Source organism: Benincasa hispida, chromosome 4 (assembly GCF_009727055.1).
Source record: "Benincasa hispida cultivar B227 chromosome 4, ASM972705v1, whole genome shotgun sequence".
Taxonomy (NCBI): domain Eukaryota; kingdom Viridiplantae; phylum Streptophyta; class Magnoliopsida; order Cucurbitales; family Cucurbitaceae; genus Benincasa; species Benincasa hispida.
The window spans coordinates 4,070,109-4,142,197 of NC_052352.1; the positions used below are offsets into that span (position 1 = coordinate 4,070,109).

The 72,089-nt window shown below is 32.8% G+C and overlaps 3 protein-coding genes across 10 annotated transcripts; 2 read left to right on the top strand and 1 right to left on the bottom strand.

Annotated features, from left to right (window-relative positions):
* The first annotated feature begins 40,295 nt into the window (after positions 1-40,295).
* Positions 40,296-45,411, top strand: LOC120075490. Of its 7 annotated transcripts, none has more exons than XR_005481342.1 (8): positions 40,296-40,619; positions 40,720-40,827; positions 40,902-41,029; positions 41,274-41,374; positions 41,665-41,724; positions 42,296-42,354; positions 43,666-44,241; positions 44,342-45,411. XR_005481342.1 is itself a non-coding variant. In XM_039028928.1 (7 exons), the coding sequence occupies exons 1-7, from the start codon at positions 40,397-40,399 to the stop codon at positions 43,677-43,679; spliced, it is 693 nt and encodes a 230-aa protein (XP_038884856.1). In that variant the 5' UTR covers positions 40,296-40,396; the 3' UTR covers positions 43,680-45,347. The 7 variants fall into 7 exon arrangements, 3 of the variants coding, with proteins under 3 accessions (XP_038884856.1, XP_038884858.1, XP_038884855.1); XR_005481343.1 differs by having other exon boundaries at positions 43,666-43,813; positions 43,965-45,347; XR_005481344.1 differs by having other exon boundaries at positions 43,666-43,813; positions 44,037-45,347.
* A 992-nt stretch (positions 45,412-46,403) lies between these two features.
* On the bottom strand, positions 46,404-53,011 carry LOC120075489 (sugar transporter ERD6-like 6). 2 transcript variants are annotated; one of them, XM_039028925.1, is made up of 19 exons: positions 52,823-53,011; positions 52,330-52,614; positions 51,951-52,013; positions 51,778-51,867; positions 51,622-51,681; positions 51,461-51,526; positions 51,322-51,387; positions 51,143-51,218; positions 50,409-50,473; positions 50,227-50,319; positions 49,999-50,079; positions 49,824-49,908; positions 48,786-48,832; positions 48,639-48,701; positions 48,503-48,562; positions 48,347-48,412; positions 48,207-48,266; positions 47,521-47,635; positions 46,404-46,747 (listed from the first exon to the last, which is right to left on the bottom strand). In XM_039028925.1, exons 2-19 carry the CDS (start codon positions 52,519-52,521, stop codon positions 46,635-46,637), a joined length of 1,461 nt encoding a protein of 486 aa, XP_038884853.1. In that variant the 5' UTR covers positions 52,522-52,614; positions 52,823-53,011; the 3' UTR covers positions 46,404-46,634. The 2 variants fall into 2 exon arrangements, with proteins under 2 accessions (XP_038884853.1, XP_038884854.1); XM_039028926.1 differs by having other exon boundaries at positions 52,719-52,875.
* A 10,128-nt stretch (positions 53,012-63,139) lies between these two features.
* Positions 63,140-68,036, top strand: LOC120075500 (long-chain-fatty-acid--AMP ligase FadD26-like). Its single transcript, XM_039028950.1, has 3 exons — positions 63,140-63,570; positions 64,584-65,458; positions 67,283-68,036. Exons 1-3 carry the CDS (start codon positions 63,140-63,142, stop codon positions 67,855-67,857), a joined length of 1,881 nt encoding a protein of 626 aa, XP_038884878.1. The 3' UTR covers positions 67,858-68,036.
* Positions 68,037-72,089: the final 4,053 nt, after the last annotated feature.

Here is a 72,089-nt window from a genome sequence, read left to right on the forward strand (position 1 = left end):
ACAACGAGTCTGAAAACCAACCGTCTACCTCGAACAATCACCACTCGGACAGAAGGAAACGAAGAAGACAACACCACTCAGAGCCCTCAGTATTCTTGGAGTGAGAATCCAAAGTGTGGCCTTTGTTCAGATTTGGTAGAGGGAAGGAGGAAGATCGACTGTACACAACGATCAAGCAAGTGAAAGATATGGTCGTCTATAGCATAGACAGGATGCTTGATTGTTTAGGTGAAGTATACGATCGTGTAGGAAAAGTAAGCGATCGTCTAAACGATCGTGTACGAAAAGGTGAGCGATCGACCAAACGATCGCGTAGGAAAAACTAAGCAATTGTCTATACGATCGTTTTGTAAATAACAAGAGCTCAACGATCGTTTAGGAAAAAGGTAAACGATTTTTTAGATAATAGTGTGCGACAGTGTAATCAGTATGCGATCGCTTAGTAATATCGTATATGTAAAAGATCATGCAGTCATTATCGTATAGGCACTGGTTTTCTAAACGATGACATTATCTTTTCACAATGTCAGCGCACTCCGAGATCAACACACCGTCTGCTATTTATAATGCACTCATCCGTTATTTAGAACGAAGAAGCGCCTTCCCATTTCCTTTATAACCATTCAATGAATGTAATTTTATTATATTCATAACATATAATTAATATCATATATTAATTATAATATTTTTTTTCTACTTGATATAAATCATATTTATATCCAATTTCCTCCAAATTAATGTATCTGATACATAAAATTAATTATATCATATTTAATTAACTCGTTCAATTATATCATATATAATCGAACTCCCTCTTGTCAATTTGAACATTTCAAACTTACCCAAAAACTGATTCTCAACTTGTATCCAAGCTACCAAGGGGACCTTATGAACCTATGGCTCGAAGCTCCAACGGTACGTGAATAGATAACTACACTCTTTAATCACGATATCCACCATCCGTTAACTGCCAGACATTCCACTAAAGACCGACAGTTGAACTCTTCTTAGCATAGATATATTCTCTATGTCCATTGGATATAACCAATCATTAGTACGATGACCCTTCACAAATGTTCGTAATTACAGCAGGCCAATTTACCGTTTTACCCCTGTAATTACATTTTCCTTCTTAAGTACCACTGATCCCTCTAATGAACAATACAACATAGTCCTACTATGTGTGAACACCTCTCGAGCCATGAGAAGGTGTGTGGCACCACATCGTTCAAGCCTTGGAATCAACCCTTAAGGGAGTTATCTATCTACTTGCCCCTGCCTCGGGGAAGAAGTGAATTCCATCTTGTGAAGCTGAGTTCCCAGCTCCCAAATCAGACGAATCCCCAAAATGGTAGGTTTGAGTCGGTGTTCTGCCCACTCGCACCCATGCAAATCAAATGACCGCCCTCAATGGCAGGAGTTCCCAACTCACTCAGTATTGAGGTCATACTACCTATGGTCATCGTAGTGAAGTGAAGTCTCAGTTATGAACGGTGTTATATAACAAGATATTAACACTTCATGGTCAGGTCTTATACAAACTCTTTGTATAGGACGTCTCTGCTCGTATGTCCCTTACACGAATGATCAGGATCAAACCATCTGTGACAAATCATAACTTATAACCATTTCACAAAGCGGGTCGCATCTGTAGAATTACCAGGATAAGGTTTCCCTCCTATATTCATATACAACAGACCATTTTGGTTATCACTCAAGACATGATCCACTTGTATGTCACCACATACATGCTTAAGTTACATAAAGATAACTAGAGATATTAAGTTTATTGGTTTGTGGTAAATTGAAAAATGTCAAAGTCAAGTAGTGAAGTAAATATCATTTATATTATACATCACAAGTGTTCGTACAAAGTTGTTTACAAACGACTGGACATGAGACTTTAGGCCACAAACCCCAATAGATCTATTACCCTCCCAACTAAGATTTTTGAGGGTCACCTAAAGAGTTTAAGGCTACGAGTAGAATAAATAGGACAAGTAGGATGTGGGTATGGGATGCCCTAGTTTATTGTATTTAGTTTTCTCTCACAGTACTCAACTTTGTTGTAACCCACTAGGAGTCTTAGTCCAAGTGGGAGTTTGTTGGTTTGTATGTCCTAAAACTCGTAGTTTGTAAATAGTAAACATATATGAAGTTTATTCAGACAAATGTTGTTGATTTTTTAGTAACTCTAAATCCAATAAAATCGAACCCTTGGCTATTGTAATGAATACTTTGACTTTATATGGAGAAATAAACTAGATCAAGTTCGAGTAAAATAGCCTAAACCGTCAATAGTACTTGGATTAGGTTGGGCACCTATTTCTAGAGATATTTCTTTCTTCATAAATTCTATTGCCTTTGAAATCCCTTCAAAAGTTTTTGCTCAAACCATCAACATATAATAAATCTCAGGTTGTGATTTCTGTGTAAAAACATATAGATATTTTGGATTGTCTTGATATCCTTCTTTTAATAAATATCCACTCAAGTGATTGTGCCACATTCGTCCTGATGGTTTCAATCCATATAGCGGTCTCTGTAACTTTTTTTAATACAATTTCGGGGAATTTGATTTATATGTTTCAGGTACTTTAAATCCTTATCGAATTCTCATATAAATATCATTATCAAGAGATTCATATAAGTGTGTTGTGACTATATTCATAAGATGCATATCTAAATTTGTATACACAGTCAGACTAATTAAATATCTTAGTGTAATTGCATCCACCACCGGGTAATACGTTTCCTCATAATCAATACCATGTCTTTATGAAAAACCTTGTGCAACTAGTCTTGCTTTATATCTTGTGATCGCATTATTTTCATTTATTTTCCTCACAAATACCTATTTGTATCCCATAGGTTTGGTTCCTTTTGGTATTCGGACTATTGGTCCAAAAACCTGAAGTTTTGAAAGTGAGTTTAATTGCATCGATTACTTCTTTCCACTAAAGTCAATTTTTTCTCTGACAATATTCTTCAACAGATTTTGATTCAGAATCCTCATTTTCAGATATAATGTCTGAAGGAAATCAGACATGAGGATTTCCATGAGCAACAGAATGATCGTTCCAAATTCCATTCGATATTGAACATACACAATTACAGTCAAGAAATGGAAACTAACAGGTCATGCACAATACGAAATTACAGCATACTTACAGATGAGATCAAGGGATAAAGTATACATACCTTTGAAGACTCATTCTTCAAACTCCTTCAATCACGAATGCTCGTTCAGTCTCCAAGACAGCAGTACACAAACACTCGAACACAATGACCATAACACAACACAATCAATAGCAACCACCACACGAACAACGCGAACACACAACGAACGACCTCCAAAACCTCGAACTCAATCGAGTTGTGTGAGGGGACACCACCACAATGGTTACCTTGGTATTCTCGATGTGAGAATCCAGAAGTGTGGGCTCTGTATGAACTTGTTAGAGGAAGAGACTAGAGGAACAAAAATCGTGTAGACGATTGAGCAAGTGGGAGATGAGAAGCGTCTATCGTATAGACGAAATGCTCAATCGTGTAGAAGAAGGCAGCCTATCGTATAGACAATGCCCTACAATCGTTTAGCTATGACCAGCTGAGTGAACTATCATATAGTGACATCCCACGATCGTTTGGTCGCTCTACTAGCTATCATTTAGTGAAAACACTTTCACTTGATAACATTCAATGAGTTTCTTTCCGAAAGAGGCAACCCTTCTAAATTTAGAAAAACATTTTTCATTTTATCTCAAGTTACCATAAAACCACCAATAACCTCCCACTCAATTGATTATTAGAGAAAAAGAGATAATTATCAAATAATTAAAATTATTATAAATAAATATGATAACCAACTTACCATATTATATTTATAACCTACAGTTTTAATATTTCATCTCATAAAACATATAAACCATAGTTCTTTTTCTATTTTATGATCCACTCGATGTATCTCATACATCACACCGATTATATCATATATAATCGAATTTCATCTTGTCAATTTAAACATTTCAAATCAACACCAAGAACTGATTCTCAACTTGAATCCATTGAGTTGCCAAGGGGACCTTATGGACCTATAGCTTGAAGCTCCAACGGTATGTGAATAACTAACCAAACTCTTTAGTCACGGGATCCACTATTCAGTAACTGCCAGGCACTCCACTAAAGACCGACAGCTGCACTCTTCTCACTACAAATATATTTTATGTCCATATCAACCAATTAATAATGTGATAACTCTTTACAGATCGTTCATAAGTACAACTGAGCCAATTTACCGTTATGCCCCTATAATTACATCTAACTCATTAAGAACCATTGATCCCTCTAATGAATATAAGTCATAGTCCTACTAAGACGGAGTTCTCTCTTCCAAAGAGAAGCTGTAGCCACATGTTCAAGACCCCAAATCAGCCCTTAAAGGAGTAATCTATCTACTTACCCCTGCTTCGAGGAATGAGTGAACACTATCTTGTGTAACTGAGTTCTCAGCTCCCAAATCAGACAAATTCCTAAAAACGTAGGCTTGAGTTGGCAATCTGGCCACTCTAACCCATACTAATCAAAGGACCGCCCTCAAAGGCAGGAGTTTCCAAAACACTCAAGATTAAGGTCATGTCACCTATGGTCATTTAGGTAAGATGTAAATCTCAAATATCAACAGTGTTATATAAAGAGACGAATCATCTCGTGGTCTGATCTTATACAAACTCTTTGTATAGGACACTCCCTCTCGCATGTCTCCACATGAATGGTCAAAATCAACCATCTGTAGTAGTTCATAACACTTATAAACCTCTATAAAACGGGTCATATCCGTAGTGTCACCAGGATTAGGTATCCCTCTTTAATTCTTATACTACAAACCTTTTTAGGTTATCACTTAAGGCATGATCCACTTGTATATCTCATATACATGCTTAAGTTTACATACAATAACCATGGAGCTTTATTTATTGGATTGAGTAAATGCAAAATAAAATAACTCTTATTTTATTCATAACAATGTGTATACTTTACAAACTACAAGACTCCAGGAGAATAATGACACCAATCCCAACAATATCAAGAGTAACATTATACGCAAAAATGTTGTCAAGAACTACATGAGTTCGGTTCCATCTTTTTCCTCTCATGACATAGTTTATTAAAATCTCATTCTTATCTTTAGGTATTTCACCTTCCTCACTAGCGATGTCAAGAATTTATTCATGGGTATTTATATCCTTAACCAAGTCTTCTTGAGTATTTATTATTTTTATTTTTTGAGGATTTTTATCTTTGGAATTCACTGGTCTGCCACGCTTCTGAAGTGTTCCAGAATCATTAGTGACAACTTCTAGTGTCGGGATATCAATTTTTTATGGAACATTTGCAGCTGGTATATGTGACTTAGTTACTTTCTTTGAATCTATAAATGCATCTGGTACTTGATTTGCTATATTTTGTAAATAAATTGTTTTTTGAACTTCAAGTTCACATTCATTTGTACGGGGATATAAATGAGACAATAACAATGCATTCCATATAATTTTCCAACTTCTTAATTCCTCCCCCTTAATTTTGGAAAATTTTTCTCATTAAAATGACAATCAACAAATCATGCAATAAATACATCACCCATCAGAGGTTCAAGATATTTGATCATTTATGGAGAATCATATCCAATATATATTCCTAACCTCCTTTGAGGACCCATTTTAGTGCATTGTGGTGGAGTAATTGAAATTTATACTACACATCTAAAAATTCTCAGATGGAAAATATTTGGCTCATGACCATAAGCTAATTGTAATGGCAAGTACCTATGATAAGTTACTGGCTTAATGTGTACAAATGTTGTTGCATGCAAAATAACATGTCCCCATACAAATGTAGGAAGCTTAGCTCGTATAAACAACAGCTGAACTCTGCTTGCCACAAATATATTATGTGTCCATATCAACCAACCAACATTGCAATAACCCTTCATAGATCGCTCATAAGTACAGCTGGGCCAATAACCGTTATGCCCCTATAGTTACATCTAACTCCTTAAGTACCACTGATCCCTCTAATGAACATAAGTCATAGTTCTATTGTGACTGAGTCCTCTCTTCCAAAAAGAAGTTGTGGCCACTATGTTCAAGACCCGGAATCAGCCCTTAAGGGAGCAATCTATCTACTTACCCCTGCTTCGAGGAAAGAGTGAATTCCATCTTGTATAATTGAGTTCCCAGCTCCCAAATCAGACAAATCCCCAAAAAGATAGGCATGTTGAGTTGACAATCTGGCCACTCTCACCCATAAAAATCAAAGGACTGCCCTCAAAGACAGGAGTTCCCAAAATACTCAGGATTGAGGTCCTGTCATCTATGGTCATTTAGATGAGATTTAAGTCTCAAGTATCAACGGCGTTATATACAGAGACATATCAACTCGTGGTTCATTCTTATACAAATTCTTTGTATAGGACATCCATGCTTGCATGTCTCCATGTGAATGGTTAGGATGTACCATCTGTAGTAGTTCACAACACTTGCAAACCTCTACAAAGCGGATCGTATTCGTAGTGTCATCAGGATCAGGTATCCCTCATTAATCCTTATACTATGGACCCATTTATGTTATCACTTAAGGCATGACCCACTTGTATATCTCATATACATGCTTAAGTTTACATACAATGATCATGGAGCTTTGTTTATTGGATATGAGTAGATGCCAAATAAAATAACTCTTATTTTGTTCATAACAATGCGTATAAATTACAAACTATGAGACTCCGGGAGAATTAGGACACCAATCCCAATAGTTCTATCCCTTTATCTTATTGTAAAGCATGCTGTAATTTCGTATTACGCATGACCAGTTAGTTTCCATTTCTTGACTGTAATTCTGTATGTTCAAATATGAATGGAATTTGGAATGATCATTCCGCTGCTCATGAAAATCCTCATGTTTGATTTTCTTCAATTAGAATCAGAGCCAGGTTGTTCTGATATCCCAATTTTCACTTCTGTTTTGAACTTCTTTTACAGTCATGGTGGGTTTTCTACATTTATATTTAAATATTAAATTCATTTGTGGATGGCATTGATGAATGTTTACAGGTTAATTGCCTCTGTTTAAAGCCTTCTTTAAATTACAAAGTGTTAATTTGTAAGGACCCCTGTGTTTTTGGGCATAATTAACAAGCAATCGAGTCTTTAATTCAAAGTGTTTGAGTTTTTCGAGTTGTTCGTTACGAAGATGGAGATGCGGTTCTCAGCGAAGAAGAAGACCAAGAGTTGGTCGTATCGTTTAGCCTCAGGTAGACGATTGTAAGGATCAGGCTAAACGATCGTGTAGATTTTTCTATGCGATCGCGTAGTATTTACTAAACGGTCGTTTAGCTGTGTTTACTCTATCGCGTAACATTGGTTGCCCAATCGCGTGGATGCTCGAGATAAACGATTGAGTGGGAGCATTTGATTCTCATCGTTTAATAAAAGACGTGCACTAAACAATCGTGTAGTTAGTATGATCATAACATCATTGACTAAACGATCATGCGGTATACGATACTTAGGCGCTCGCTCAGCGATGGTTTAGACGATTGTGCTTCACCGCATCGTCGTTGTTTAGACGATCATTTAATGTTTGTTTTATGCGTTGCACGTTGCATAATTGCATACCTCATGCTTTATCACATAGTAAAAGGTACACGATCATTTAGCTCTGGAAGCGTTAGTAAACGATTGAGTAAAGTGTTTACTCTTTCATGTAGACAATCGCTTGGGTTTTGGTACACGATCAGTGGAGACGCAGACTTCGACCGAACGGTTCAAGACCTGGTTCGCCTGTTTAAACTAGTGACTCTTTGCTTTTGTAATAGTTAGCTTTAGTTTTGAGGATTTTGAGGCAAATTTTCCCCGTTCATCAATTTTTACTTAATATACGAGATCTATGTGGTTTATATGGCATAGTGTATGACATATAGATTTAAAACCCACCTTAGGTTGTGCAATTATTCATGCATCATGTATTATAAGTGTTATAATATGGCATGATGAAATTACAAGAGAGCATGTGCATGCATCATGAAATATAAGAGTTATATTTATGCATGCAGTAAGCATATTCATGCATCATCTTTATATTATAAGCGTTATAGTATAATGGCTTTGGATCTATCTCTACATCTGGAATATCTGTAAGAGGATTTATTTTCTTTTTTCAAATGATTGTTATAGTATGTGTCAAGTTGTTTCTTGAAAACTTGCTTCAGATATGCAAAAATGAGTATTTAGAGATGCTTTCGTTATTCCCAATAATATGGCACTCTGGTGAATGGAAGCATGTTTGCTTGGTTCATTGTTGTTTTGTAAAAGTGTTATATAAACGTAGCAAAGAATGAACAATGCATGGAGCATGGCACTTAGGCTGTTTGTAAACGTTATGAATGTCTTGTATGTGTTTGCCTTGCGTTGTGCATGGTTTTGGTTGTTTTTTATATAAGAGTTATAATAGAAATTAGAACTAAAATCGATAAGAAAGAGTTGCATGCGGACTTAGGTGAACTCATGTTTTAAAAGGGTTTTAAAATTAGATTGAGATAGACCTAAGTTCAAGGTTCTAATGGAATTAGCAACCTAGTTTAATCTTTTTAAATTAGTTTAATAGGATTAAATTGATTGGCATAAAAGATTAAAATTGTATTAAATCTATCTATAAGGGACCTTTTGTCTAAGGCAGGTGTTGTCTAGGCTGGGGTACTTAAGCTGACGGAAACGAAACAGATGGAAGATGAAAGGGGAAGTGGTGTCTTTCAGTGCAAAGGACACCACTACCAGACTTGATCACAAGTGTCCATCCATCGTCATCCCAACGGTAGTACGAGACTTCTATAATGGACGGCTCCATGGCACCAAAGATGCAGTGACCATGAAAGGGGAAGTGGTGTCTTTCAGCGCAAAGGACATCAATGAAATTTCAACCGCATGCGGCAATCGATCGAAGATGTAAAGAACAACGCATTTGCGGAGGATTCTGACAAGTGTACAGCTTTCAGTTGTGAATTTCTGATGGATTGATTACGTAACAGAAGGAATATTCACTCCACCATTTCAGGAACTACCATAACCATACAGTGGGGACCACAAAGTCAAAGAGCCAAGCTTCGCCTATAAATAGCTTCTGCAAATTCACTGAAAGATATACATGAATACATAGAGACGTGCATATATTGATTTTGAGAGAGAGACTGGTCTAAACCGACTTCACGAGTAGATCCGGGAAGGACCACGAGACANACGAGACTTCTATAATGGACGGCTCCATGGCACCAAAGATGCAGTGACCATGAAAAGGGAAGTGGTGTCTTTCGGTACAAAGGACATCAATGAATTATATCTGATGAAGAACATCCCGAATGCGTCGGGTAATAAAATCATTGATGATCCCACAGAAGAACAGATGGAAGATGCACTAAAGGTATTAACGCAATCAGGCACTCAGTGGTCGGTCTCCTTAAAAGGCATCAGAACCCTTGCGTCCAAGAAACTGCTTCCAAAAGTGCGGCTTTGGGTTTATTTGGTGAAACGGCGACTCATCCCGACTTCACATGACAAAACAATTTCGAGGGATAGAATCATGGTCGCATACTGCATCGCACGGCATTCCAATAGACGTGGGCCAGTTGATCACAAGACAGATTCGAGGTTTTGTGGGGCATATAAGAGGCCAATATTTCTTTCCTTGGACAATCTCAATCTTATGCCTCTCACTAGGTGTGGGTATTGAAGAGGAACCAATGCCGGAAGTACATGGCCTCATCAAAGTCAATATTTTGAGAATGCTTCTCAAAGATTCCCCACATTGTCCCGAACTCCCATCTAAAAGGCCCATGGGCGATTTAAATACGCCGCAGTAGCCGAAACCCAGAAACAGCACAAGGTTGACAAATGAAAGGAAAAAGTCCAAGAGCCATCACCGCAAGATCAAGAACCCTTGGACCCTTTGCCTTTGATCATTCACTCTCCAAGCCCTACCACAGAACCCCTCTCCCCACTCCCCGAACATTTCACCAACCTTCTCCTCGCTCCTGCTTCACCCAACGTATATCCAGTAGCTCCATCCTCCCCTTCATCTTCACCGCAATTTTCCCCTCCACCGCCGCATGTTGATGAACCACGTGATTTGGGTGAAGGCACTTTTGCCCAACCCCGAAACATTGATGGTGAAACATCGCAGGCACAACCCACCATTGCCACCTTAGCTGCTGAACTTGCTGATATGCTTTCTCTTCTTTCTCATCAACATGAATTTTTCTGCCAGTGAATAAATGAGGTAAACGAGCGACATGAAGAGTTGCAATGCAGTGTTGCGATGACAAGGCAGGTGCTAATCAATATTCAACGTAATATTTACACGATCCACCTGAACCAAAGACAAGTAGCAGAGTGCAACCATGCGTACTTCAACTTCTTGACAGCTTATCTCCATGGTCCCATGGTGCCTCCGCACTTACAACAACATTTGCACTTTGAAGAAGCTCTTCGTTTTCCTTGACAAAACCCTCCTCCTCAATATTCTACAAAATTCTTTTGCGGTCATTCTTTGATTTTCAATTCATTCATTCTTTTTCTATGTATAGAAACTAATTCTTGATTCTTTGTACATTCTTAAAATTATGTATTGCGTTATTTGTAATTCTTTGTATACTTGGTTAATCTTTAATACAACTGAGTAACAATTCCGTCTGTATGCGTTAGTCTCTTATTTATTATCCTTTGTCAATTATTACGATATTCTTTATCTTTTCTTTTGCGTTATTCATTGTGATGCCATGATGAATTATATGCATTACCTTAAAAACATTTCCTACACTTTGTATTTTCTGACTAACATTTAGATAATTCGTAGCAATAGCACTGCTTTACCTTTTATCCTTCAAAATTCTGCTCAAACCTTCTTTTCAAAATTTTGACTAAGTGTTTGTCTATTCTATCCAAAACAACGCAATGAGGACCTTGTGTATCTCTAAATTTGGGGGTGGGGAAGGTCTGAGCAGATGCGATCAATGTGGATGTGGTCATTAGAAAAATGCGTTCATTATAATATATATATATATATATATATATATATATATTTATATATATATTATTAATATATCATAAAACTCCAATGTCAGCACACGGGAAATTCCAAAAAAATCCCAACCTGATAAGAGTTAAGTTGTGAAAGGAACCTATTCGTAATTGGATGTTCGCATGACACCGTGGAGGCAAGCCAAAACGAAGATGGGTTTCCAAGAACGACGCAATATGAAAAGAGAAAAAAAAAGAGAAAAATAAAAGAATATAACAGACAATTCCTCTGACAGCAAAAGTTAAACTTTAGCTGAAAATCAAGAGATAAAGTTGAGATTGGCACACAACCGTAGTTGGATGTTCGCATGACACCCGTGGGAACAAGCCAAAACGAAGGGTGTAACCATGATCAACAGTCTCTAATAAAATAATGCAACCCGACCACCGCATTCAAGTTGTACCAAGTTGTTTTTGCATGAAGAGGTAAACATTCTTTTTAAAACTAGAAGAAAATTTTTTAGTAGAGATTTGTTGTATAGAAAAATAAAGTAGGGCTTGTTTATGAATTATCAAGGATAGAAAGAAATTGTGTTGTTAAGTAATGTTGCTTATGTGGAGCATTCGGAGCAAACAATCGACGTAAAATTTAGGATAAGATCTGAACAATATTGCTTTAGTGAAGATATGCTTGAGGACAAGCATATATCTAAATTTGGGGGTGTGATAACTTGTAGAAATACAAGTTATTTATACTGTTTTATTTAGATATTGCGGCAAAAAGAAAGAAAAATTGCGTCGATAGTATAGAAATTGGCTAAGAAATGCGAGAATTATAAAATGTCGTCAATACACCCACTAACACCATTGCGATGGTAGAATAGAGTGTTTCAATTTCTGTTTTGCAGGAAATCAGTCACTGCATGCGTTAATGGCTCAAGGATAAAAGAAACAACGCATCTACGTCGCATTATACCCATCATTCAGGAATGAAGAGATGATCAACACAATTATGGCGCATGTGACAATCGATCAAGAGCTTAGCGATCAATGCAAATTCAACCACATGCGGTAATAAAAAACAATACCGCATGCGGCGATCAATCGAAGATGTAAAGAGCAACACATTTGCGGAGGATTCTGACAAATATACAGCTTTCAGTTGTGCATTTCTGATGGGTTGATTGCATAACAGAAGGAATATTCACTCCACCATTTCAGGAACTACCATAACCATAAAGTGGAAACCACGAAGTCAAAGAGCCAAGCTTCACCTATAAATAGCTTATGCAAAATCACTGAGGGATATACTTGAATACATAGAGACATGTATATACTGATCTGAGAGAGAGACTGGTCTGAACTGATTTCCAGAGTAGATCCAGGATAATTACGAGATAAGGCCGAGAGGTGAGTCTCCGGGCAATGAATCCTTCCAATCCTCGTCTTGAAGCCCTATACGGAGGTCATTTCTACCAGAAGAGCAAGCCTGAAAGGGAAGCTCTCCTCTCCATTTCTACCACACACCGGCAAGCAAAACCTCCATTCGGAATCTGTGTCAAGACGTTGACACTCCTTCTGTATTTGTTTCTAATCTCTATTTCATCACTTGTATTAATCTTCTTAATCTTTCATTCACACCATATATCGAACACTTAATCTTAGTATTAAATGATATGATCATTACCATTATCATCTCTCTGTCTATTTCTGTTCATCCATAATCCATTTTCTTCATGATGGTTTCCTAATTCCCTGGGTAATTAATAAGAATTAAGCAAGTAAATTAATTTGTGTTAAGGAAATAACTAAGTTTAGCTAAAGCATGCTCAATGGCATCTTCACCTGTGAGAGTAGAAGTGAAGATGTTATTCCAACTATCGAAAGAAGGTTGGAAGAATGCGTTAACTAAAGCGAGTAGTACTTCCAGAGATGGAAGCAACCTTGCGTTCATCACGTTCATCCCTGTTTCACCATAGAGATATGGGAACATGGCCGATTACCGAAAGGTGTACACCAAGGGAAAGTGGAACCTTAGTTACATCTTTAACGCGATTGACAAATTTGTGTTGTTTTTACTAATTACTCTTTCAATATCATGTGTCATGTATCTTGTATCTTGTATCATATTAGTTTAGGATTTTATTTTATCAACGCAACTTTATTTTATTAACGTAATTTTATTTTCATCGCACTTTAGATTCCTGTATAAACCCAATTCTTTATTAATTGTAAAAACCGGATGCATATACCACATGAGTAACACATTAACGAAAAAAATCCCTGTGTTCGACCTCGGATTATTCTGAGAAACTTGCGTTGGAATTATACTTGGTTTCAGCACAAGGAAACTTGTGACATGCATTACTCCATCGCATACTACAAGCATATCATTAACAACGCATATATTTAGACGTAGTATGCATAAACGATAACACAGCATAACATTCCATCTTTATGTCATCAAGTTTATGGCAACATGAGCTTGCATGATTCATTCATTCACATTCATATTTGTTCACATGCTGTAAGTTAAGACAATAAGATTCATCTGTCAAGTTTATGGCGCAGTGCACGCATAATAAGGAAATCAGACACACTTACGGGAAATTGTGAAGTAAGTTAGTGATTTCTTGACCAAATCAATGATGGCTAGTCGTTATAGGAGCAAGAGTTGTTCTGGTATTAATGGCTAGTTGAGAATGTCTCAATTCAGAAGAGGGATGAATTGACCACACTTGGACGGCTTTTGTCCTAAACCTTTGAAGCGTCATTGTGAAACTATATGTCACATCGGGTTCATGTTAGTTTTGTTAAACTGTATTGGATGTTGTATTTTTTTTTTTCAATGAGTATTTGCTTAAAACCTAAAGTAGGTCAATGTGTTTTTTATTTTAGCAACATGTTTGATTTTCCATTTAATGCCTCTAGATTGACCGATTACATATAGTGGAAAGAGTCTTGTAAAACATAGTTCGTGGTAAACGACCTCGAGTTTGTCATGATTGAGGAGTGTCCTCAAGTCCCGACCCTTGATGCACTGCGTAGTGTTCGTAATGCATATAAGATGTGGATGAAGGCTAATTCATTGGCCCGACTTCACATTTTGGCTAGCATACCTAATGCTTTGGCCAAAAGGGTTGAGAACATGGCCATTGCACGTGAGATCATGGACTCGTTGCAAGATTTATTTGAACATTAGTCCTTACTTTTCGAGCACANTTCACATTTTGGCTAGCATACCTAATGCTTTGGCCAAAAGGGTTGAGAACATGGCCATTGCACGTAAGATCATGGACTCGTTGCAAAATTTGTTTGAACGTAACTTCTTACTTTTTTAGTACAAAGGGATGGATGACAAAACTAGTAGTGTCAGCTCCTAAGTTAAACTTCAGGAAGAGAAAGCAAGTGTTGTTGACTCTTGAAGTTCATAGAAGAGAAATGTTCTCTAAAATTGAACTTGGAGCTTATTTAGGTTCTGATACTGATCCCATTACTCTCCAAAAGAGGAGGATGTCTAAAGATAGTAAATATGATTTATTGGTCTTGGAGACGTATTTGGTAGAGAATGATGATTCTACCTGGATCCTTGATTCGGGTGTTACTAATCACGTCAGTTTCTCTTACCAAGGATTTAATTCCTGGCAAACGTTGGCATAGAGAGAGTTGACTCTTTGAGTCGGTATTGGTGAGGTTGTTTCAGTTGTTGCTGTAGGTAGGCTGGAATTATTTTTGGACAAGAAACGTTATTTGTTACCGGATAATGTTTTCGTAGTTCCTCATATCAAGAAGAACTAAATCTCGGTTTCTTGTCTCATTGAACAAGGTTATACCGTCTCCTTTTCTGAGAGTAAAGTGTTTATTTTCAAGAATGAAATGGAGATTGGTTTTGGTTCAATGAAAAGCAATGTGTATGTACTAAGGTCATTAGTCATAAAAGCCTTGTTTAACACTGCAATGTTCAGTACGGCAACAACAGCTAAAAGACCAAAGGTTTCTCCTAAGGAAAATGCCCATCTTTGGCATCTATCAACCTTAATAGGATTGAGCAATTGATGAAATGTGGACTTCTAAAGAGTTTAGAAGAAAACTCCTTGTCGGTGTATGACTCGTGCCTTGAAGGCAATATGATCAAACGACCTTTTACTGGAAAAGATTATAGAGCCAAGGAAGCTTTGGAGCTTGTAAATTCAGACCTCTGTGGTCCGATGAGTGTTGGGGATCGAGGTTGGCATGAATATTTCATCTCTTTCATAGATGATTATTCAAGGTACGGGTATCTCTACCTAATACAACGTAAGTCTGAAGCCCTTGATAAGTTCAAGGAGTATAAGACTGAAGTTGAAAACTTGTTAGGTAAGAAGATAAAAACACTGCGATCTGATCATGGTGGAGAGTATATAGACCTCCAATTCCAAAACTATCTGATAGAACATGGGATTGCATCCCAACTCTCGGCCCCAGGTACACCTCAGCAAAATGGTGTATCATAAAGGAGAAACAAAACCTTGTTGGACATGGTTCGGTCTATGATGAGTTATACTCATCTTCCAGACTCGTTTTGGGGTTTTGCAGTGGAGACTACATGCTACATTTTGAACGACGTTCCCTCGAAAAGTATTTCTGAAACACCTTTTGAGTTGTGGAGAAGTCGTAAAGGTAGTGTACATCACTTCAGGATTTGGGGGGTGTCCGGCCCATATGCTTGTGACTAACCCAAAAAAGTTTGAACCACGTTCAAAAGTTTGCCTCTTTGTAGGCTACCCCAAGGAAACGAGTGGTAGATACTTCTATGATCCGAGTGAGAACAAAGTGTTTGTTTCAACAAATGTTATCTTCTTGGAAGAAGACCACATCTGGGATCATAAACCACGAAGTAAGCTTGTTTTACGTGAGATTTTTAATGAGACTGAGACTACTGAGGGTTCAACAAGAGTTGTTGAACAGACTGACAGATCAACAAGCATTATTGAGGTCGGTGCATCTAGTCAACCAGCTCAAGAGTTGAGACTGCCTTGACGTTATGGGAGGGTTATAAACCCACCGGATCGCTACATGGGTTTGATTGAAGCCCAGAACGTCATTTTTAATGATGGAGTCGAGGATCCATTGTCTTTTAAGCAAGCAATGGAGGATGTTGACAAGGATGAGTAGATTAAGGCCATGAACCAGGAGATGGAGTCTATGTACTTTAATCAAGTCTGGGAGCTTGTGAATCAGCCTGATGGGATAAAACCTATTGGGTATAAATGGATCTACAAGTGAAAACGAGGTGTAGATGAAAAAGTGCAAATCTTTAAGGCTAGACTCGTGGCAAAAGGTTATACCCAAGTCGAGGGAGTGAACTATGAGGAAACTTTCTCGCTTGTTGTCATGCTCAAGTCTATCAGGATACTCCTGTCCATAGCCACATTTTATGATTATGAGATATGGCAAATGGACGTCAAGTCTGCCTTTTTTAATGGCTCAACCAAAAGGGTTCGTAGTTCCAGATCAAGAGCAAAAAATTTGCAAGCTTAATAGGTCCTTTTATGGGCTGAAACAAGCATCTAGATCGTGGAACATTAGATTTGACAGTGCAGTCAAATCGTTTGGATTTGATCAGAATGTTGATAAGCCTTGTGTTTACAAGAAGATCATCAACAACTCAGTAGCTTTCTTGGTATTGTATGTGGATGATATCTTACTCATTGAGAATGATGTAGGGTTTCTGATTGACATCAAGAAATGGCTAGTTTCACAGTTCCAAATGAAATATTTAGGTGAGGAACAGTATAGTCTAAGGATCTATATCATTCGGGATCGTAAGAACAAGAGATTAGCCTTGTCTTAGGCATCGTACATTGATCAAATGTTGATCAGGTACAGGATGCAGGATTCCAAGAAGGGTTTGTTACCCTTCAGGCATGGAATCGTTTTGTCTAAGGATCAATATCCTAAGACACCTCAAGAGGTTGTGGAGATGAGACGGATTCCTTATGCTTCAGTTGTTGGAAGTTTAATGTATGCAATGTTGTGTACCAAAACTGACATTTGCTACGCAGTAGAGATTGTCAATCGTTATCAGTCCAATCTAGGATTTGATCACTGGATAGCAGTCAAGACGATCCTCACGTATCTTCAGAGAACGAAGGACTACATGCTCATGTATGGAGATAGAGATCTGATCCTTACAGGATATACGAACTCTGACTTTCAGACTGATAAAGATTCTCGTAAATCGACATCAGGGTCAGTGTTCACTCTGAATGGAAGGGTTGTAGTGTGGCAAAACATCAAGTAAGGATGCATTGCAGACTCCAATATGGGAGCCGAATACGTCGCCGCTTGTGAATCAGCTAAGGATGCTGTTTGGCTGAGGAAATCCCTTACAGATTTGGAAGTTGTTCCAAATATGGATTTGTCGATCACTCTTTATTGTGATAACAGCAGGGCTGTGGAAAATTTGAAAGAACCTCGGAGTCATCGTCGAGGCAAGCATACCGAATGGAAATACCATCACGGTGATGCGATAGTCACGAAGATCGCGACGGAGCATAATGTTGTTGATCCGTTTACAAAGGCTCTCGCGGCTAAAGTGTTCGAGGGTCATCTGGAATCTTTAGGTCTACGGACATGCGGCATCTTGTCTAGGGCAAGTGGGAGATGATACTGGGGTATAGAGTATGCCCTAGTTTATTGTATATTATACTTGTATTTTTTCATGTATTGTACATTAGTCTTCCAAGGCATTAGAACAAGTGGAAGATTGTTGGGATTGGTGTGCTAATTCTCCCGAAGTCTTGCAGTTTGTAAACTGTACACATTGTTATGAATAAAATAAGAGTTATTTTATTTGGCATTTACTCATATCCAATAAACAAAGCTCAATGGTTATTGTATGTAAACTTAAGCATTATATGAGATATACAAGTGGATCATGCCTTAAGTGATAACCTAAATAGGTATGTAGTATAAGGATTATGTAAGGATACCTAATCCTGGTGGCACTACGGATACGACCTGCTTTGTAGAGGTTTACAAGTATTGTGAACCACTACAGATAGATTCTGACCATTCATGTGGAAACATGCGAGCGGAGGTGTCCTATACAAAGAGTTTGTATAAGACCGGACCACGAGATGACTAGTCTCTTTATATAACGTCGTTGATACTTAAGACTTACATCTCATCTAAACGACCATAGGTGACATGACCTCAATCTTGAGTGTTTTGGGAACTCTTGCATTTGAGGGTGGTTCTTTGATTAGTATGGGTGAGAGAGTGGCTAGATTGTCAACTCAACATTATCTACCTTTTTGGGGATTTGTCTGATTTGGGAGCTAGGAACTCAGTCACACAAGATGGATTCACTCCTTCCCCGAAGCAGGGGCATAACGGTTATTGGCCTAGTTGTACTTACGAGCGATCTATGAAGGGTTGTCGCACTGCTAATTGGTTAAGATGGACACATATAATATATCTGTGGCAAGGAAAGTTCAGCTTTCGGTCTTTAGTGGAGTGCCTGGCAGCTAACGGATGGTGGATCCCGTGACTAAAGAGTTTAGTCAGTTATTCACGTACCGTTGGAGCTTCGAGCTACAGGTTCATAAGGTCCCCTTGGTAGCTCAATGGATTCAGTTGAGGATCAGTTCTTGGTGTTTGAAATGTTCAAATTGACAAGAGGTATATTAATTATATATATGATATAATCGGTATGATGTATGAGATATATCTAGTGGAGAATTTATGTAAATGAGATTTACATTAAGAACCATGGAATAGAAAAAGAACATGGTTTATATGTTTCATGAGATGAAATATTAAAACTATAGGTTATAAATATAGTATGATAAGTTGGTTATCATTTATATTTATAATAATATTAATTATTGGATAATTAATTATTTTTCTTTAATAACCAATTGAGTGGGTGGTTATTGAATTTTCATGGTAACCGTGAGTTAAAAGGAAAATGGTTTTCATAATTTTAGAAAAGTTTTACAAAATGTTGGAAAAGTTTGTTTTGAGATTTTCTCTCGCAAAAGAAAACTCACGTAGTTGTCAAGTAAATACTGATTTACTAAACGACAGCTTGGGCGAGCTAAGCGATCGTGCAGTATTTACTAAGCGACAACTTGCCAAAAGTAAATGATCGTGTAGTGTCTATAGGCGACAGACACTGAGCTAAATGATCGCTTAGCTTTTGCTAGACGATCACTTAGCTTTAGCTAAACGATTAGGCATCAACTTATATGATAGATCTCTGTCTTCTCCCACTTGCTCGATCGTGTACATGATTGTTCTTTCCTCCTTGGTCTGCCTCATACCAAGTCCGAACAGAGCCCACTCTCTGGATTCTCACACCGAGAATACTAAGGTAACCTTTTTGGTGGTGTCATGCTCAACTCGACACCGTCGAGATTTTGTGGAGGCCATTCGTGTTGTTGAGAAGTTCGTGATCGAGGTGATCGTTGAGGATGAGCGCGAAGTGTTCGTGTAGAGTTGCAGTCGTGTTGTTCGAGCATTCGAGGTTGCTGTATTCGAACGTTCGTGAGCAAGGAGCATGGAGACGAGTCTACAAATGTTTGTAGAGTTTTCTCATTGTTCATTTGTAGTTATTCATGCTGTAATTTCTGTATTAATTGCATAACCGCATGTTTCTATACGACTGTAATTTGTAATGTTCATTCATGATTATAATTTGAAATGATCTTTATTTCGCTACTCATGGAAATCTTGGATTTGATTTCCTTTAGTTCGTTGGGTTTGTGATCTTGGAGATCATTGAGTTCGAGTTTGTTGTTTGATCGTGCTGTGTTGCGTTCACTGTGTTCGAGCGTTCGTGTGTTGCAGTCTTGGAGATTGTATGAGCGTTCGTGATCGAGTGATTTTGAAGATGAGTTTTCAAAGGTATGATGTTCTATCCCTTAAACTTATTGTAAAGCATGATGTAATTTCGTATTATGCATGACTGGTTAGTTTTCGTTTCTAATTGTGTGTGTTCAAATACGAATGAAATTTGGAATGATCAATTCTTGCTCATGGAAATCCTCATGTCTGATTTCCTTCAAATAGGTTCACATATATCACCATGAATTCGTTCTAAAAATGTAGGTGAGTCAGACCCCACTTTAGCTATTGATGATTTAATTATCAATTTTCCTTGAAAGCAAGCATCACATTATAATTCATTAGATTGAATAATCTTCTGGCTCTTCAATTGATGTTCGTTTGAATTCTCAATAATTCTTTTCATCATTATAGATCCTAGATGACTTAATCTGTTATGCCAAATTATAAATATGTATGGATTCATGAACTTCAAGTTCATTATTGCATATGTTTCAATTACTCATATTTGAGTATAATATAATCCAGAAGATAAAATAGGCAACTCTTCCAATATATATTTTACATATTAGATGGTAGATATGATACAAAGATACTCCATATTATTCTTTCTATCAGTCTCAATATGATAACCATTACAACGTATATCTTTAAAACTAAGTAGATTTCTCTTTGATTGACTAGCAAACAATGCATTGTCAATTGCAAATTTTATTCCTCTAGGCAAAATAATAATTTCTTTTCCAAAGCCTTCCATCAGGTTTGCAGAACCTGGTATCGTATTAACTTTTGCATTGTCAGTTTGGAAAAATATTTTCTACTTGTAAGTATTGTATGTATAGTTGCACTATCTGCTAGATATAAATCTTCTTTGCTCATTTTTAGTCACCAAACATATGAAAATGATCCGTTTCTTCATTAAAAGAAAATAATTACAAGAAGAAAAACAACATTCGGAATATATAAAGGTTAACATTTACGAAGAGGAAATAAAAACATAGAGGTGAAAAAAAACAACATTAAATCTAGATATTTTCAAAGTCAAATGAAACATTTGATGTTCCATCAATTCTGCCAATTTTCTCTTCAAGAGATTCAAAAAAGTCCGCCACGTCCAAATTTGTCATATGGGAAGGGTCAAATATGTCATTATCCTAGTATGAAAATTTTGCTTCTATATTTTTCTCTTTTTCCTTTAGAGATGGTTGATAGAGAACAACTAAGTATTTTGATGTACGACAGGTACGTGACCAATGCTCAGTCATTCCGCAGCAGAAGCATTTATTTTCAACACTTTTTGAACTCTTATCTTGTGTAATTTTTCCTTTGTGATCATCATTTTGAGTGGTTCTTTTAAAATTTGAATGATTAGAATGATCATTACGAAAATAATAATTATTTCTTCCTCTGCCACGGTCACGACCTTGACTGCGACTACGACCTCGACCATGATTATTAACATCCACAACATTCATTTCAGGGAATGGTGTTGCTCCAATTGGTCGAGATTCATGATTTTTCATCAATAACTCGTTATTTTATTCGACCACGAGAAGACATGAAATTAGTTCAGAATACTGTTTAAAACCTTTCTCTTAATATTGCTACTGCAAGAGTATATCCGAAATGTAGAAAAATGTCTTCTCTAACATATTGATTTAAAATTTTGGAGCCTCAAGTGCATTTATTTTCAACGAGTTTTAGGAAGAAAAATTATTTTTTGATGATCACATTTTTATGGCATCCATCCGTGTGCATTTTGGCATTAAGCACTAATGACAAATAATTATTACTGTTAATATCAGATGCTACAAATTTGAATTTTGTAATGTTTTCCACAGTGACACTATTACAAAATATTATATTTATATTAAAATTTTAATATATAAAATATGTAAAACAACATTTAATTTATTAATTATGACGAAGAGAGAGAAAACCCAACATACCTTTAGGACTTACCTTTAGCAAGGAAAACGATAGGAGCTCGTGTTGATAACGTATTGTGAATTTGAGGAGCACAACATGATACCAATAAAATATAATATTAAAATAAATTAAATATAATATTAAATATTTGAAATAAATAAATAACAAAAGTAAATAAAATAAAAAAGATGGATTTCTCCACTCTCTCCAATCTTTTTTGATTTTGCCCAATATATGTATTCCAAAACCCACAAAATATCACTATTTAAGCAATTTGGCAAGTAGAAGGTGGATTACATGAACACTAATAATATATAATGACACATGGACAACGCTATGGAAAATGAGAGCATGACACATTATCAATGGATATTAAACATGAGCATCTATTATCATAATATTTATAATAGAAGAAACTTTTTCTCTCCATCTTGTTCTTTACTTTTCTTTTTTTCTTAAATATTTTATTATAATTATCTTTTTAGCAATATTTGAAATAATAAATATTAATGAATTAATTTTAATAATTGTAAAGAATGAGAGGAGTTTAATTTTCAAAGAAAAAACACACCGTTTTAGGTACAATTTTGTAAATTTGAAGTTTTATTTTGAATTTTTAATTTTTTAAATTGTGTAACTTACACTTTTCATTAAAATTTTAAAATAAAAAACTTTACTTTTTAAAATTTTTTGAATGAGGCATTCGTTGTTGTAGGTACCAAAATTGATACTTAAAATAACTATATCATAAAAAAACATATTGAATTTCTATGGTTACTTACAAAATATATAAAATCATTATAAATTTAGGGAAAATCTTATAAATAGAAAAATTCAATTACATACTATACATATAATGCACATAGTTATTATCCTTAATTATTGGCTAAGCTATAAACATTAATATTATTAATTAATGGTTTAAATATAATAAGTGTACATTATATTCTATCTCATCTTAGTATACGTAGAGTGAGAGAGTTAGGAATAATCTTTTACATATTCATTTTATCTCTTTTATATATATATATATAAAATCAGATCATTAAGCGTTTTCCACTGAACACAAAAAAGAAATCTTTTGTGCCGAACATAGGACTTTGCCAAAATGTTTTTTTTTTCTTTCCATCTTTTGTTACAGTCGAGTGTATTATGTAATTTTTGAGAGATTGTTTGCACTTTTACATATTAATATCTTATCAAGATAGAATAGATGGCTTGTAACTAAGTTCTTTGGATAATTAAGTTTAACTATTAAAAAAATAGTTAAGTTTAAATTATTATTAAAATCAAAATTACTTTATAATTAATACATCGCATTCTTTTTTCAAACAATCTTGAGAAGTGTAAGGGTCACAGGTAGATTTTTGAAATGTCACAAAATTCAATTAATTATAGTAAAAGTACTTTAAATAAATAAATGCTTGTTAATAATGTTCATTGTAAAATTATAATTAAAGTAAAATTCACTTTAATAATAATTAATTGCGATTTTTTAAACCATATGGAAGATGAAAAGCAAAGGTCACAAAATTCCATTACTTTTCATATAATAAAATTACAATAATATAATCGAAGGAATTTTTCAACTACCTAAAGAGCTATCCCATATTCCTTTATTGTTATTATTATTATTTAACGAAAATCGGAGTATCTCATTCTTAATTTATTCTTTCAAAGTTTATAAGTTTGTATAAAAGCAAAGTAATGTTAAGCATCAATAAATATGCTTTAGCAAAATGCTCTCACAAGTAGTTATCAAAATTTCATATAGATGTTTTCAAGTTATTTTATTAGTGAATTTTTTTTTTATTCCAATGATGTGTGCAATATGTTACAACTAGTTTAATCAAACTTTTTTTTAAAAAAAAAAGTAGTTTTATCATGAAATAGATTGTTCCTTGATTTTTTCGTATATATATATATATATATTTTATAAAAAAAAGACCATTATTTCATTTATCAATTACGTTAATTGATAAGACTATAAACCTAAGAATGTGAATATGTTGAATGTAAAATATTCTGCTGACTAAATACTTATATAACCATTTTTTTAAATAAAAAAATATTAGTTCTCATTTAATTATAATTAATAATAAAATTCCAAAAAGAGATAAAATTTCAAAAATCTTAGAAGTTTCTAGTTTCCCACACACGTGCACGTGCACACATGATAGTTATTAGTTATATATCTTTAATGTATTTAATGTAATTTTAATTGATTTTCTCATGTCTTATCAAATTAAGCTATAGTAATGTTACTTTTTACTTTATTTACTTTCTCGTGTTTTTTTAAAAGAATTTTAAACAATTTTTTTTTTTCAGATAGGAATTAAACAAAAAATAAATAAATAAACTAACACATTTTCAGCCTCTTAAAAATATATTATTCAAAATTGAAGAAAATTATTTTATTTTAATTTTAAATTTAATCTTTTAAAAGATTATTCAAATAAGTTTATTTTTAGTGTACTAATATATAGTGTATTTATAAAGTATTAAACCATATATTTTCTACGGAATACAATGAAAATGTTAAAAAAAATAGATATCTAAATTTATAAAAATAAATAATAAAACGTATCTGATAGTAATTAGTATCCTAATTAATCATTATTAATTTAAATTATATATTAAATATCAGAGCAATCATTGTAAGAAAATACATTATATATAATTTGTAAGACATTTCTATTATCATATTTTTGTTAATAATATTCTACTTTTAATTTATTAATTATAGCATTTAAACAAAAAAAAAATATTTTTGATTTATTAATAAACTATAGTTAAGACGACATATATTCCAATCTCTCACCCTATAAATGGTTGAATAAAAAAAACAATATGCTTCCAACTTTTATGGTTCATGTGGACTCTAAATTTTAAATAATTGATAGAGGAATTTAAAATAAAATCTCGTTGAAAACTTAGAATCATAAATCTAATAGAAACATGTAATGCATGTGTGAGATGTAATTTATTTATCTTCTTTTAATTTAATTTTAAATAATAATAATAATAATATATTTTAATCATAGGAAGGACACTTTTGATTATTTTTAATTAGTTTTTTCCCTTAACTTTTTTATATCTATTTAATAAAAGAAAAAAAAATACAGTCCCCATATTTTGTAAATTATTTATCCTCTCGGTAATATTTATCATAAGCGTTACAAGTTTTTCTTTTTAATTCATTTTCACTATTAAAAAAATTCTTACGTTACTTTAATAAATTAGAATATTCAAGTCTTTTTTCATAACCACTCCATTTGAAAAAAAAAAAAAAAAATCTATTTTTTCTCAATTTGTTACCACAATTGGTATCTTTTTTAGGTAAAAGAGATGAGTTTGGCCAAAATTTAAAAACAAAGACAAAATTTTAAAATATACTTTTATTTTTTATTTTCAAATTTTGACTTAGTTTTAAAAACACTCCTGTGGCCAACTAAACTTGAAAACTAATGGATGAAAGTGAGATTTGTAGGTTTAATTTTCAAAACTAAAATCCAATTTGATAACGATTTGGTTTTTTAGTTTTTGTTTATCAAAATTAAGTCTATCGACACTACTCACACCTTCAAATTTCTTCTTTTATTATCCACATTTTATTAATTGTTCAAAAAATCAAGCCAAATTTTGAAAACTAATAAAAATAACTTTTAAAAATTTCTTGTTGTATTTGGAATTTGGCTAAGAATTCAACTATGGTATTTAAGAAATATATAAATCATGGTAAAAAAATGGGAAGGAAATAAGTTTAATTTTAAAAAAAAAAACAAAATAGTTATCAAACAAGGCCTAAATGGTTAGCAAACAAGTCGTTAGAGAATATGATTAAATTCTTATTAAATTTTGTGAATTTCGGAAGATTTGTTCAATAATATGCCATCTTTATATTATTCGAGCTTATTTTTAATTTAATGTAATATCTATTTTAAAAAAGAAAAGAAGAAAAAACTAGTGGATGAAATTTGTGAAAATAATTGAAAATCTTGGAATGAAAAGTAAGCTAGAAGCATCATGTCAAGTATAAGGTATAACTTATGAGTTTTATTTTATTTTATTTTATTTATTAATATAACTTTTTAGAACATATTCTCAAGGGAAAGAAGACAAATGAGCCAGATGTATAACATTTCCAACTTATAGAAGGTGTGAGTGTTTTTAAAATAGTCGGAATAATTTGTCATTTTCGACGTCACTTAAAAATATTTTTAAATAATTTGAAAATTTTAATAGCATTATTAAATTGATTTGAAGAGACTAAAATAATAATTTTAAGTGATTTAATATACGATAAGTGATTTTAAACCATTTAAAAAATGACTTTCAAACATGTATTTAGTAAACAAATAATAACATAACTATAATTTACTTGACATAAAATATATAATATCGACTAAAAGATGAGAGGTTGTTATATTATTGTTTTAGTAAAAAATATTGTCTTCTCCCATAAAATAATAAAAGTGTCCATGGCAAAAGCTGCCATTAAGAAGTTGATTTTTTTTTTTTTAATGAAATAATCTTAAGCTTTTATTTTATTTATTTATTTTTTTTTTTTTTTTGTGTGTGTGTTTGGTAAAAATAATACTGAATGGATTATTTAAATCACTTGTTAAGTTAAGTCAAACCATGGTTTAAAATGACCTCAAAATTTAAATTTCCCCAATTTCGATCAAATTTCGAGAAATTTTGAAATTCCAAGAATATTTTGATAATATTCTGACTTTCTCATTTCGACAAAATTTTGAGATTTCGATAAAATTTCGAGAAAATTTCAATTTTTTTAATTAATTACTTTAGGTAAGTTCAAGTTTTTTAATTTTATGATCCAATTACACACAATTCTATAGTTTTACACATCAATATCAGTTTTGACAAAAGATTAAGCTTTTTTATGTGTTGTTTGTTTTTTTTAATTTCCATCTTTTTTCAATTTTGAGCTTTAGTTTTGACCTAAATATTTTATTTCTAAATAATTTGAATTTGAAAAAACCACAAAAAATAACATATATTTATTTTTAACCTTATTCAAATTTTTTTTAGCAAATTTTCGCATCATTTCACCTCAAAGTTGAATTAATGAGAGTTTTTTTTCCTTTAAAACCATTCAAAATTTTTATAATTTTCACATTATTTCATCTCAATATATTCTTAAGCTTTATATTATTTTGTAATCATCTTCTATTTCTTTTTAAATTTATGCTCTCGCATCAACATTTATAGAAACATTTACAAAAGACATCTAAATGTTGTCTTACTTATTTAAATTATGATTAAAATGGTCAATTATAACATAGCTATGTCACAATCAATGTTTTATTAACTAATCCTAACAATTTTCATTAATTTTCATAATTTTTTTTTCAAAATTTTCATCGATATCGGTATTTTCATAAAATTAAAATTTCGATGTTTCTAGTGATATTGATACTTCAAATCTTGGATCAAACATCATTGACAAAACCTATTCTTTGATACCTTTTAAAGACACGTTATATTCTATTAGAACCATATGCCTATTCCACAAAATTCCACTTTCATGTTGAAGTAATTGAACTTATATGCCTAGCATTTTTCTCAAATCTTGAAGGCGTTTTAATTTTACATCGATTACCAAATATTAAATAATAATAATAATAATAATTGAAAGAAAAAAGAAAAAAAAAAATACGTTATCTCCCTTTATACTTCAAAAATAATTTATAGCAACCGAACATAACATCCTTCTAAATTAGTGGTAAAAACTTTCCCTTCTAAAAAATAAATAATAAACTAACTGTAGAAACTAAATATACAATTTATTGAGACTGAAATTAAAATAAATTTCAAATTATATGAATCAAAATAATATTTTAATATTTATTTTATTTTAATCTTTATATATACCTTTGAGCACTTAAAATTATCTTGTGTTTTTTTTATAAAATTAGTTCATATAATCCATTCATCCTTTAACATTTTGAAAAAATATTAAGACACAAAGTCTAAATTAACCTTGCTATTTTATTTATGAAGTAAGCAAGGATATATATATCCAAGGAAATACATAGAAGAAATACAGGAAAAGGTACAACTATACGTCAGTAAAAATACATCTTAATACTCCCCTTCAAGATGGTAGTAATAAATTGATTACTCCCTAGTAAAAGATGTCAAAGATAGTGGTTTTGTAAACAAATCAACCAATTGAAGATGAGTCTGAATGGGTAGCAGCTTCACATCACCTTGAACAATCCACTCCTGAACAAAATGGTAATCTAATTCAATATGTTTTGTCTGCTCATGAAAAACCTGATTAGTAGAAATATGTACAGCAACAGTATTATCACAAAAAATCAAAGAAGGAGAACGCAAAATAATATGCAACTCTCTAAGCAATTGATGCAACCAAATAAGCTCACTCGTTCTTGCGACTAATGCACGATACTCGACTTCTGCAGAAGACCGATAAACAGTTGTTTGCTTTTTAGCCTTCCAAATAACAAGAGACTCACCTAAGAAGAAGCAAAAACCAATAGTAGACTTACGGGAATCCAAACAAGAACCCTAATCAACATCAGTAAAGGCCTCAAATTGAAAAGAATCAAACTTCTTAAGGAAAAGTCCTTGTCCTGGAGAGCCTTTGAGATACCTAAGAAGGTCATGTGCGGAAGCAAGATGAGAGGATCTCGGCTTAGCTACAAATTGACTAAGTTTATGCATAGCAAAATTGATATCAGGACGACTAACAGTGAGATATAACAACCAACCAATGAGACATCGATAAACCTAAGGATCTTCTAATAAAATTACATCATCAGCTTGGAGCTTTATATTCGGATCAATAGGAACGACAAAAGGTTTACAAGCAAGAAACTCTGTATCTTCTAAGAGCTGAAAAACATAATGGCGTTGAGAAAGACAAATACCTTGAGTTGACCGAGCAAGTTCAAGTCCCTAACACCCCGAGGATATCCCATGAAGACACATGTTACAACACGAGGATGAAACTTTAAGCAACGAAAAGACAAGGTAGAGGCAAAACAAAGACATCCAAAAGTGCACAAGGAAGAGTAATCTGCAACATACTTATGTAGTTTGTAATAAGGGGTTTGCCAATCAAGGTCGGGAGGAGTTTGGTTAATGAGAAAAGCCGCAATCAAAACACACTCTTCCCAAAATTGAATAGGGACCCTAGATTGAAACATAAGAGCTCGGGCAACATTCAATAAATGTTGATGCTTTCTTTCAATAACAGAATTTTGTTCTTGTCTTTCTACACAACTAAATTGATGAAGAACTCCTTTAGAAAAGAAAAAAAAATCTGTGAAGGATAGCTCAAGAGCATTATTAGATCCGAAATACTTAATAGAACAGCCAAATTGGGTTTCGACAAAAGTGAAAAATTTTAGAACAATAGCCAAAGCATCAGATTTTTGTTTCATCAGGAAAACCCAAGTGTAATGTGAATAGTCATCCACAATGGTGAGAAAAAATCTGTAGCCATTATGTGTCAAGGACTGATGAGGGCCCCAAGTGTCACAGTGAATCAAGTCAAACTTTTTATTTGCAAGACGATTGTGATAAGTAAAAGATTATCTTCGTTGTTTAGCAAAAGGACATACTAAGTAAGAAGAAACATCACTCTTTAGAGAAGAAAAACACAATATATTCTATAATGCATTCAAATATTTATGTGATGGATGTCCCAAATGATTATGTTAGATATGCATAGAATAGGATTTCAAAGAACTATTACAAACAATTGCATCAATAAGTTTAGAACAAATAGAAACAACAAACTGTGATAAGAATGCAGAAGATATAAGTCCAGTCATAGCCTAGCTTTGTCAATCATCCTCGAAGAGAACTTGTCATGGATAAAAGAAGAATCACCGAGAAACTTGACAATTATTGGTAAGTTTGCAGTCAAAGAGCTAATAGAGATTAGGTTAAAACTGAAAGATGGTAAGAACAGGACATTCTAAAGAACAAGGTCGTCGAAATACAAACAGTGCCAACAAATTCAACAGTAATGTGCAACTTATTTGGCAAAGAAATAGAAGCATCTGAAATAGCAGTAAGAGATGCAAACAACTCACGTTTACTACAAATATGTACATAAGCCTTAGAGTCAAGTATCCAAGTATTTAAATCTGGAGTAAAAACAGGAGAAGGGGAGCAAATACCTGCCACATAGGAAGTACCAGACATTGGTAAAGCAGAATCAGCCTTAACTTTGGCAGTATGCGACTGTAACATAGCTAATAACCTTGACATTGATCAACACTCAACGATCCCAAAGAATCAGTAGCAGTTGAGGAAGAAGCATCAAATGAAGGTTTAGCAATAGAAGGCTTCTAATAAAATCGATGTCCAGGTGGATAACCGTGAAGCTTATAGCATCAATCAACAACATGACCTGATATTCCACAATTTGTTCAAATAGGACGATCCTTCTTCCTATTGGAGGTTGATTAATAACGAGAATTAGAAGGAGTGGAGCTCTTAACCAAAAGAGCAATAGCATTCTGAACATCAGGTACAATAACAACAATGGAAGAAGGAAGTGCACATTGTTCGACTTCTTGGATGGTGAGAGAAAAAACACGATTAATCGTAGGCTCGAGCTCCATCAACAAAATCTGAGTATAATAGCCTAAATAGTCTATAGTACTTGGATTAGATTGGGTACCTATTTCTAGAGATACTATTGAATACGACCGCTTTATGATTGTTACAAATGTTGTGAAGTGTCATAAAAGATGTAATCAGTTCGTTCATGTAGAGACATATGAACGGGGGTGTTCTACACGACGAGATTATGTAAGACTGAACACGAAATAATCACGGTTACGTATTAACACCATTTAATGTAAACTGATTAATTTCACTTCTTGATGACCTAGATAACTTGATCTGAATTCTGAGGTGTTTATGAAATCCTGTTTATTTGGGATTCTCCCTAGATCTGCATAGATGAGGGTAAGCTCAACAGTAATGCTCAATATGCCTCCCATTTCAGGGATAAGATTGGGTAAATAGCTGGGGACATAGAATTTGCAAAATGGAATTCACTCATACCAATTTTAGGGACAGTAGAAAGGTTGTTCCTTTAGGGCTGATCCCAGATCTTGAACAAAGGGCCCAATCCTCTCGTTCGCCTAAGAAGGAATGAGTTTAGTGATTAAGATCCTAAATCAATTGTTCATTAGAGAGACAATGGTACTTAAGGAGAAAATATGTAACTTAAGGGTTAAATGGTAATTAACCTAGTTGAGGTTACGAACAACCTGTGAATGATCAACTTATCGATGATGGTTATATCAAATGGACATATTATATATCTACAGTGAGGAGAGTGCAACTACAGGCTATAGTAGACAGTCCTGTTAATTAATGAATGTTGATTAACTAGGTTAAAGAGTTTGATCGGTTAGTCTTGGATCGTGGAGCCCATGATCTGTAGGTCCATCAAGTTTGATTGCTAGCTCACAATGGACAAAATTGAAGAACTATGTGAAGTGAGAATTTGGATGTTCAAATTCGGTCTTTAAGGAAAATTATATTTTATATAAGATATAATTTACAATTTAATAATTGATTAATTATTATTGGAGAGTATATTTTATATAAGTTTTTATAAAATATTAGAATGAAAATATTTGAAAATTGATTAATGTGATTTATCAAAAGCTAGGTATCAAAGACAATTTAATATATGATATTAAATTTGTTTATTTTATTTAAATAAAATTGTTTTAATTAAATAACTTCTTAAATATGAAATTAGTATTTCATATTTTTTTTGTCAAAAATTGTTTTATTATAAATTTATTTTAATAAAAAAATAGTTAGTGAAAAAATCTTTGGATTTTCCCACTAACTAAGTGGGTTTTAAAGTGGCTTTTGCTGAGCTTGACACCTACATTATTCATGTTAATGGAGTTTGAGGTGGAAGCCATGTAAAAAGGGTTTTTACATGTGTTTTGTTTATAACTAAGTTTTGTTTTTCAAAATTTAAAAACGAATGAATATTCAATATATTTTTTCCACAAATTCTCTTTGACTCTCCAATTTAATTGGTGAAATTTCCTATCTTTCACTAATAATTCGGTGTCACAACCGTGTTCTTCAATTGGAGAATAGCAAAGATTTACCATTGGTGGTGTCGATTGATCGTGGAGACGAAGATTCTCATGGAAACTACAAATGTTGTATCTCTAACTTTGTTTGCATACTTAATCCTTGCTTAATTATTTGTAATTAGAGCATTATGATCCGTTGTTTCCGCTATGCATGCTTCTTTAATTCCAACAGGTACATTGTCCACAGGAACAAACTAGACGATAAGAAGATAATTCATTCCACAAGGTCTTCAATTTTGCAAAATATGTAGTAACAAAATCTTGATCTTGAGAGAGATTAGACAACTCGCGACGAAGTTGAAAAACGCAAGGGTTGTTTTTTCGTTGATATCGCTCTTGAAGATCGATCCAGATTTTGTGAACAGAATCAGAAAATTTGACACTGGCGGAGATCTCCTTCGAAAGTGAATCGAGAATCCATGAAGTAATAACATTGTTACAAATGATCCAGGATTTTAAGAGTTCGCCAATCGATCATGGAAGAGATCCATCAACAAAACAAAACTTGTTCTTCATAGTGAGGCCAATCATCATTGCTCGACTCTAAGATGAGTAATTGGATTTCGTCAACAAGTTCGAAACAAGAACAATATTAGTTGAATCAGAATGGTGAAGATAATAAGGATTGGCATAGTGCTCTATAATTGAAGAACTCGTTGATGAAGTTGTAGTCGAAGAACTCATGGAAGAATCAGAATTAGGGTTTGGTAGAGAAGGAGTAGTCATCGTGCAAGGAATTCTCAGAGAGAATTGATTTGCTCTAATACCATATTAAAATACAAAGTCTAAATTGACCTTGCCATTTTATTTATGAAGCAAGGGATATATATCCAAGGAAATACAGAGAAGAAATACAGGGAAAAATACAACTATATATCAGTAAAAATACATTATAATAATAAAAAAAACGTATTATTGAGTAGTTAAATATTTTTTAAAGGTTAATAATATACATATAATTAGTCTTCAGTCAATCTTTCCACTATCATATTTTTCGAAACTTATATATTCATGTTGGGTGTATTTTCTCAAAGTAAAATTATTGTTAATTACTATTTTCTCAAATTTGATGAAAAAAAAAATCCAAATTTCACAATAACAATAAGACTTATTTTTTAAGATTTATCGAAAAAAGATTACAATATAATAAATTTCAAACTGTGTGGACCAACAGATATTTTAACCTATATAAAAATATAGGTAGTATTTTTTTTCTATATAATAAAGATGACCTATTTAATTTTGCTAAAAAAGGATAAAATATATATGGGAAAAAGAAACGTCTGACTTTGACTTCAGAGTTCAAATCAACCAGGGCAATATAAATATCACATGGCTAACATCCAAAAACTTCTACATAATCTGTAATTAAAATATTTATTGGCTACCAAAAAAAATGTCTACTTTGAGAATATTAATGTACTCAACTCTTAAAAAGCAAGAAAATTTATGAACCGTGATAATAGTTTTGGATTTAAATTCTAAATTTTGTATGTATCCTAGTAATTATAAAAATTCAAGATACTTCAACATTGCAAAATTTATTTTCTCTTGATTAATTTTAGATGAAATCAATTATATAAATTTAAAGATTCTTTGAGAGGCGTCGAATTTAACTATAGCAAAGTATAAATGTATAAAATCATTGTTTCAATTGCAAAATCGACTATATTCTTTCTAAAACTCCAAAGTTGGTTGAAGTCTCCACTCTCCAATGAATTCTTTTGCACAACAGATTTCCACTCCGACATCAAATAGTAGAATTCGTACATTACAATCTTGCACTTTTTCAAGAAAACTACACTTTCTCTTACATAATGATCAATTATAAGCACTTCCATCTCATTAGCTTTGTTCTTTTGTCCTTCAAATTTCATTGCGAAATTGCTTTCAAACTTTTTGAATGAAATGGAGAATTGATCATGATCTTCGTCCACATCTATGTCTTGCAGTCACTTTTGAATAACAATTTGGATACCGTAGTCACCGACTTCGACGATTCGGTCTTGCAACGACGACGACATCTCGATGGTCACAGAAAACACAACTTCCCTTCGAGTCTCCTTCTTTGCTTTATCATCAACAGCCTCGTTCTTCCTCTTACGCCTCTTTCTTCCCAATGCCATATTTTCTTGTAGCGTTGAATCAAAGTTTCTTTTCTTTCTTTCTCTTGAAGTGGTTAAGAAAGCCAATGAGTGGTTCCATTATATTTCATTAAATAGATATGGATTTTTAGTTTTCTGTTTGAAATTATTTTTTATTATATAAATTTTAAAATGGGAAGAGATAAACTCTTTTTTCGTTTTGATTTTTTTTAATGCTCTGTATGTTTAGAATATTGGATTGGTTTGACATATATGGATTTAGAATTTTGTTTTTAAAAAAGGATAAAAAGCTATAACTCAGTTTCAATTTATTTAACCAAAATTATATTTGCAATAATTTAAGAGTAGGTGAAATAATTTCAGATTAATTTAGATTTAATTAAAGTTAATGCACGAATATGGTTAAAAAAAATAATGAAAAATATGATACCGCCGGGAAATTCTTAAGATCTGTAAAAATAAATAAAAAATTAGAATAGTATAGTTTAAGAAATATACCATATTAAGAGGTGTTTGACCCATAATTTTAGAACTAGAGGACTTGGCATTTGAAGGCAAACTCATGTTTGGATACTCGGAATAAAATTCTCGAATTAAGAAACTAAATCTATGGGTTTGAAATATAATTTTTAATGGATGCCATAGATTTGATAAAAATTTTCCTTCATCTCCTACCTCTTATCAATAGTTGTCAATGATCGTCGACAACAAAAGTCGACTGACTTGATCGTCGATGATCGATTGTCTTGACATTTAATGATCGATCGCCTTAATCGTCACCATCAGCAGGCAACCATCTTGATCATCGACGACTTACTGTTGTGACCATCAATGACCCATCGTTATGACCGTTAACGACCGACCATTGTGACCTTTAACTACCAATCATCATGAGCTAACGGCCGATCATTGTGACGGTCAACGACCAAATGTAATGACTCTTGGCGACCCGACGATCAGCGACCAACCAATTGTCTTAACTATCGACGACCATTGACCGTCTTTATCATCGGTAGGCAATCATCTTGATCGTCGACGACTGACCATTGTGACTATTAACGACCGATTATCTTAATTGTCGGTGACCATTGACTGTCTTCATAGTCGGTGGGCAATCGTCTTAATCGTCAATAATTGAACGACCATTGTGCCATCGTCCATTGATTGTTGTGATCGTCTTCAAACAATGCATGGTCACCGGTGATAGTCGACAATTACTATCAGCAGACTGCCTGTGACCATTGGTCGTTGCTACCTTTTTTATCCTTCGTCTCCCTTTCTTTCTCATTTTTCCATTGGAGTTCTCATTCTTTTCCCTTTCTTTATTTTCACAAAAATAAAAACAATCTCCCTTATTATAGGATCTTTCTTACTAAAGCAATATGTTGACTATGCTAGTCGTGGACTCATGGATAGTCAGATGTTCTTTGTGTCAGTGACTATTATTGATCACTAGGGTTTTCTTTTTATGTTTTTCCCTCTTTCTTCTTCTTCCTCTATCTCCCATTTTTATTAGGAGTTCTTTGTGATATCTTGTTATGGGTCATCAAATTATTCTCTTCACGGGCCGCTACACTACCGTTGTTGGTGATAGTCATCTATTAGCGGTCACCGGCAATTTTTTCTTTCCTCCTTTCTCCACTTTTTTCCCTTCAATTTCTCATTTCCTTCTCCTTCTTCGTTTTTCACAAGAACAAAAAAAACTGACTAATGGATTAAGAATGCTATTAAATGCAAACATTAAAGGTAAAAATCATTTAATGACTACAAGAAAAAGAGATAATTTAGGTTGATAATATGAACACTATGCCAGTTGAGCAATTGAGCTACGCTCTTGTTGGTATTTAAAAATTAAAAGGCAAATGAACTTGTTATAGAACTTAATTTCAAAGTTTTATTGCTATGTCACTAAAAGCTATTTTTTTATATAAAAATAACTAAATGGTTATCATTCATACGTTATTGTCATGAAATTCAATAAACCAAATAAAATAATTTAGGATTACAAAAGACAAAATTAATATAAATTTCATTTAAAAATGAATAGATTAAAATTTTCTTTCAAAATTATCATAAAAATTAATACAGGATACATAGAGGTTATACAGTTCACAAAATAACCACTAAAAAACAGGAAAAAAAAAATCAGATTACCAAAACCCATGCTTGCACTCTAAATACGGGCATTTGTAATACCTAGGCTTCAGAATCCTTTCAAATAAGCCCTCAACATTTGATTGTCATGCTCTTGATTCCGAACCTGCGCTTCAAACACTCCTTAGAGACTTCGTGAGTTTGTACTTTGTACATTCCATTGATGTTTCAAGATAAATTACTATGTATTATTCTAAATTTTAAAAAATTATATATATATATATATATCAAAGCAACATTTATGTAAACTAATTAAAAGGTAATGTGAATATAACTCAACTAATATACATTATTTACAATGGAAAAAAATTCAAAAGTTACAATAGAATGGACTATTCCATACTTCTCACTTTCCATGAGTGACATGTGTCACCATTATACTTTTTTATATTAATTTTTTACATGGGCCCTACCAGTAGTTTTAAACAATTATGTCCTCTTTTTTCACCTAACAACTTTCTCTCTCCATCCTTAATTTATATTATTGTTTATATGCCTAATTTTAATTTGTTCCATTTTCTCTTTCTTATATTTGATTTCTAATTCTTCACATTCTTTTTATTTTTATTTTTATTTTTCTTGTCGCTCCCTTATTTTTATCTTTTTTACCATTTTCTTCGTTATTTTCATTTGAATATAGAAAAAAGAAATTTTTTTTTTTTTTTATTCTTTATATTTATTCATCTCTAACAACCCATGTTTTTTTGTATAACAATCCATATATTCATTTTAACTTTTATTTTCGAACTAATTTCAACACTTCCCATCTCTATTCCTAATTTTATTTGTTTTTTTACTGTCCATTTAATTTATTTTGTGTACTTTTAAAATAAAACAAACAATAATAATATGATTCATTTCAATTAAATTATTATGTCTATATTATATTTATAACTATGATTATCATTTTGATATTTTTGTTTGTAACTTTAGATTTGAATGATTAAATAAATGTTTTCACAAACTAAATCAACAATTCATCAAGAAGAGACTTTGATGTGCAAATAATAAATGCATATCGAGAAAAGACAATAAGTAAAATCGAAATCATATTGAAATTCTACTATCACGTATATCTCCACACATCAAAATCATTTGATTTTACCCATCTTGGTGCTTCTTATTTAGAAACGAAGTTGTGTTTGCTTGAGTGAATTGGGTGTCGTTGTAATTTGGAGCGTGTTGGTTAGGAATCCAATTCGGAGCCCATATATATCCAATATTCAAACGTTAATAACAAATATAAATTATTTTGATAATACGGAATACGAAAATGAACATATAACATAACTTTATTTGAAAATAAAAATACTATTGAACTATACAATAAATATGGAGTAAATGAAAGCATCGATTGAATGGGTATCAAATTGCAAAGGCTCCCAAAATAGACAAAGAGACACAAAGCTTGGTTCTTGCGAAACGAGCTACTTCATACAAGAATGCTCATCAACAACAGATTTCTTCTATAACGTTCCAGATTCAAAATTTGGAATCCGGATTCGACACTTGATGGCCCCAAAATCATTCTCTTACGTCCTGGCTTCGTCGTCCTTACGTGTCTTGAATGCTCGTAGAAGTGAAAGTTGTCCTCCACAAACGAACACGGGTTTTTTCAGCATGTTTTGCATGCTTCATAGAATTACTCCAAGCCACCAAAAAGGAAGGTGCATCTGTGATATCAGTTCATTCATGTACCTCACATAAACTAGGTCGTCACATGAGATATTAATTGCAGGACATCTTGAACCAATCTGCTCTGATATCATCTTAAATCACAGATTGACCAAAAAACTTAAGTTGATAGGTGAAGGTAAATTTAATTATAATATCTAACACTCCCTCTCATTTGCGAGCTTGAAATATGAAAAAGAACAAGTAAATGGAAATGAATATTAATTGGGGAGTGTTAGATATTATAATTAAACTTACCTTCACCTCCTGAACTTGGGTCGTTATATCTTAGGAAATTATCAGAAATAACATCCTCAACTTTCTATCTTTTAAAATTACCATGCATTTTAAAAAGTCGTAAAATTAGTTTTTGTCGGTAGTCCTCCGGCACCAACGAGATTTAGTTGAAAATTTTATTTTTTTATGGATGGTTTTAGACTTTTAGGCCTTTCTCGATAGATCTCAGGAAAGATTAACGCCCGGAACTTAGTAATTTAGGTGATTTTCCCTATTTTTTCAAAACTTTGTCCACTTTGTTCGTGTTGTAGAGCGAAATAGGGCCAACATAATATATTATGTTACTGTTTCAACCATTTCTTCAAAAGAATTTAGCACCATCCCATATGATTACATTTCATCTCTGCCTAAGAAGATTTCAAATTCTTTGAGATTTTGAAAAATTGGGGTTGGGGATCTTGCCCTGCTGGTTTCAATTCGATCAAGAAGATTGGGAACCATGAAATTCTCGTCTTTGGATCCTGTGGTGTTGAGAATTTGGTAGGTATTTCTCATCATTAAGTTGTAAAAATAGTTGAAACCGTAGAATGTGATTCTGGGTTTGTTGAATTTGCGAGCAGTGTTCGTCGTGAATAGTAAACAGCCATCGGAGATGATGAGCAATTTGGTGGAGAAAGGGGAAGAGAGAATTTTTCATTTTAAATTTAAAAATGTTTTAAAATAATTTTAAAAATACCTCAATAATTTATTGGGAACCTATTAAACTTATTTGTCAAAAGTGAGAGACTAAATTGATTAAATTAGACTAAAGGTACCTATCATTAAAAACTCATGATCAAAATTTTTCCTAATAATGTATAATGGTGACACATATCACTCATGGAGAGGAAGAGGTATAGAAGAATCCACACCACCGTAGGACTAGAAATTTTCTCGTTACAATATTAGTGGTTCAGATCCCCTATCTCCATGGTATTAAAAAAAAAATCCAGCAAATTCAAGCAATATCAAGTGTAACATTGATCGAAAATGACTATTTTAGACTTTCACAGACAAATAGAAATTAAAACTCTATTTACTTACTAGAAATTGAAATGAGCCGAATTAAGAATACTATTTCTTTGTTTACTAGGAGTTGTTGTAATTAAAAAAAAAAAAAAAAAAAAAAAGTTCATTCATGTTGTTCTGAATATGGTTGAAAATCGAACTAGATAATCATTATTAAATAAGATGTCAATTAACTTTCAAACAAAAAATGGAAACCAAACCTCAAAGGTATTTCTTTTTTCACAGCCCGCTAAATTATGCACCACTCTGTTATAGGATATAGGAACGAAATTAAAATCCATCACCCTAATTTCAGATATGAAATTGAAAATTTGAGCATAAATAACACAAAGATTAAAGAGTTAATCCTCTTCACCACTACTTCAGCATCAGACTCCATCCAAGTAGAAGCAAAACCCAATTCATCTGCAGGCTTTAGCCTAGACAGGAGCGCCAATGCCTCCCCTGCATCTGCCTCCGTCAGTCTCAACTGGAACTCCGATTGAGCTGACACCACCTCACCTCTGCATTTGGTCAAATTCAAAATGTTATAATTTTCGTCTTATTTTAATTTAGTCTATAATTCTTTAAAATCATTTTCATTACATACCTATGTTCTATAATTCAAAGACAATTTTTTTTTTTTTTTTATTGATATTTGGAGTGAAAATTTATCCTAACATTAAAAAAAATTGTATCTAAATTTAAATTCGATAAAAATGTCATTATTATTATTTAAAAATAAAACAGAAAGCATATAAGCTTATATTATTAATGGTGGAGATTGAACCCACGAAAAAAGATTAGATTATTATTTTCATTTTTATACTTTGGATTTGGTTCAAATTTAGTCCTTATACTTTTAGTTGTCCAATTTTAATCTATATCTTTTTAATAAAATTTAAATGTTGTTCCTCAAATTAAAATTGATTAAATAATAATAATAATTTTCATGTGAAGAAATATATTACGTGAATTTATTTTCAAAATATTAATAAATAACATTTAAAAAAAAATCAACAATGAACTACCTTTGTAAAAGAATTAAAATTTGAACAATTGAAAATATAAACAATAAAATTGAACAAACTTAGAAGTGTACAACCAAAGTAGGATTAAAAGAATATATATTTTTTCAGAGAAAAGAAGAAAAAAAAATCCGCTCGTTGCATAATCAATTCATAACTGAGAAGCATCCCCGCTCTCCGGCATGACAACAATCGGATTCCGCCTTACCCCGGTTCGTGCCGCCGTGTCACCACCTTCTCCACTTTCTCAAAATCCTAACAATGATCCATTCCAAGAAAGCCAACCACCGCGCCATCAACTTCCGATTACAACATCTCGCAGAGGCCTCACCATGCTCTCATTTATCTCTGCGGTGCCGTCTCTGTTTCTACCCGCTCCCGCCACTGCTTTCAATATCGGCATTTGTAAGCACCACGCAATCACAACGTTGATTTTTCAATTGTTTCGTTTTCATTGTGTTCTTTATTTTGTTGTTGGAACCCTAGTTTATTGGTTTCTATGCAGCAGGACCAAAGGATTGGCTGAAGGAGCAGAAGAAGAAGGCCTCCAAATTCCTCTTGGCACCAATTGAGGCCTCCAGAGACAGCCTTCAAACAGTTCACCTTTTGCTTTGTAAGTCTCTCACCGTCTCTTGTTTCTCCTTTATCTCCTCGTTCGGTATTTTCTTACATCGTCTTCGGTTGCAGCCAACGATTCCGATTACTCAAACAAGGATATGGAGGATGTTCATAGACTGCTTAAGTCTGCTGCAAGGGATTGCGTTTTGAAGGACAGGAATTCGTTTGTTCAATTTCAAGCGAGCACTGGAGTCGAGGTTCAATTTCCTAATATTGCTTGTGTTTCTCTCTGCAATCGTTTTGAATTACTTGCGTTTGTAAACCATGAATTATCCAAATATAACGTGCAATTCAAACTATTATTTTAGCATTCCATGCCGCTACTCATAGAATCTTTTGAAGTATGTACTAAATTAACATTGAACAAGGTTAGACATGTTGAAATATTTTTCCAATATCCCAGCTTGAATGTTCTTTGGTTTCAACTTTTGAATTCCGCAGGTCTGTACATTTCAATTGATTGTGAAAAATGCATCCTCCTTGCTTGGAAACAAAGATCCTATAAAACTAGAAGCTGAAAGTCTATTAAAAGATCTAGTAAGGTAACCTTCCATTTCATTTGCTGATGCCTATTATATTATTTCTTCAATTGGAAGTGCTTTGATTTTGATAAGTAATCATTACCTGTTTGGTCATTTAATTTATAAGGTAATTGCTTTACGTTTATTTGTACAGTGAAGATAAGAATAAAGATTAAATTTCTCAGGGTTATTGGATAAAAAAGTTCCAACAAAATTGAAGAGCTGTATATCCTCTCTTTCAATAATCCAACAGTCATTAGTTTTGTTTGTATTGATTGTCATTGTAATATTTTCTCGCTCTTATGATGCAGCTCTTTCACTTTTCTTAATAGTCTTGCATATGAAACTGATATTCAAGTCGATTCCAATAGGTATGTACACCATCATTTGAGGCTCAAATAAAGTTTTTTTTTTTACTCTTGAACAGCTACTTGTCTTATCTCAAATCAATATTCTAATAGAACAGTCCTGTTACTTAGTAATTAGATTATCCAAAATGTTAGATTTTCTTTCACATCCTTTGATGATTCTTTTCCCAATCTAGGATGTTCAGTTAGTAGGTGGTCCATTTTCTTTTATTACATGGCTTAGTAAAATGGTAAAGACGTGAACTAGATTTGGATTCTATGGGAATTCGTATTTTGGGTGTGCATAAGTGAAACTCAACTGCAAGATCTTCCTAGAGGGTAGCAATGCTATAAGATTGAGGAATCCATGGAAGTGATGAATGGAATTGTAGTTTGGTTTCAAGGCCATAACAGCCGTGTAACTCAGATACAATATTCTGCTGACTTACTTTAACAACCAAATGAAGCTCTTTCATTCTGCTATAAATATTGCAGGGAACTTTTCCTGTGAATTTAAGTACAAAAAATTGTGGTAATCTAATTTTTTTTGCGTGTATACTTGTTTATTTATTTATTTGTTATTATTTTGTTGCAGACAAAGGGTACTGGACGCACTAAATGATACCATGTCTTCCCTCGACAAATTTGAGAAGGGTATTAAGGATTGTCTTGAAATTTAAGTCCAATTATTTATTTTTTTGTAATTATATTTTTCTTGTCCAAACAAGCGACAACTAGATGAAACCAAAAGCAATGCTGTCGATATATCTATGATTTAAAAGTTAAAATGGATGTACACCCTATCATATATGTGCTTCTGTGTGCGTGTATGTGTGCGTTCATATTTAGTTTAGAATTATTATATATCTTGAAAGTCTGGAAGTCTAACCATTTGGTTCTAATTTCTTTTCCAAGCCACGCTATTTAGATATTTGTGGGCAAATCCATTCTTTTTTTTAGTCGTTATGTATCATTGTCAGTGTTTTAAAAACTAGGTTCAAAGCGTAAGTCCTGTGCCTTGCCTTGGAAAGACGAGGCTCACAAAATAAGATGCTAGCATGCCTTTTGTGAAGCTCTCAGACTCAAAGTCCTACCTTGAAATTTTTTAATTATTTTTAAAAAATAGTAATTATCAAGTGTCTTACTTCTTTCTTAGCTAAAAGAATCAAGTTTACTATGTTTTGGTTTTTTTTTTTTTTCATATTTTCACTTCAACTATGCTTTTTGTTTTTAATGTAATATTTTTATATATAGTGTGCCTCACAAAAAAAAAAAAAATTACTCCTTTTTGTGCACTTTACATTTAAGCTTCAGAGGGCCATTGTGCCTTAGACATTTAAAAACATAGATCATTGTACTAACAAAGGTAAAGACATCCCGTTCTCACAGATTATTGCAGCAATCTTTTGATGCTTTCAACGTTAGTACACCGTGATGTATAAAAAATTAAATAGCCAACTACCAGAGTGTATAAAACCAATGAAACTGGGGATCAAATAACTATGTGCCGATGATTTGCTATTTTGTTGTGTAAATTTTTTTCTCTTGTTGCATATGATTGAGTTAAAATCACATGCCTGTTGAATAATGTAGGCGGGATTCCCAATTAATTATTGCAAGTCCAATTTCATGATCTCTTACTTAACAACTGTGTCCTCGAGTAATGAAATAAGTCCAATTTTCTAGGCCATTGTCATTAATTTAGTAGACCCTATTTCAGGAATCATATTTGTACAGGTGATTTCTTTTCACAAGCAGAAGTGTAAACATTGTGGTGGAATGCTTATAATTTACTTCTTTCAGAAAGCACAATTTAGGTCCAAAGTTGTCTTTGTTCTGATTGCATAGTTTACATAGGATACATACTAAACTTACACGTGTATGACTACACCTGTGATATGGAATGGTGTAGAAACCTTGGGCATTATAATCTGACATCCTCTCTATGGAATTGTTTTAATGAAGCATGTAGCAGGTAGATGTGGCGTCTGACATTCATCCAACTTACTCAAAGATTTTCATCTTGTGGATTGTCTTTATGGGATGGACGGTAGCTGAGGCGAACCAGAAGCCTGTACTAAATACAAGCGCCTGCAGGGTTTTCCACATCAGGGTGAGTCTGCATGTCTAGACTCCTAGTACCAACACCGATTAGGACTCGTTTTGCTAGAAAAGGAAAACAAGATTTGTTATTTTTGCTATTTTGGCTATGGCTAAGTTCTAGTTCTAACCCATCTGGCTATGTTTGGGACCTCTTAATGCAGTATGAACTCTAACTGGCACTTTCAATTTTTGAATCAAACCAACAAGAATCACTCCAGAAATCTCTCTTGCAGTGCTGCTTCGATCTTTCTTTATCTTCTCATGAAGGTTTCTCAGGCTCCAGCTAGTAACTCTGCTAGTGTATCACGTGCTTCCAAATTGTTCTTCTCCAAGCGTTGAAGGTAATCCCACATTCAGCCTCAATTTTAGCATAAACTTCTCGTACACTGTCGGCCAACCATATCTGTAAGCTTTAACTCAGACCACCCTGGGTGTCTGGTGAGCCATTCTCTTTATCAGTCATGCTTCTATTTTAAAACTGGCTTTTAGAATTGATAATAAATAGGGAAGCAGATAAAGCACTCTTCTGTTTTTGTAGGAAAAAGGTGTGCGAGAAAGAAAAATATAGCAGGATTTTAAGGGATAAGGAAAGAGAACCACACACAACCAACGCTTACCCCCACTCTCCCGAAAAAAAAAAAAAAAAAAAAAAACTCAATTTAATGAAAAGGGCAAATTTTGAGTACGTTACAGGTACTTTGGCAGCATTTGCTAACGATTACAGCTTGTTTGCATTTCGTTTACCATAGTTTGTATGAAACTTGAATAAAAAAGTTGCATTCCTAGCCCAATTCCAAAAGAAAAAAACAAGTTTTTTTTTTTTTAAAACATGGGTAAAAATAGTTATCAAAAAGCAAGAGATTTAGAGGTGGAAAAAATATTTATAGGCTTAATTTTTAAAAATAAAAAATGAAATAGTTACTAAATAAGGCTTACATTTTTTATTTTTGGTTTTTGAAAATTAAGCATATTTTCTCTTATTTTCTACCAGATTGAAATCTTTCTCGTAAAATTTTTAGCTAAATTCTAAAAACAAAAATAAATTTTTAAAAATTATTTTTTTAGGTTTCAAAAGTTTTCAAACTTTGCTTAGTTTAAAAACAATGTGGATAGTAAGTAAGATAACAAAACAAGAAATCTAGGGGTCTAACCGCGGAAGAGGTGTATGTATATCTTATTTTAAAAATTAAAAATAAAAAATTAAATAATTACTAAATGAGTTTTTTTTTTTAAAAAAAATAATTTTAAATTTAGATGACAAATGTTATTCTTATTCTAATTCTGTGCATGTGACAATTGATAATCTAGCATGGGAGTAGTAGGTAAGATTAATGTACTACTAGTTTAAGGTGATTGTAATATCATATTCATTTTGTTCACCTTATCATGGAAAAGTTTTCATACTAATTTCCCTAGTTTTGCCTGAGGACGGGGTATTGATTACCACGCCGGCCTAGTCTTGGGGTTGGGATTGTTTGGTTATAGCGTAAGAATCTTACCTCTCTAGTTTGTATGTTAATTTAGATAGTAAAAACTTTTTCCAATAGTAACGTGTATTCTATTTCTATATTTTATTTCCTTAATTCAGCTCATTCTTTCATCTGTTTACTTATTTATTTTTAGTACGATAATTATATACCTAATGGGACTATTAATTTTTTGAACTTTTGATTTTAAATTCATGGACTAAAATTGTAGTTTGACTTATGCTTTTTTCTGAATTAATATTCGATTTACCTATCTATTTTTAAACCAAAAAGAAATAAATGTGTCAAACTGTTTATGATTTTTTCTAATAATAATGATAATCCTGTCATTCATGTGGGTAGGGGTGCACCAATTCTTGGAGGCTCGATTTAGATTTCATGTCTGTTTAGGAATTAGTGTCCAAACTTCTCTCAAGACCCCCTTCTGAAAGTACAGATTTAAAAGTTATGATCAAAGTACTTGACTTTATAAATTTTGATATAAATGATAAACTTCAATTCCGATATTAAAAAATTCAAAAAATTAATCTAAATTAGTAAATAAATATTTTATTATTTAAAATTTTTTATGATATAATGGAAATATAGATTTACCTCGTCAATATCGAGTCCATGAAAATGTGGAACTATGTCAAAAAAAAAAAATTAATACATGGTTATATCTGAATTATTTATCTATTAAAATATGAAACAATTTTCCATGAAATTGAAAGTTGGAATTTATCATTTCACATATAACTTGATTAAATAATAAAATAAAATAAAATAATGCGCCAAGTGGTAACCGTAATTAATTTTTTATTTTATAAAGTGAACTTAAAATTTTGAAACCGAAACGGACATTTTCATACAAAAATATAATATAGAACGACATTTTCTTCGAGGATAAAACTGCTTATTTGTGTAACTCTAAAAAATAAATTTTAAAAATATTTTTTTCCAGTTTAATTCAGTGGTAATTAGCATATCTCCATTAGCATATCTCCATGCTATGCTTCACATTCATTGTAAAAAAAAAAAAAAAACAAACAAAAAAAAACAAAAACAAAAAAAAAAACAGAACATTTTTGTAGTTGAAAATGTCGAATGTGTACCAAGTTCGCGGTAAGTATATAATGCAGAAAAAAAAACCAGAAACATATATAAAGTCAAATTTAATGTAATGAAATTATATAAACAAAATTATTGGCCAAATAGAGGTGCAACAACAGAAAGATATTGCAAAAATATGGAATAATAAAAGCCAAAGAGAAGACTTCTGGTTTGATGCTTGCAGAAAGAGAACTTTTGCAGACATGTCCTCTTCCTAACTAATAAATCGAATAGGAAAAGAAAAGAGAGGGTTCATCTAAAGGAAAACTGAATTTCTTCAAGGGTTCTGCCTTTTGTCTCAGGTACCCAAAGAGTAACAAATAGCACCATGAAACCAGTCACCATCAAGTAGATTGTAAATGTTCCTGTCAAATCCATGATTTGCCTCAGATTCACATTCATTAGAGCTTAAACTGATGGATTTAAGCTCACTATTTCTATTATTATCACCAAATGATCGATAAGCGATCATGCAAGCTTACATACACTTCAAATTCTCACAGAACAACCACATGATCCTACTACATTAGGTTGTTCAGAAAATTTGTAGGATATCAAATCATAAGTGGCTACCATCATCTAAACTCATTCGCTCTAAAACCCGTTTTAGATTTGCTAAATTATGCCCATGCACACATATGGTCGATACTACTTATCAAGTGTGACAAATGTAAAATTGATTTAAAACAAGTAGAATGTGTAAACTATTAATACCAATAGAAAGCAAATGACATTGTAGAGTTATAATAAAGAAACTTGTGTGATTTCAGATCTTCATTTCATAATGGAACGAAGGACACTGCAAAGTGAGTTCAGATGTTAATTATGTTTGCCTACAGCTATTGTTCTTCTCACGTGCGATTTTAGATGTTAATTTAATTTTGTTTTCCAAGACTAGTACATCAAACGTAAGAACGTACCTACAAATCGTGTCTTAACCGATAAAATTACACTAGTTTTGAAGTTGATATAACTTTTCACGAGCCCAGATGTTAATTTAGTTTTAAAAAAGACCTAAGGTGTGAACTATTATTAATATCAATTCTGAAGCAAATGACATCGCAGAATTCTATACCAAAACTCCAATCCTGTCGTATTAGATCGTCACTAGACGCAAAAACTTAAGAGAGAAACATACCTCCACTGCTCCATGCTAAGAGCAGATTAGCAGACATTGTGACTCCCCATGCGCTAAACCAGTTGGCTAGTGTTGCTATACTACCAGCAAGACCCTTGATATCCACAGGAAGAATCTGCACCCCAATACTACATGTTAGCTTAAAGTTGCAAGAGAAATTTGTAGCTTATGTTCTAAATGAACATAACTTTACTAACCCCTCAACCACACCAACTCAAGGTCTTATCATTTTACAGTAGAAAGAGGGGGGAAAATGATGAGATAAGACCAAAAATCTTTTCGACTCCGAAATCCTTTTTGGTACGAAATCGACAAGTAAAGAATATAAAAAAACGTAAAGAATAGAGAAGATCCTTTTTTATACAAAATTGACAAGTAAAGACTACTAACAATATGTTAGCTACGTCCACAGAGCAGGAGTAGAACAATTTTATTAGAAAGAATGTTACAAAATACAGAATAATCATGCCACTGGAATTAGAGAGTTTATATGGTGCACTTCTCTAAACCCTAGGATCATAATCGTAAATAAACTATAAATAATTAAACATGCCAAATACGAAGCGCCATGTAACAGATTCAAGGCATTCCAACACTTTTCATAGTCCGACTCTGATCTGATTCAACCATAAAAAGGAAACAAAAAAGTTATCTTTTAGGAAAAAGTAGCACAATGAGCATAATACCTCGGACATTATGATCCATGGAATTGCTCCAACACCAAGAGAGAAAGCGACAACCATGGCCTGCAGAAAGGATATCTCCTATTGACTCACAGGATCAAACTTTTGCAACTAATTATATTGACGTGTAAACTTCAACATACCACAACACCAACTACAGAGACAATCCCTGCTATACTATACAAACTGGAATCCTTAGAGACAGCATCCTGACATCAATTTTGCAACACAACAAAGCTTTAGATGCATTGCACTAAGATCTTGAGGCTATGAAAGAAACAAATAAAGAACCAGTTTACCTTCACAAAGAATGCCACAGCAACAATCAGAAGGCTAAGAGTCATTCCAGCAGAGGAGATCTGAAAATAAAATTTTAAGATATTAACAAAGATGCAGACAAATTAAGAGAATTAAGAATAGTAACATGAAACTCACAATAAGTAGAAGACGACGTCCAGCTCGGTCAATCACCCATGTTGTAACTGCAGTGGCAACAACCTAAAAGAACATGCAAGTTGTTGCTGAAAAGCAGAGTTCAGATGGAGAAAATCAGCCACTGAGCACATCAATTTTAGATTGTACCTGAATAGCGCCAAGGCCAAATGTAGCAGCATTACTGGAGGTAATACCTGTTTCAAGATGCGACATTTGGTGGAGATTACATTTCTCTCCTCTATTTATTTTGACTTTTGGATAAGAATACTTTTTTGAAGAGATGCATAATAGAAGTAGTAGATATATAATATATAAGAAATATGAGTGGGAAAATATTAGAAATGTTATTATTATTATTATCATTATTTTGACAAAATTAGGAATATTATTAGGATATTCAGAAGACATACTTTTCATTGGCTAAGGTTATAAATAGAGTAGGTTGGAGTGGTGTTATTCGGCTAGCATATTTTGAGAGTGGTTAAGGAGAGGACTGAGTCTCCCGAATGATTAATACCCTTTAATTTTGTTTGGTAGTGCAACATATTTCCGCTTTTAGTTCTCTTGATTTTCAGTCTCAGTTCTGTTTCCTACCATGGAGGGTAATCATAATTACACTAGAAAATAGAAGAAACAGGGCCAGCTTAAACCCCTAAAATTATAAGGGATGAACTAATTAGGACCCTGAGCAACATTGTTCAATTAAAAATCTATAACTCAAGCCTCTAACAATGTCCCATACACCACTTAGAAGGAAATATTTAGGTTTAATTTCTATTTTGGTCCTACTTTCAAAATATTCATTTTGGCCTATATACTTTCAAAATATCCATTTTTATCCATATTTGTTCATGTAATTTACAAAGTGACAATTTTGGTGTCTATTTAAAAATTCTAACACAAATTTTATACACCGACAAAAACCACTTAATATCATGACAAGATTTCAAGAAATGTATTGAGTGGAGTGTTGTGTTAAAATTGTGATAGAGAAGAATGAAATAAAAATGAAAACAAAAGGACTAAAATGATTACATTTCAAAAGTACGGAACTAAAATAGACGATTCAAAATTAAAGAGACTACAATAGACTGACCAAAAATCAACAAAACAAAGGAAAAAAGTAAAGGACCAAAGAAAGGATCTAAACCAAATACCTAAAGCAGGCCAGATATATTTACTTACCGGCAGATGCAAAGATGGTACTCGAATAGAATAAAACACCATTAATTCCACTTAGTTGCTGCAGAATAAGTAATCCTATACCAATCTGCATATGTGATAGAGCTGGAAAAGTAAGTTCCTGAATTCTAGGCTTAATATGAAATATACGTGAACAGAATCTTTAAAATCTCCATACCGACAAAGGCAACCAGTATCTTTTCTGCTTCAGATCTGCAAATCTAATAGTTCTTCTTCTGTTAGCAGAAGCTACAGACCTCTGCATCATGTAAGTCGGAAGCAGTTATTTGAATTGATGGTGTGAGATGGTTACAGATAAACATACTTTCCATGGTTCTTCATGAAGAAACAGGACTCGTGGCTGACAGTTGGGGAAAAACCAATTCAGTGAATTTATTATGTGTACCTTGATTTCATTTACTTCAATGGTTATATCAGTATCAAACCCACGAAGAACTTGCAAAGATGTTTCAAATTCTTCTGTCATCCCCATCTTTGCCTAAAGGTTTACAAACAATATAAATATTTTAAAAAAAACTGTAAAAATTAAAATTTATAAGTCAAAGACATCGATGTCATGATTTTCACCAGCCATCTTGGAGATTCTGGGATGAAAAACAATCCAGGTATCAGTATTGTACAAGGCAAAATTCCTGCAAAAGAAGTTTGTCGTGATGTTTCATCAATTAAAATTTGTACTTTCTGATGTTAAAGAGGGAGGAAAGGATGGTTAATGATGCCAGGACAGGATCACACAAGTACATGACATATTTTATCATCCCTATTTTAATGGCAATCCAAAAGGAAAAGAAGAAGAAGACATAGTGTCACAGCATGGCATTAGAAACTGTTCAACATAACCACCACTCACTCTGAAGAACTTTCTAACATCACCACAAACCAAAATCTGATGCTCATGTTTCCAACTTCAGTTGGAGCTTGGTATCAACGGGGATCCCTCGCTGAGAGCAGTATTTTTATAATGAAACAATGTTGAACTATAGGTTTTTCATCAATTCCACATTCATAAAGACAAGATTTCAGAGCATGTCTTTTTCATAATACTTTATTAAATGAAGGTTCTTCTCTTTACTGAAGTAGGCCTAGATAAATATGCGGTGAGAAAATAGCCAAGCACCTTCCACATTTCAAAACTTCATTTTAGGTAGAATGTTGCATAATGTTTTTAACGCTTGACGATTTGTAAGCATAAATTTTAGGGTGTTATGTTGCATTTGTAAGCATAACTTTTAGGGTGTTATGTTACATCATTGAATAGCAAACGACAATAGCACTCGCATAGATCCTTTTAGATAACTTACCCAAAACTGCAAGTATTCTCCATGGTACGAATAGTCCCAGCAGATAAGACAGCATAATTCCCACGGTAACAGACAGCTACACCACAAAAATGAAAGTAGCTAAGTTGAGAGGTGGTTGGAACTAAAAAGACTACAAATTCCAAGGCCAGTTCACGGTACAAAAACCAAATGTAACCAACCTGATTGACTGAACCGAGACTTCCTCTCAAGTTTTGTGGTGCTATCTCAGCTATATAAACGGGAACCTAGAATAGAAGATAGAGTCCCTTCAGTAAAAATACACAATCTGATATAACCTAGCTGAAATTAAAGTCACACCGTATAAGAGATTATTCCCACGCCAAATCCTTCCAGTAACCTCCCCATGTAGAGGAAAGAAGAATCCTACATAAACAATGAAAATTGGTTATATATAGCTTATGCTGCCAGTCTGCATATGGAAAAGTGTTGGTTACAAAATGGATATATTTCAAACTAACTTTTGCAAATGATATAGTAAGCCACCCTATAATATTGGGAATTGCAGCAATCATTAAGGCCTGACATTAAGAACATAAAAGTAAGATTTAGTCATCCAAACAGAAGAAAACTTTCGGCAAGACGAATTAAAGCAAGAATCAATGAACCAGTATTACCCCTTTCCGCCCAATATACTCAGCCAACTGACCGCTGGTTATAGCCCCAACCATAGCACCAACATTGCTTAAAGAACCAAATAAAGAATACTGTTTCATGAATCAGGTCAGACACGATTGTAGTTCACAAATGCAGAATGAAGAAAAGAAAAAACAAGACAACAGAGACACACCTCCGAGACAGTAAGTCCAAGATCCCGAGTTATTGCAAATTGGGTCGGTGATGAATACCCTCCCTGCAAAGTCAATACTTACTCTGAATGCTTGTTCAACAGAATCAACAATTTGCGACGAATTCCAGAGTTACCAACAAGCAAAATTCTAATTAAAAAAACAATCAACAGAACTAATTGCAATTGAAATGCTCTTCTCTATCAGATCTTTTAGTTCATTCTAGTTTCTTCCATAAAAAAAATCAATCCCAGTAATTCTAAAGGTTCATCTGAAACCAACTAATATACTTCCAATCAATCCAGTACCCACAAAATCCGCAGTCAAATCAGCAAAAAATTCTCTCAAAGATTTGGAAAATAAGACAGAACAAGTACTTACCGTGAAACCAAACTGGATAGGGCCCAAAGCAACGATGAGAACACAAGCAACTACAGAGATTGAGTTGTCACGAATTGCCTGAGACGAACCCATCAGACTGGATTGCCTCGAACCCATTCGATACCAGCTCCCCGTGTGCAAAAATGGCTTCCTGAGATCCCTCCCATCTTCACTATCGTCCCTGAAACTCATCCTCTGTTACACTCTCTCGAAACCCAACTCCAAAACCTCTTTGACGAAGATCAACAGCTCTTTCGTAATCAAACCCCCAACCTGGCGCGCGATCTGTTTGTAGAAATGCCACAATCAATAATAATTTTGTAGATACTGAAGAAAGAAAATAGTGGATATATATAACTTCCTAAAGTAAGATATTCCCAGTTACTCACAACTCTAATTATCTCCTTCAATCTTTCTCTCTAAAATTAGGCCACAAACGGACAGATTCACCAAAAATCATACATCAATACGTATAAATATACAAATAGATTACATATAATTTGTGAGCTCATTTTACTGGGCCATCCCTTCTCAGCATCATCGTGGCGACTGGTTGGCAATTTGGCGACTTCAGTCGAATCTGAGGTTGTTGTGGTACAGCTTGCGCTATAAATTATTTGTTCTTCGAGCTTTAGACTTGGTTGGTTTGAATTTACGAGCACGTTTTTAAGCCGCATTCTTATAAAATTCCAGAAACGTCAGCTCAAATTCATCGTTTGTCGAGAATCGAGTGATGCTGTTTATCAGTGATCACATTGTTTTAAGAATTGAAATTTCTTAAGTGTGGAATTGCTTAAGGTAGATAAAGCTAATGACCTCATTTTAGTCTAATAGTTGCAATGATTAGTGCAGCTAAATCTAATAGATAAAAGAGCGATAACGCAGTTATGTTCTCCTCCTCTCTACCACATAAATAAAAAATAAAAATAAAATAAAATAATAATTTTTAAAAAAAATTAAATTGACACATAACAATATTTTAGAATGGATACTTCTAAGCTCTGGTATATAGAATGGATACTTCTAAGCTTCACCCAAATTTTTTCTATGGTTAAATTACAAATTTAGTTATGGACGTTGACTTTGTATTGGATAGGTTGAACTTTCTGAAAAGAGTCTAATAAATGTCTAAACTTTTAATTTCGTGTTAATAAGTTTTTTGCTTTCTCAATTTTGCACATAATAAATATATGAACATTTAATTTTTCTTATTTTTTATCTAAAAGGTTAGGATAAAATTCGAAAATTTCAAAAATTAATCCAACTTTAACACCTGAATTTAAATTTTAAGTTTTGTGACCCTCTAAATAGTTAATGTTTTGTTTAATAGATGGATTAAAAACTTTTGAAAAATTAAAAATTAAGGCCTCGTTTGATAATCCTTTCGTCTTTTGTTTTTTAAAATTAAGTTTATATTCTCTCATTTTCTTACCATAGTTTGCATCTTTCTTAAATAGAAAAGCTGAATTTTTAGCCAAAATCTAATAACAAAAACAAGTTTTTAAAAACTATTTTTTTGTTTTAAAGACTACTTTTTTGGTTTTCAAAATTCAACTTAATTTCTAAAAATATGAGTAGAAAATAGATAACAAAACAAGAAATCTAGAGGTCTAAAGGTGTTTGTAGGTTTAATTTTAAAAAACTAAAAACCAAAACTCAAATAGTTATAGAAACGAGATCTAAGGTCCCATTTGGTAACCATTTGGGTTTTTCTTTTTGTTTTCGAAAATTAAGCCTGCTTACCGTTCTAAATTTCTTTATTTATCATATACTTACCAATGGTTTAAAAAACCAAGTTAAAATTGAAAACTAAAAATATAGCTTTTAAAAAGTTGTCTTTATTTTTAGAAATTGGCTAAGAATTAAACCATTGTATTTAACAAAGATGCAAATCATTGTAAAAAAATTAGGAGGAAATAAGTTTAATTTTCAAAAACCAAAAACAAAAATCGAAATAGTTATCAAACGAGACATAAATTTTTAATTTTAAAAGTTTAGAGATTAAATAGACATAAATTGAACAGATGAATAACTAATCTAATTGATGAGATAGTTTACTTTTGTTGGTTTTTCACCTAATTGAGTTATTGCAAAGAAAGGTGTGATATCAAGCTTAGAGTTGTCAAATAGAAACGTGGATCCAATTTGGGGAATTTTTGGCACAATCATTCAATTAGTTTGGATTTGTTAATGGTTGAATTGGAACCAAGACAAAATTATTTGTTAATGTTGACCTCTACAACATTGAAATTCATGTTTTAATATTAATTAGGTATATGGATTCATCGTTTTACTTGATTAAGTAACTAACCTTCGTATTATCAAATGATTAATCATTTTACTCAATTCATCATCTTATCTAACAACTATCTTGATTTTACTAGACTCTTCACCATCTTAATTAGTTTGTTGAGTTAGCCTTACTAATCCAACTAATTCAATCAACTAAGACCTATGTACTTTTAGGATTTCTAATATTACAACCGAATAAGAAAGGGCAATTTTGATAGGGCACAAGATCTTTTATGGTTTAGGGTTAGGCAGGTCACATCAAAATATTAGTAAAAAAAAATGTAACAAGTTAGACCTAATATACAAGAGATGGGATCTATATTTGAAAACCTTTAAAAGAGAGGTGACAACACTTTTGACCATTGATACCAATCTCTCTACAAAACCATTGATACTTAAAATGATTATCTTTCTAACTAATCCTTTTGAAATCATTATCATGATTAGCCGTAAGCAATTTCTGTCTCAAGCTCTCTCACCAAGAATAGTACCATTGCACCCACGATTTTAAGAGAGCAAGAGAATGAAAAGAATTGACAAGAAAAATAGTAAATTTTAAAGTTTCATTTGTAAAAATGGTAAAAAAATTTTAAAATTATAAAAATAGTAAAACAAATTTATGTAATAAAAAAATACTAATTAGTAAATGATAAAACTACTTTAAAACAACAAATTTAAGTAAACGAGAATGCAAAGATACACGGCTTAAGAACAACTCGAATACCATAAATACACCCTACCTAAACATCGAAAATTATAAATACACAATATCTAAACAATCCATAAGCAAAAATTAAAATTCACCTAATATGATTTTTAATGCTTCAGGTTGGCTATAGAACATGTTTATGCAAGGGAGGAGGATGACCAGGCGGTGGAGGTCATTAGAAACTTATGGATGTCCACAACAATGGACTTCCTTCAAGGTGAGAAAGAGTAAAGTTGATTGTACCAGTGAAGTTGTTGTGCTTGACAAGTGAATATTTAAAGGAATTGCAACTTCATGACGATGTGACTATTGGAAATATGATTGCGTTTGACACCCAGCCAGTTGTAAGGAGTTTCATCATCTTTATTCCATCTAACCATTTTGCTCATAGGATCTTGAAAGCCAACTTCAAACACTATCAATCACAGAACGTCATTGTTGAAAACGATGTTCAAAGTATAAACAAAAGCAGGAAACGTGTGTAACAAAAAAAAAATCAACGACCTGGTGAGAGTGGTTGTCAAAAGCTAGCCAAGACGATGGAATTTAAGAAAAGGTTGTTGAACCAACGATCGCAAACATGAGATTGATAAGAAAAAAAAAAGAAAAAAGAGATTTTGGAGACGGCTAAGTGAAGAAGATGAGATTTATGGTCTTTTGTTATCATATTTTAATAATAATGATGATGATAATGATAATAATAATAAACTGCCTATATATATATATATACACACACGCATATGCTTCAAATATTTAAAGTTTAGCTCCCCATTATATATTTCTTTTTAAGTATAACAAGCCATTTTTATGTGTTTATATGAAAAATTGAAAACATCGAAAATATGAAGAAAAAAAATCATTATTTTGATAGCAATATGTATAAAATAATGACAAAATATTTAGATACAATTCAATTGGTAACAAACATTTAAATAAATGGAAAGTTAGTTAGATAAAATCAAATTTGATAATAAAAAATAAATTCAAATATAAATTGGAAAGAAAAACATAAAGTTTTTGTTTATTGTGATTAATTCGGAGAAAAAACAGGAAGGGAACTCATTTATTTACAATTAAACTATAGTCATAATTTCATTTTCATTTAAGCTTCAACAATTACTCAGTATTTATAACTTTATCAACCACGAAACATTTGAAAGAGGAAAGAGGCCTAACTCATTATAGAGGCATAGAGAAAATAGTTTGATTGCAAAATTGAATATTTATTTATTTGTCAAAAAGACAAACTAATGATATAATAATATAATAAGATGATAAAGAATAAAAGGTGATTAAAAATACAAAAAAATGATAAAATTTAGATGAGATATACAGTTTGTTAGATGATAATATGTATAAAATATTAAGTAAAATCCTAATCAAGATATAAAAAATTTTAATCCGAATTTAAAATAATTAAAAAAAATCAATAAAATAATGTAAAATATAAAGATATATTATAAATTAAAATCAAAATGGTGATAAACAAATTAAAGATTGATTAATTTTGAATATTTTTTAAAAGTTGTTAAATCAAATCAAAATAGATATGAAATCATCAATTCAAATTTTAAAATGGGAGAAAAATTCAGCACTTTAATCTCTTGAATCCATTAGGTTAAAATTTCATAATCGACAATTTCATTCACACTGTATTTCTATTAAGAATTGATGCACAGTCTCATAATAGACGATTTCATTTACACTGTATTTCTATTGAGAATTTATACATGGTACGCAATTACACAATACTAAAAACTACTAATCGACAATACTAGGGGAAATTTGGAGATTAAAAAAACATATGTCATGTGCATGACATGCTTTTTGTAAACCCCTGAAGTTGTTTTACTTGTTAATCAAGTTTAAGACCTCTTAATTATGAGTTAAGACGTGAATTAACTTTAATGGAATAAGTAAGTTAAGTAAGTATAGTGAATAATTTGTATGAAATATAAGATAAGAAAAATTTTCTAAATCTTATAACTATATGCATTAAGGTTGTACCCTAGTCGATGCGTAGAGAGTTGAGAATAACAATGGAAAGACGGAATAGGGCAAAAAAAATATGTTAAATGTGGAATGCTATGTTCTCGGGTGAAGTACAAACGAGTTAACACTTAGGAAAGGTAGAAGGTTCCCTGCGTTAAAACTATGAGGCACCATGTGGCCAGAGGTCCAAGAATGGGGACGTTATGGCTAAGTACAACAAGTGGTATGAAGGATTTATGCAACCAACTTTGTATGTCATTGATGAGGGATAAGCTGGTAAGTGATGCGACAAAAGATCATGAGTTGAAAGGAGAAAGCTTAGGTGGCCACAAGGCCATACGGTCAAGTTAAGCTAAGGAATTCAGCTTAAGTAACGAGTAAGTAAGTCATGTGGAAGCCTTGTAAACATCAGTAAAGGGATAAGTTTTCCAGATGGCAATTAATTAAGCAAACTCCTCATGCAAGCCCAAGTATAAAAGGGCTTAACCAAGAAGGAGACTGTTTTGCCAAAATTTTTCTGATGCCTAAGTGAGGGAAAGTTGTTTCCATCCGAAGACTTTGAAAGTTGAGCCAAAGGATAATTTGAGAAATTTCTAATTGATTTTGGAAGAAATGATGCTCAAACTCTAAGGTAAGTAAGAGTTAAGATGTTTTTTAGAAATTTCGTTTAAGGGAGTTTAGCTTTTATGAGCGCTGGAATTAAAGCTAAGGGATCTGGAAAATTGAAGTTGGAATGTTGAGGTTGATGCCCTAAACTCTTGTAGGGTTCTGTAGTTTGTAAATACCTGTATGAACAAACGCTTGTGATGTAATAATATGAGATGTTTTATTTGCATTTACCACAAACCAATAAACTAAGATCTTTGCTTGTCGTTGTAACTTAAGCATGTATGTGGAGACACACAAGTGGATCATGCCTTAAGTGATAACCAAAATGGTCTATAGTATATGGATATAGGATGGAACCATTATCCTGATGATACTATGGATGCAGCCCGCTTTGTAGATAGTTATAAGTGTTGTGATGTGCTACAGATGGTCTGATCCTTATCATTCATGTGGAGACATGCGAGTAGAGGTGTCTTATACAAAGGAGTTTGTATAAGACCAGACCATGAAGTGTTTAGTCTCGTTATATAACAACATTCATGACAGAGACTTTATTTCATTAGGATGACGATAGGTAATATGACCTTAATCCTGAGTGAGTTGGGAACTCTTGCCTTTAAGGGCGGTCCTTTGATTTGCAGGGGTGCAAGTGGCTAGATTATCGACTCAAACCTACTACTTTGGGGATTCGTCTGATTGGGGAACTGGAAACTCAGCTACCAAGATGGAATTCACTTCTTCCTCGAAGCAGGAGTAAGCAGATAGATTGTTCCCTTCTCATGGCCCGAGAGGTGTCCACTCATAGTAGGACTATGATGTATTGTTCATTAGAGGGATCAGTGGTACTTAAGAAGTTAGATGTAACTACAGGGGCAAAACGGTAAATTGGCCCAACTGTACTTACGAGCATCTGTGAAGGGTTATCATACTGTTGACAAGTTATATCCGATGGACACAAAAATATATCTATAGTGAGAAGAGTGCAGCTGTCGGTCTTTAGTGGAGTGTCCGACAGTTAACGGATGGTGGATCTCGTGACTAAAGAGTTTAGTCAGCTATTCATGTACCGTTGGAGCTTCAAGCTACAGGTCCATAAGGTTCTCTTGGTAGCTCAATGGATTCAAGTTGAGAATCAGATTTTGGGTCAATTTAAAGTGTTCAAATTGACAAGAGGGAGTTTATTATATATGATATGATTAAACTAGTTTTGTTATATATGATGTATGAGATACATTAATTGGAGAAATTTGATATAAATATGATTTATATCAAGTAAATGAGAAAAGGACTATGATTTAAATGTTACATATGATATGATATTAAAACTATAGGTTATAAATATAGTATGATAAGTTAGTTATTATATTTATTTATAATTAAAACAATTATATGATAATTATAGGCAATTTCTCCTTTAACCGTGTGTAAAGTGGGAGGTTATATTCATTTTTCATAACTGAAGGATAAAATGAAAAATGTTTTCATTTTGTAAAGAATCGCTTCATTAAGTACATTGCTAATAGTTTAGCTCACGAGAGACTACAAGAAAGCCTTCAAGTGTTTGTTTAAACGATCATATACAGCACCATTCTCTAAATGATCGTGTAACATTTTACTAAACGATCGTGTGGTTAGCGAGATTCACTAAATGATCGTGTAAACGATCAGACCTTTTTTTCTAAATGATCGTGTACCTGCTGAGATTTATTAAACGATCAAGTAAACAAAGTCTATACGATAGACAGTTCATTCTCCCACTTGCTTGGTCGTATAGTGCGATCGTAGTTTCCTCTAACCTTCTACCGAATTCATAACAGAGTCCACACCTCCTGAATTCTCACTCCGGGAATACCAAGGTTACTAAGCTGTGGTATTAGAGAGGTTACTTGTTCGTGGAGAAGTGTGTTCGTGACTACTGAACGATTGGGTAGACGATCTGGACGAGAGCGAGTTATTGCTGTCCAAGTTCTTCACGCAAGCAAGAGACCTGTGAAATAAGAGTTCTTCAAAGGTAATCCTCTCTCTCCTTTTGTATTTAATTTCTAAAGCATGTCTAATTTGTTCTGAGATGTATAACTTGTTTATATGCTTGTGAATGCTTGTAATTCTGTCACAATGAATGTTGTGTATGAATAAGCAAGCAGTTGCATACAAAGAACAAGTAAGCAACTGACTCAGTGATGTTATGTGTTGATGCATACAACATAGCTAGTTCACAACAAAGGTGCTTGAAGTACGTCGCATAGTAAGTGTTCATCACAAAGGATAAGAAGGTGTTTCAGCGCTTACTCGAGTGCCTTGAGAAAGAATTTTCAATTATCGGCTAAGTTATAAGGTAAGATGGCTAAGGATAGTTGATGCGTTAAGGATGGTTTTGATGCATCGAACTTAGCTATGGTACGATAACTATTAGTATGTGATGAAGTTAAGCTATGCGTTAAGCTAAGAAAGAAGCTAAGTATACTGACCAAGGGACCTTTCCTTTTCAAGGCAAACACAAATAGGAGATTGGTCCGAAAAAGTTGCACATTGGTAGTGCGATGGCACTATCGTGCAAGGTTTATTGCAATGAGGGTTTCTATTGGGCAGTTTGATAGTGATGTCACTCAAAACTACATCAACTGATATAATGATATTACAAGGCACTATGTTACTCATTCGGAAGCAGCTGTGGGTCATCTGGTATATAAATAAATATAATCTAATTATTTTTAATTTAAATTTATTTTAAATATTGTCTAATTGTTTTATAATTCACAGAGATTGAACAACAGTAGACTCCGTGATATTGAAAAATGATCTGAACTAGGTTCTTGCTATATGCAGTAACAACGAGAGCTATATAGAGGAGATACATTATATGTACGATATACCTATTGTTTCTCTACCCGTTCCTAAATGTAGGGGACCCGTTCGATAAGAAGAAGATGAGCTTGATGAGGTTGCCCACAATGTAAAAGAATTGCCCTCTATGATGCAAACGCTAAGCCAAACTGATTATGTTAGTCCGATGATGATGATGCCAGCATTTGGTTCAAGATATTATGATTCAGAGGCTGGTTCATCGTCTTCATACGTGCATGGACATGGCCGCAGCCGTGGAGAGTATAATGAACATTTATACTATGAAGCATCTGCAGAAGTACCAGAGCAACATCAAGAGGAACCAGAGCAACCTAAAGTTTGAAGTCGACGACGACAATCAGCTTGAAATCGACGACGTCTACCTTGTGGTACACATTGATTTTTTTAATTTTTTTTAATGAATGAGATAATAGTTGTACTAATATGAATATTTTAATTTACATTTTATTATTTTTAAATTATGGAAGAAAACATGAATGAGATATCATTTTTTTAATGATATTTCTTAAAGTTAAGTTAAAGATCAAAGGTAATATATTATTATTAAGAGTTAAGAAAATGATGGTCGAAAATAATAACAAAGAGAGATCGAATATAATAAATAATAAAATGAAAAAAGGAGGTCGAATATTAAAATAATATAATGAAAGGGAATGAAAAAGTCGAGTGTTGAACACTCGACTTACCTTTGTCGAATTTTGAACACTCAACATACTGAAATTTAAAAAAAAAAAAAACACACAATATTTCTCAAAATTCTTTTGAAACTAAAATATTTTTCTAAATAGTTTTAAAAACAACAATATTAATCCAAATTTACCTTTTGCAAAGAATAGATTGTACGGTACCATAATAATAATAATAATATTCTTTGTCAAAAAATAAAAATAAAAAATTTCAAGTCGAAGACTTGTGTTGGACACGTAGTTAGGCTATACAAAAATGGGATAATGTCCGGGGGCGGGTATTTTTCATATAAAAACGTGAAATAATAAAAAAAGCATATTGGCATTTTTCATTTGTCGTGAGATTACCCAGCCTGATCGATTTCCTTATTCTTCAACCATTCAGCAAATTAATGGCCATCTGATCTTAGTAATTATCAGAACATGAAGATTCTTTTCGGACATATAATTTTTTAAGCATTTGCTTTAATCTCTACCTATTCTCAATGGCGTCTGTTTATAGTTGGCGTTGTGGCAGCTTTTATTTCAATATCACATATTCTCATGGTATATCCCTTTGTACTACCTCCCTACTAACTCTTGCTTTGGGAGCAAATATTAAACCCCTTTTTCTTTGTCATCTCTAAAACACATTTAATATTATATTCATGGTTCATTTACCACTTTACTCCTTGCATTTCGATGCTTGTATCATCAAAATTAATTACTCCAAATAAACTTTCAAAAGTAGTTTTTAAAAAATGCATTATTATAAATTATATGTTTGAAGCTCGTTCGCCCTTTAATATTCTTATGCGTAGCATATTGTTAAATCATGAGAAGGTAATATTGTTAGAATTTGAACACATGACCCCTAGACCACACTCTAATACCCTTATTTATAGAAAAGTCACTAATGTCTTGATTGTTGAGTTATACTCACATTAACAATAAGTTAATTTATATTATAAAGGGATGTTTGGGGCTAAGGAATTAATTATCATAGTTCTAGATTATTATAGTTGGGTTATAATAGTTTATGTTTGAGGTGTAGATTATTTTAGTTTGATTTATAATAGTATGTGTCGTTTGAGGTGTAAACTATTTTAATATGAGAATGAAATAGTAAATACTGTAGTAAATAATAAAAGAAATAGATGAATGTAAAATAATAAAAACTGTAGCAAATAGTAAATACAAGTAGAAATTTTGAAATAATATTGACTGTCGCAATAGGTGATTATTATAGTCTTAGGATACTACTTACCCTAAACACACCCTAAATCTCTGTTTCTAATATTAACTTTGACATATCATAAATATTTCAAAATTATTCTTGGAACAGAAATCCATAAAAATTTTAGATTGAAATAATGACTTGAAATGCTTGTGTAATGTTGAGCTGGTGTGATTTGGCAGTGTTTGAATCTCAATTTTTTGTTTCAACTTTCAAGTTTTATACATGGGCTAGAAGTGTCTATGAAGGGTAAATAATAATATCACTACTTTAGAAAGAAATATTTTCAATGAAGAGAAGGGTATTTTTGTAATTTAGTAAAAATGACCCATCAGTAATTGACTAAGCCTCTTCTTTTTTTAGTATAAATTAGGCAATATGCGGCAAATCAGTTGCATAGTTGAAAAGAAGTAGGGAAAAAAAAAAGGAGAATATCAGATAATGTTGTACGAGAATTTTGATCCCTTATTCCCGGACCAGCCGGTGGTCGACCGGTATCTCCCGGTTTGGGCTAGCCTTCCGGCGTTCCGGTCGAAGCCGGCGTTCATCTGGTCAGAAGACGGCACCGCCGGAAGCCTGAATGACGGCTCATTTCTAACATACCAGCAACTTCACGATTCCGTTCAGTTCATCTCCGATCAATTGCTCCGGCAGCTGCGGCGGCGCGACACGGTGGCTGTATTATGCTCGGCGGGGCTGGAGCTTGTCCAGCTCATTTATGGGTGTCAAAGAGCTGGCCTAGTGAGTGTCCCAATTAGCCCGCCCGACCCTTTTCTCGAGAATGAAAATTGTCACCATCTCGCTAGAGCTCTCTCGCAGACCAAGCCTAGAGCCGCCATAGCTCACCAATCTTACATCTATACCATTTTTCGGTACGTTTTGGACAGGAGAATCAAACTTTAAATTTCGAAGTCGAAATCAACCTAAAATATTTTATGCTATTTAAATTAGGGTTATTTTAGCTTTGGTCAATAGCTTATTATATATTTAGTATTTTACAATTTTATTCTTTCTAGTGTATTTATATAATGATGGCAAATTTAAATATGTATTTTACACTCTCTTATCAATTTTTTTTTTAAACTAATATTTAAGACTATGTGCAATTTTTCATTATTTTTTACCATGATTTTCATTATTTTTAATTAAACAATTAAATTACTGTTGATCGAGCTTGGCTATAAAAAAAAAAAAAAAAAAAACACTATTAGTGTATTAATTAAAGAATTCGAAATACATCAACCCACCATTTCTCATAAGAATTTATGTTTTATGTTCTTTTTTTACTCGAATGAATAATCGAATTTTTTACGACAAAAATTACTTAAAGAGAAACTCACTTTGTCTTAATATTTTTTTTATTAAAATATAGCTAAATTTAATTTTTTTTCCTTACAATATGTGGAATGAGCATATCCAACATTTGACTTCAAGGTCAATAATACAAACTTTATGAGCTATATACATGTTGAGTTAAATTTAAGGAGGTGTTTGGATCCCAACTTAAAGTTGATAGAATGGACTCCAAATATAACATTGATTTTTACAACTATTTATAATCTATACTTATCTGCAATAATACCTCTTTTTATTATCGATTTTAGTATTTCCTATCTATCATCTCTCATTTACTATTTTATATTTGTATTATAATAATATGTCTTCCAAACACAGACTATTATAACTCAAACTCATATACTATATTGACTAAGTGAAGGACTCAAATACCACTTACAAATTTTGAATCAACTAGTTATAGAATATATATTATTTGACAACCCTTCTATATCAAAATTATTACAAAAATATTATCCAATCTCATACTATGAAAAAAAAATAATAAAAAAAAAGGAATTTGGTTTTTTTTCTCCTTTTGTTTATATAGGTACCTCTCCTCGTCCCCGACCGACGAGAAGCTGGCTTTGTTGTTGCAGAGCGTGCAATGGATTTCAATGGACAGTTTAAAACAACCCGACAAGAAAGCAGAGGTCAATCAAGACAAACACCAACCCATTCTTTATCATTCTTCCTCTTACTACGGCTGTAATCCAAAGGAGCCTTATCTGATTCAATACACCTCAGGCGCCACCGCAATTCCCAAGCCGGTGGTGGTTACCGCCGGCGCCGCGGCCCACAACGTCCGTGTGGCTAGAAAAGCCTACAACTTAAACCCAAACGACGTCATCGTTTCATGGCTCCCACAATACCACGACTGTGGCCTCATGTTCCTTCTTTTAAGCGTCATAACTGGCGCCACCTGTGTGCTAACCTCACCCATGTCTTTCGTCACCAACCCAATCAGGTGGCTCCACCTCATCACCGCTTTCAAAGCCACGTGCACTCCCGTGCCGTCTTTCACTCTCCCACTCGTACTCAAGCGGGTGAAGGATGAAACACCCTCTAGTAAGGGTTTGGATTTGCGGAGCTTGAGGAATTTGATCTTGATTAATGAGCCGATTTACCGGGCGGCGGTCGAGGAGTTTGTGGATGAGTTTAAGGCGGTTGGGTTGGACCCGGGTTGCGTTTCTCCGTCGTATGGTTTGGCGGAGAATTGCACTTTTGTTTCGACGGCGTGGAGCGGTGGCCGGAGGTGGTGGTTTCCGGCGATGCCGAATTACCGGAAGTTGTTGCCTAGTGGGAGGTTGAGGGATGGATTGTGTACGGAGATTAAGGTGGTGGTTGTTAACGGCGAAACTGGGGAGGTGGTTGAGGACGGCGTTGAAGGAGAGATTTGGGTCTCGTCGCCTAGTAATGCCTCAGGTTATTTTCTTTATTTGGATAAATCAAACTTTACCTTTTTACCAATCTCGATATTATCCTAATTTAAATAATATTAGAATTTAGTCGATATAGTTGTAAGAATTAAAATTAAACCTATAATTTTTTTTATCAAAATAATAAAAGATTAACTCTACCCCTGGAATGATATTTTAAGTAAAAAGAACCCTTCAAATGAGAAATGTCGATATTTTTCTCATTATTTATCAAACTTACCTTTGTCCTTTTGTTATTATTATTATTGTTTTTTTGGAAATTAAGAAAATTCTAGGCTAAGAGGCAAGTCTCAAAGAAGATATATCTTAAAAAGTAATATTTAAGTACAATTTAGACTACACCTAATTTCATACTCCCCATTTTATATTCACCAAAAAAAATTTAAAAAATATTTTATAATACAAAACTATCACGTGACAATTCCCTAGACTATATAGGGATAAATACATCACAAAAAGCACCAAAATATTTCCTATCTCGAATTGCATTCATGTTTTTGTAGTTTATTTCAATCCTTCGTTAAAATACATACATATATATGATTTGTGATTTGGCAAACGATGGGATGATTGGGTGGATTAGAGAAAGACAAGTAATAAGAAAATACTTATTACAAACATAATAGGTTATAGATGATTTGGCAAGGTTTTTTTTTCCTCTTCTTTAAACTAAAGGAAGAGGACTAATACTTTCAACCGGACGGTTTTTTTCCTTTTTTTTTTTTTTTTTTTTTTTTCAAAACAAGAATAATAAAGTGGAAGTTTTTTATTTTTGGTGGTTTGTTTTATATATGATTATCTATATACACGTAAATTTTATATTCAAATATTTTTTTTTAAAAAAAAAAAAAGGACGTGGCCAAATATTTTAGAGAAGTGTAGTTTTATAAAAATAATGAAATTTGTTAAAAAAGAATGGCGGTAGAAATAAGAATATAGAAATGTAGTTTTATAAAAATAATAAACTTGGTTGAAAATTAAGATTATTTTCTCTCCATTTCTTAAAATGATGTATATTTTTATTAAGTATAATGATTGAATTCTTAGCTAAAATTAAAAAATAAAAACAAGTTTTTGAAAGCTACGACCTCGTTGGGTAACTTTTTGTTTTTTATAGTTTATTTTTTAAACTATTGATAAAAAGTATATCACAAAGAAAGAAAATTGGAAATGAAAGTAGTGTCTATAAACTTAATATTCAGAAAACAATTGGAAGTAGAAGCAATGTTTATAAACTTAATATTCAGAAACAAAAACCAAAATCTAAATGGGGCCTAAAAGAGTCTATTTTATAACTATTTGGTTTTTAAAAATTACAAATATATTCTTTTAATTTTTTTAGCATGATTTGCATTTTTTTTAATTAAGTAAAATGGTTTAATTCTTTATCAAAATCTTTTTTTTTTAAAAATTACAAACTTTCTATTCCAAAACCTAGGTTCTTTTCTTGATTTTATAACTATTTGGTTTTTAAAAATTACATATATTTCCTTTTAATATTTTAGCATGACTTGCATTTTTTTTAATTAAGTAAAATGGTTTAATTCTTTGTCAAAATCTTTTTAAAAAATGTACAAACTTTCTTTTCCAAAACTTAGATTTTTTTTTTTTTTTTAAATAGCAGTAATAAGTAGATAAAAAGTCTAGATACATAAATGATGTTTATAGGCTTATTTTAAAGGAAAATTAAAATAATATTAAAAAAAAAAAAAAAAAAAAAAAAAAAAACCCTAATTTTTTAGGTCTATTTATTTAATTGGTACTCTAAAAATAAAAGCTCTGACCAAGAAGATAAATTATCCTCCCTCAGGTTACCTTGGCCATCCATCTCTAACCAAAAAGACATTCCACAGTAAAATCAACAACAAATCAAGCCCTAATTTCATCCGCACCGGTGACAGAGGAGTAATTAGAGGCGCCGACAGGTTCCTCTTCGTCATCGGACGGTGTTCAGACCTCATCAAATTCAACAACACCCAACAAGAAATCCACCCTCATTACATCGAATCCACAGCTTACAACAATTCCTCCGCCTATCTTCGAGGCGGCTGCATCGCCGCCGTCAAAATATCGGAGACAATCGCCGTCGTTGCCGAGATGCAGAGAGACGACAAAAACGACGCCGAACTGCTGAGAAAAATTTGCGAAGAGATTCGAAAAGCAGTGTCGATTGAAGAGGGAACTGAATTAGGGCTTGTAGTTTTGGTGAAAAGGGGAAACATCCCCAAAACGACGTCGGGGAAAGTGAAGAGATGGGCGGTGAAGGAGAAGCTTGCCGGCGGCGGATTGGGGGTTTTGATGGCCATCGGATTTGAAAAAAATTGTGAGGTTTTACAGAGAGAAGAAGAGTTGCGAACTCGTCCTGCCCTGCTCTCTCTGCTTTAATTTGAGTCTTATATGTGGGTGAAATTAGAAAATGTTGGCTACACCCACTTTAATTTTTTGGTCTCTAGCTTATGCTTACAACACATATAATACATCTATGTATAAGATTGGAAGATTACTGTAATTTTCCTAAGCACGACTTTTATGTTTCAATAAAATTTTTATATGTATTATGATAATAGATGCTTATTAGATGAACTAGTGTATCGATTTTCTAAATGATGTTCAAGTGTCTTAACTTTGTCCATGTAATCACCTCCATGAAAATTATAGAAAGTTGAGAATTTAGATAAATTTCTTATTTTATATTTTATTAATTTATTTTATTTTATTTATTTATATATTATGTTTAATTTATTTTTATATTATATTTTATTCGTATCCGTGTTCCCGTCGTATTTTTCAAGTTTACAACACGTTATCAATACGAATACCTATTGTTTTTCCCGTTAAAGGTAGGTTTAAAAGGTATATCGATTTTTTTCTCTTCGTTATAATTAATAAATTTAACGTTATTTTGCATATTTAATATCTATTAAATTTCTAATATAGATAAAGTATTTTATGATACTACTACCATAACATATCTCACAAAATTAGAATTTATCGCCTTGATATTAATGACAATAATTATTTGTCATGAGTGTTTGATGCCGAAATCCACTTGAATGCTATAAATCTTGGAGAGACTAAATACGACATACAGTCAAAACAAAGCAAAAACTATTATTTTCCTTCGTCATCATCTCCACGAGGGATTAAAAATTGAGTATCTTACAATAAAAGATCCCCGTATCTTGTGGAAAATTTTGAAAGAAAGGTTATGTGAATGATTGTGAGGTCCGATGCGGAAGCGTGAATCGTGTCCCAATTTCAATTTCACATAATTATAATACAGAGAAACACAAATTTTACAGAATTTTACAGCATGCTATTTAGATTAAACAGAGAAGGATAAGGAATTAGATTTTATACGTATCCTTGAAGAACAATCCAATCCAATTTGGACGCCACCAAGAGGTAATTGTAGGCTTCTCCTTAGGGATTGAGAACTATAGAAATTGTAAGCTCTATTAATCTTGGAAAAGAGAGAGAAATTTTGGAAGAGAGGAAGTTTTCTGTAAGAGAGGTTCTGGGTGTTTTTTGGAAAAAACTACATTAGTTGTTGATCTCATAGATCTTCTGTGATCTTTTAGGGAAGAAGTCAAAACTTCCCAAAAAAATTTCGAGTATTAAGGGGAGGCTCCCTCCCTTTAATTTAAAATTTAATTTAATTTAATTTAATAAATAAAAAATATAATATATAATAACTAACTTATATATATATATAGCTTACATTATATCAAATATAATATAATCCATAGTTTTAAAACTCTCAATCATTCATGATATTTAATATAAATCAAATTTATATTAAATTTAATTATATGAATCTAATCCATATAATTAATATTTGAATTATATTCAAATATTTATTTCCTCTCATAATAAACTTTATATAATGTATCAAATACATGTTACAGAGAGAACCTTGTGGACATGTAGATTGAAGTTCCAATGGTACTTGAATAATTAATTAAATTCATTTAGTTAAATTAGTCAACATCCCTTAACTGTCGGTCACTCCACTAAAGACCGACAGCTGCACTTTTCGCACTACAAATATATTTCTGTGTCCATTAGATATAACCAGTTAACAGTGCAATGACCCTTCACAATTGATCCCTCTGATATATAATAACTATGACCAAATCCTTCTCAGGCCAAAAGAGGGTGTGGCGCCACATTGTTCAAGCCTTAGAATCAGCCCTTAATGTAACAATTTATCTATTTATCCCAACATTAAAAAATGAGTGAATTTTATCTTGTGTAGTTGTGCTCTCAACTCCCCAATCAGACGAATTCTCAAAATGGTAAGCATATCGAGTCAACGATCTGCCACTCTCACTCATGCAAATCAAAGGATCGCCTTTATAGGCAGGAGTTCATAACTCACTTAGGATTCAGGTCATGTCACCTATGGTCATCCTGGTGAAATGTAAGCTTCTATTATTAACGGCGTTATATAATGAGACTATTCATATCGTGGTCCGATCTTATGCAAACTCTTTTGTATAGAACACCCACGCTCACATGTCTCTACATGAATAATCAGGATCAGATCGTTTGTAGAACTTTACAATAATTACAACATCTATAAAGTGGGTTCTATTCATAGTGTCACTAGGATAAGGTACTCAGTCTTATCCATTTACTATAGACCATTTAGGTTATTACTTAAGCATGATCCACTTGTATCTACATACACATTTAAGCTACAAAAGATAATCTTGGATGTTAGTTTATTAGTTTTGTGGGTTAATGCTACTAAATGTCAAATAAAATACCTCATATTTTATTAAATAAATAAATTATTTGTATTTTATAATTACAAACTACAGGACCCATGAGATTTAGGGCATCAACCCCAACAGTATGATCATAAAAAAAATAGTTATTCTTCCTAAAGTTCGTTATGAGTGGATGCACTTGAGGCTACAAGATTTCAAATCAGCAAGTGATTACAACTCCACATTATTTAAAATCAGTTCGAAACGGTTGTTATGCAGAGAGAAAATTACCGATATTGATATATTAGAGAAGACATTTTCTACGTTTCATGTCTCAATTATGCTTTTCTACGTTTCATGTCTCGATTATGCTTCTGCAACAGCAATATCGAGAGAGGTTTTAAATTATATTCTAAACTAATTTCATGTGCTTCTCATGGCTGAACAAAATAACGAGTTATCGATTAAAAAAAAAAAAAAATCATGAACCTTAACCAATTGGAACGACACCATTCCCTAAAGTGAATGCTGTGAATCTTAATAATAACCGAGGTCAAGGTCATGATGCTGGTCGAGGTCGTGACCGTGATATAGGAAGAAATAATAATTATTTTTGTGGTGGTCGTTCTAGTCATTCAAATTTGAAAAGAACCACAACAAATGATGATCACAAAGGAAAAGCTCCACAATATAAGAGTTTAAAAAGTATAAAATATAAATGCTTTTGATGCGGAATGACTGGGCATTGGTCACATACATGTTGTACGTCAAAAAACTTAGTTGATCTCTATCAAGCATCCTTGAAGGAAAAAGAGAAAAATGTGGAATCAAATTTTGCATACCAGGATAATGACACATATGACCCATCCCATATGACAAAATTTGGATGTGGCGGATTTCTTTGAATCTCTTAAGGAGGAAATGGCAGAATTGATGGAACATCAAGTGTTTCCGTTGACTTTGAAAATATCTAGACTTAGTGTTATTTTTTTATTCATCTCCATGTTTTTTTCTCTCTCTTAATAGATGTTAATCTTTGTATATTTCAAATGTTGTCTTTCTTATTGTAATTATTTATTTTTAATGAATAAACTTTGATCATTTTCATATGTTGAGTGACTAAAAAATGAGTAAAAAAGATTTATGTTTGGTAGACAGTGCAACTACACATACAATACTTACAAGTAGAAAATATTTTTTCAAACTGGCAATGCTAGAAGCAGAAGTCAATACAATATCAGGTTCTGCTAACCTAATTGAAGGGTTTGGAAAAAAAAAATATTATTTTGCTTAGAGGAACAAAATTTACAATTGACAATGTATTGTTCTATAGTTAATCAAAGAGAAATCTACTTAGTTTTAAAGATATACGTTGCAATGGTCATCATATTGAGACTGATAGAAAGAATAATATGGAATATCTTTATATCATATCTATTGTCTCATATGAAAAACGTATACAAGATTTGCATGTTTTATCTTCTGGATTATATTATGCTCATATACAAGTAATTGAAACATATGCAACAATGAACCTGAAGTTCATAAGTCCATACATATTTACAATTTGGCATGACCAATTGGGTCATCCAGGATCTATAATGATGAGAAGAATTACTGAAAAATTTAAATGGACACTCACTGAAGAGCTAGAAGATTCTTCAATCTAATAAATTATCATGTGATGCTTACTCTCAAAGCAAATTAATCATTAAACCATCACCAGTTAAAGTGGGGACTGAATCACCTGCATTTTTAAAATAAATTTATAGTGATATATGTGGACCTATTAACCCACCAAGTGGACCATTTAGATATTTTATGGTATTAATAGACGCATCCAACAAATGGTCACACGTGTACTTATTATCAAAGCGAAATCTTGCATTTGCAAGATTACTT

Excerpts from the sequence above, each read along its gene's own strand:
- LOC120075490 (XM_039028927.1), top strand. The coding sequence starts at position 40,397 with ATGACAACAATCGGATTCCGCCTTACCCCGGTTCGTGCCGCCGTGTCA. Across the intron at positions 40,620-40,719 it reads TGCTTTCAATATCGGCATTT|CAGGACCAAAGGATTGGCTG; the intron begins GTAAGCACCACG and ends GTTTCTATGCAG. Across the intron at positions 41,375-41,664 it reads CTATTAAAAGATCTAGTAAG|CTCTTTCACTTTTCTTAATA; the intron begins GTAACCTTCCAT and ends CTTATGATGCAG.
- LOC120075489 (XM_039028925.1), bottom strand. The coding sequence starts at position 52,521 with ATGAGTTTCAGGGACGATAGTGAAGATGGGAGGGATCTCAGGAAGCCA. Across the intron at positions 50,474-51,142 it reads GAGAATACTTGCAGTTTTGG|GAATTTTGCCTTGTACAATA; the intron begins GTAAGTTATCTA and ends CTTCTTTTGCAG. Across the intron at positions 47,636-48,206 it reads CATGGATCATAATGTCCGAG|ATTCTTCCTGTGGATATCAA; the intron begins GTATTATGCTCA and ends ATTGGGGTGCAG.
- LOC120075500 (XM_039028950.1), top strand. The coding sequence starts at position 63,140 with ATGTTGTACGAGAATTTTGATCCCTTATTCCCGGACCAGCCGGTGGTC. Across the intron at positions 63,571-64,583 it reads TACATCTATACCATTTTTCG|GTACCTCTCCTCGTCCCCGA; the intron begins GTACGTTTTGGA and ends TTGTTTATATAG. Across the intron at positions 65,459-67,282 it reads GTCGCCTAGTAATGCCTCAG|GTTACCTTGGCCATCCATCT; the intron begins GTTATTTTCTTT and ends ATCCTCCCTCAG.